At 47.5% G+C, this 72,089-nt stretch overlaps 1 long non-coding RNA gene across 1 annotated transcript; it reads right to left on the bottom strand.

The window, feature by feature from the left end:
• Nucleotides 1-48,904: 48,904 nt before the first annotated feature.
• LOC146174352 (uncharacterized) lies at nt 48,905-62,489 on the bottom strand. The gene is made up of 3 exons (XR_014702102.1): nt 62,411-62,489; nt 60,169-60,372; nt 48,905-49,406 (listed from the first exon to the last, which is right to left on the bottom strand). It is a non-coding gene; the product is annotated as an uncharacterized LOC146174352 (long non-coding RNA).
• Between the last annotated feature and the right edge of the window lie 9,600 nt (nt 62,490-72,089).

Here is a 72,089-nt window from a genome sequence, read left to right as displayed (position 1 = left end):
CGTGTTTTATCTCATGTGTACGCATCGGCCGAGCCAGAAACAACGGCGCAAAACATGAGCAAAGCAGCTCGCCACATGCAGTTCGGCAGCGACGGTTGTCACTGTTTTCCGAAGCTACACGTAAGAATCGTGCACAGGAGAACGCGAGCGACTACACTAGAGACGCAGCGAAGTGAACGATTCTAAAACGCCGTCCGCCGTGGCTGCGATGCAAAAGAAACAAGGCCTAGCGACGACCAGGGAGCAGCGCACGACCGGAGTGCCGTCGGCCGCAGCGCCCGCGCCTGGCGGCATCGGGTGCTGCACTTAAGCGGTGCAAAGTTGGGTACTTTCGCGATGAAGCTGAGGGTACACCTTTTTTGACGCAAGTTGCATTTAATTATCAACACGCCGCACAAATCGTCAATGCTACAAAGACGAGACGGGACTACAGTACGCTGCTGCGCCGTCGGTCGGCACATGAAGGTTGATGCTGCCTATTTAATCGGTACGGTGTTAAATCGGACCAGCTAGTGCTCTTTTCGCACTCCTGCACCAACGCGCACTTTCAGACGGACGCCACCACCTTTTCGGTTAGCATCGTGAACCGAAGCGCCAAGCTCGGGTTCACGCATGCATTGCAGCACTCGAGAGGACTTTCGCAGCTACCGGAAGTGTGTCAGTGACGTAGTGGCCGTCGCGGCTGCAACCAATGGCAGCCTGTCGTGGCCTGTCACTCTTAGTGTGTAGTTCGGGCGGTACTGCAAACGCCGTCGGAAATACTGTGCCTCCCAAGAAAGCTTTAACGCCGTACACCCCAACCGGATTCAATAACTCTCCACTCACTCCATAAAAATTAGCAGTTTTGTCCCAAATAGACAGGGCTTTATTCTTCAAAAAGTTTTAATCTAAACCCATGAACGGAATAGTACCACCGTGTCTACCAACGCCATTGTAGACAAACCGTCCACTACATTATTCTTGTTCATTAACATATACACAGACGGATGAATACTTGGTAGTAGCGCACATTGCCCAGCGACCTCACCTCCATCGACAGCGCTGGCTAGTTTTCCTGCAAGGGTGGCGGAGAGCGGCGCCATGGTGACGGGGATCGGCTCACACGAAATGACTGAGGCGGTGTCGCACTACGGTCAGACGCTGGAGAATGGCTGCAGAATCCTTTGTTTTGCAAAACCTCCCTCCTGGGAGGTTGTTCTGATAGATAGGTGCCGGTGTAGGGCTCGACGGTGTGTCGGGTAGGTGCTGTCGGGGGATTCCTGAACGATGCGCGCCTTTGCACTAGCGGGAAATGGAACCCACGACACCACACCGGTGACACACCGGAATAGCTCGATCAAAAAAGGGGGCGTGTAAGCTGGTTCCTGTATAGTACGACGCGACGAATATCCATATGTTGGTTCCGGGACAATGTAGCCATCCGGCGAACAACGTGATGCACGATTGGGGTAATAGCGAGGGTCTCGGTGCTGATTGTAAGAAAATTGTTGGTAACTCTTATCGAGTCTTGATCGCGCAGTGTACAGGTAGTCGCGGCCGGCGAAGTTGATGACATTCGCTGCCATCGATGGGCACGCACCTCGATAGGTTTGAAGACCATATACGTCACCTGCGAAGCCATTATGCCGGGGAAGGTGTTCTATTTCAAGAATTTTCGCGCTACGATATACACGGATATACAAGAAAGGAGGAACCACGTACACAGGACAAGCGCGCACTGACAACTAAGGTTTATTGATAACAGGGTTACACTTAAAACATTCCACACGCACTCTCTGATACAAGAAACCTCGCAAACTTACTGAACAGGCAATGTCACATCCCTACTCTAGGTGCTCTAGTGGTCACATCTCATCGCGAACAATTTCACGGATGGCGCACAGGAGGCTTTAAAATGGCGAGTCTTCGATACTAGCCACTGTAGTGACATTTGCGAGCCGTCCAAACTTCGGTGTATTTCGGCGAGTCTTGAGGGTTTCTAATGTCCGGCAGTGTCGGATAACATCAGACACCGAAGACAACATGAGCTTGGCAATGAGTAAGTGGTAGCCGTCTTCCGCAATGCCATTTAGCAGATGGCCTACTTTATCTTCCTCAGTCGTTTTGCTTTTGACGGCCTTGCACAACTTTAGTATGGCCTAGATGTAGGTGGTGCATGTTTCCATTGCTGCCTGGGCCCTCTGTGCAATTGTTCTCGGCCTGCTTCTTCTTTGCAGCTAGGTCACTGAAACATTCCTGTACTGCTTTGACTAAACTGTCCTAAGTGGCCAGGGAGTCCTCGTGATTCTCATATCACATAAGCGTGGTTTACGTAAAAAAGAAGACAACATTCGATAGTTTAGCCACTGAATCCCAGCGGCTATAGCGGCTCACACGTTTATAATGAGTGAGCAAGTCTTCAACATCTTCCCCTGCTTAACCGGCAAAGGAACAAGACTCACGAAACTTTAGTTTTTTCGGATGTTTTTTCGTCGTGCAACCGAGGCGGTGCGGAAGCCTTACGTGACCTCATTCGGTCGGTTATCAGGGAGAAACTCCAACGTTCCCGCCTGCCTCAGATTGCGCCAGTGACGTCACTGACCAAAGTCGTCATAGATGAAGTACGCCAGGCTGCTCATGAATTCCAGGTCACCAACGTACTGCAGCGCGTCGATGAAATGCCCACACACACATCCGTTGTTCGTCAGGCAGCTGCCTACGATCCTATCGCTACCATGTCTCCTCGGGTCGACGACAAACGAACGTACGCGTCCGCTGGTCCTATTGACCGGACACCGGTGGTTAGCCACATGAGTCCGTATGACGCATGGGCTCAAATTGTGGCGCCGGTTCCACGCCATCCCAAGTCGGACGTGTGGCGTACGCGGGACCGCAGGCCAATCTGCCACCACTGCGGGGAGGCCGGTCACCTTTACGGTGCATGCCCGTATCGCCGAGTGGGACTTCAAGGCTTCGAATCTGACGCGCTCTGTCCACGGAACGGCGAACAGCCGCTCGAAATTGAAGCTCATCCGTCGGCCCGTCAGAAGCCTGGGAGATAAAGGCGCTATGACCCAGGATCGTCATCTCCGCTGCGGTACCGTTCCCCAAGCCCTCGCAGATACGCCAGCTATACTGAGCAGCGTTCTCCCAGTCCGCGCCGGGAAAACTAATTCCAGCGGTCTCCGGAAGAGAGGCCGCTCCTGTCAGAAAAATTGAAGATCCTCCGCCGCTGATGCGCCGATACAATGATTTCTCACAGGTGGAGGGTAGTGAAAGAATCCGGCGCGCTACTTCTGATTTGTGCGTGACACTTGACGGAACTGACATCGCCTTACTTTACACTGGTGCAGTCTACTCAGTGATGAGCCATGCGAATGCATGGGTCATCACTGAATCACCTGTCCTAAGTAGACATATTCGCCTACTACTTCCAGCACTTCGCTACCTAATGTAAACTGCTGTTCCTTCACGAGGCGGTTGAACATTACCTTAGTCTTCTCCATATTGATTTTCAAGGCTACCTTTCTACATTTCTTGTCTAGGTCATTAATCATTTTTCGCAATTCATCCCCCGAGTTGCTTAGCTAGGCAATGTCATCAGCAAATCGAACATTACTGAGGTATTCTCCATCTACCCTTATCCCTAACTGCTTCCTTTCCAAGTCTCTGAATACTTCCTCTAAGCAAGCTGTGAATAGTACTGGGGAGATTGTGTCTGCTTGCCTAACATCTTTCTTTATGTGAATTTTGTTACTTTCTTAGTACAGAACTATGGTTGCTGTGCAGCCACTATATATATATCTTTCAGCACTTTCACGTACGGCTTGTCTACCCCTTGATTTCGCAATGCCTGCATCACCGCCAAGGTTTAAACTAAGTCAAATGCTTTTTCGTAATCAATGAATGCTATGTATAAGGGCTGGTTATATTTCGAGCATTTTTCTATCACCTGATTGATGGTATGGATATGATCGATAGTAGAGTACCGTTTCCGAAACCCTGCTTGATCCTTTGCTTCTTTGCAGTCTAAGGTTGTCTTGATTTTATTAGCGATTACCTTAGTAAATACCTTATACGTAACAGAAAGTTAAGCTGATTGGTCTCTAATTTTTAAGGTTCTTAAAGTCCCCTTTCTTATGAATGAGGATAATGTTTGCATTCTTCCATGGTTCCGGGACCGGCCATGACACCAGGCCCTGCGTATACAGGGTGGTCAGTTTTACTAGCACGATATCACCCCCCCCCCCCCCGTCATTCACCAAATCTGTAGTTATCTGATCCTCTCCAGCTGATTTCCCCCTTTTCATAGTTTCTAATGCTTTCTTGACCTCGTCCCTTGTCACTGGTGGAACGTCTGACTGTTTTTCCCTACCGCCAATCTCGCTACGGTCCTGACTACTTTGGCTACTGTAGAGATCTGTATAGAACTCCTCGGCTACTTTGACTATCTTGTCCATATTCGTGATGACGTTGCCCGCCTTGTCCCTTATCGCATACATTTGGTTTTTGTTTATGCCCAATTTCTGCTTTACCGCTTTAAGGCTTCCTCCGTTCTTTACAGCATGCTCAATTTTCTTCATGTTATACTTCCTTATATCACCACCTTGAGCTTATTGATTAGCTTTGATATCTCGGCCAAAGGTGTACAAAATTCCTGAAAGTCGATGTGCCTGGCATTCAAGTTATCGTGAAATGGTTGGAAGACAATGTCGCCAAGCACTGCCAAAAGCGCATGAAGCTGCTTAGACTCCGTGTGGGTTTAGTATCTAAAGGTCAGGAAGCCATCTATCAAGCAGTACGATGGCAAGTCGCAGATAAAAGGGCAGCGCTGCGACAAGCCACTACTCTCGAGGTGTACTCGTCGAGAGGGCTCAGTTTCTGTTTCGTTAGGCATGCATGGGGACAGCAGATAATAAAGAAGAACGTCGCTGCGATAACGGAAGACCACGACATAGCAGCAGGAGACATGCAGTCAGCATGGACTTCTACCTTCCCAGAGCTTATTAGCAGCCAGCAGGAAGTCAATTTTAAGTCGCTAGTTTTTAAACCATATTAATTATTCACATGCTTGATCATTACATCCTTGATCATTACTGCAGTTTGAAGCCATATTGATTTTTTTTATTGAGTTGTATCTGTAGGAGAAAATGACATTGAATTCCTTATAAATGAAATTGCTTAATTCATAAAAAATAACAATGCAAAGGCTAGTGCATCGTCTAATTCTAATAAAGTATGTATGTATAGTACAATGAAAAGAACATTAAAATGCAATTAGGCGTGCAATTTACAAATCATTGTAGAAATTAATTAACTAAAGCGGCAGACGTGGGCTGCCTTTTGGTATTTAAAATGACATGCACATCTGAATAAATGAGGCTGCCTGGGGAAAACTTCGGAAACACAGATTGCACTTCGTAGGTGACGTAGGTCACAGGGCGCAAAACACGGTAAGGGCCTGCCTAAGGGGCACAAGGTTTTGACACAAGCCCACTCGACGGCACAGGAGCCACATCAACACGCGAGATCTAGGTGTGTAGCTTCTGTTTGCAGATATCCCAAGATATTAAGGTCGTCTTCGTGGGTTTCGAACCACACCCGTGAAGTGCTACTTAGCTGTATTCGCTGTTCTTGCAGGAGATGCAGAAGCGCAAGAAGATGACGACGCTGAGGTTTGTGAAATCAGTGCTGTCATAAACGTTAGTTGTGCGGACAGCTTTCGGACTGTTCATCTTGCACGTAACAATATTATAACGACCACCAATTTATATCAGATGTCTGCTTTATGTGTAGGTAAGATTTTGTTTTAGTCTATAAGCCATATGCGTCGTATTACAGTGCTGTAGAATATGGGTAGTGCGTTAAGACGTCGCGTGCTCAATGCGACGCGGTGAGGCGGCAAGCTTTGACAGGTCCCGGAGGCATACGGTGGCGCTGCAGTAGCGTGGGTTGTAACGATCGGCGCGCCCAAGCTGTCCGCGCTCCTGGGTGCCTCCAAGTGGACTGCATATTTCCCTAGAACTGAGGCGAGGTCCTAAAGTCTGCGTCCCTGGCATTTTTATCTCCCGGGTAAAAGCAGGATATCAGTGGGCGAAATACAAGCAGCCGCCACTCTTCCCTGTGCCAAATTATTGATGCAGTCAGATGGAATACTGCATGAAATTGGCAAGGCTTTGGTTGAAGCATTTTAGACAATGAAGGATGAGAACCGGGACTGATTACCTACAGTGCTCGAATAAGGACGAGGCTGAGGAGGCTGTAGCTAAGCGCCTTGTGAAGTGTCCCCATTCATTGTAACATGCCTAACATATGGAACCACCTATAATATAAATTTAAATGGTAGCTATGAAGAGAACCAAACTAGAACGAGGAGATGGAACCTCAGCTTATCTGACTTCTATGAGTGTGATCTGCAGTGCAGGGTCATGCAAATATTTACATTCCACAGAGGCAATCTGAGTTTGCTTACGGGATGAGCAAAAGTTTTTCGTGGTTTGCTGTGAGCCCACTGTTTATTGAGGTCAGGATAGGGAGAGATAGATAAAAAGGAACTAAGAATTTATTTATTTCAAAATACTTGCGGCCAGCATGTTAGCCAATGCCGGAGGGGAAATAGCAGGTATATAAAGATTAACAGATAAAAATAAAGTAAAAAAGGCTGGTCATTCGGTTGCCATCAGTAACCAAGTGCAAGAAAGAGAACACTGATTTACTCAAGAAAATGCCCTTCACAAGACGACAGTATATTAAACGAAAATATTCCTCTTTCCTGCCACGACCACATCGCACGTACTTTACCTCTCAAAGAGTTTCATTGATGAATTGCTCCAGCTTTTGGAGACGAAAATAGCAAAATTATGCCACGCTGCCTTTCATAGCAAGCCCCATGTTTTCCCTTGAAATGGTTATTTGTAAGGCGGCGGCTAAAGGTAGGTCGTACGGACCCAATCATTGGTCTTAAAAGTACGCCCGACGGATTCGGTGCGTTTTTCTCCCGGATACGTCGTATGGATCCGGGAAATATTTATCAGAGCTATGGCGGACGGACCCGGTCGGTTGTTCACGTCTGACGAACACCATGCGTTTTTCTTCGGGGTTGGTCGGGAACACCGGACGGTTCCTGGAAGGGTACGCCAGACGGACCCGAGCGGTGGGGTTCAGGTTTTCGTCCGACGGACCCGACGCATTTTTGTCCGGGATCAGCAAGGTATAGCAAGATAGATGGAACCTTGGGATACTTCGAGAAAACCAGACGGATTCCAGATTCCCGGATGTGTGCTTTTAGCAACAACTTGGTAGCGATAGCCATATGTAGCCAATCGGAGTTAGTAAGAGGCGTGCGAGGTGGCAAGAAGTATGTACTGTATTCGTGAAATGTCCCAGTCGAAAAAAACTACAGAACTGTGTCAAAAATACGACAAAATAACCTGTAGTTCTGCCGTAACCATCAGATTTTTCTGTAGTTCTGTAGTTTTTCTGTTGTATATTTCTGTTGTCAGTAGTTCTGTAGCACTTTTCTGTTGTAACTACAGAAACTTTTGATGTTACTACAGAGTGTTCTGTTGTCACAACAGGCTTCTCGTCAAAACCCGCACAGAAATTCTGTAGTAACATCAGAAAATGTTGTGTGGTTTTTTCCGACTGGGGTGAATTACGAAGAATAGTACAGTTGCAATAAAAGTGCCTAGAATGGGTGATAGACTACGGGATGGCATGATGATAGGTTTACTTGAGTTGGACCTCGGCAGGGTGGCAAGCACGACCAGGGCGCAAGCGCAAGTAATCGCAGTGTTGGCGACAAGTCCGCGGCCCGCACATTTCCTCCGCGTTATCGTCTGGTCTAACATCTACGACGGTTGTTATGTAGTTATGTAGATTTTATTCTTCAAAGTTTCCTTACTCTCCCTTGTGATGAGCTGCGCCACGTAATGCATCGCTTTCTGCTCGTATTGAAGTTTGGCGCTGCACGTTTTACATATATACAAGCGGCGCTGAAAATGTTGGGCACCGCACCGGCGTGTCTCTAGCCCAAGCATCGCGCCATTCGTGTTTATTGTTCAACTGGAAGTGTGGCTTGTGCTTAGCGTGAGATGCTGTGATGTCCGGATTACGTCCTACGAGCGCTGTATGAGATACTAGAGTGCTTTGATGAGTGCGCCGATGTCCGGACGGACATCAGTGTGTCCGTTTATGATCGGTGAAGTTCCACTTGCATGTCAGTGTTTATTTGGTGCAGTGGTAAGTCCAAAAACGCCGCGTAAAGAGAGCATCGTGGGAATTTATTCACACGCGCTGTGCAACCGTCAGACGAAAATAAGTGATCGAAAATTTGTTATCAGACTGCAGTACAAAGCCCAAAACTCGGAAAATGGGAATGCACATCATAGAGTTTTCGCATGTTCGAGTGGACAGAAAAATAAGTGCCCAGCCCACACCGCCGAGATGCGCCTTACTACTGGCGAAATAGTTCAAGCTTCTGTAAAATAGCTGCCTGGCACAGTACCTTCCTAAATGGTCAGGCTTTGTACTATTGTTGAGGGCCACTTTATCATTAATAAAAGAACAAATATGCTTCATGTGTTAGTGACTAGTGCTTTTTCAATATACTATGCTCACTTTTGTTTTTCGTTTTTCCTTAGTTTATTTTGTTTTTCATGCTAGACAAACTCAAACGGTACACTTTCAAACTTCCCAGTCTAAGCTGAACATGAATATCTACCATGTATGTGACAGCTTAAATGCTGGAACGGTTGACGTGTATGCATGCACGTGCATGCTGCGACAACTAGCAGCGTTCGGCTACTTGGCCCAAGGTCATTATTTTTAAAGCTAGTGATGGTAGTCGCACTTTGGTGCAGGTGAAATGCAAATGCATCTGTTTCCTGCGAGATTTCAACGCAAAGTACAAAGCGCAGGCAGCCAAATTAGTCTGGAGCTCTTCATTACAGTATTTTTCATAGCTACATATGTCACTTTAGGATGTGAAACCCTGCATGTCACCGGGAGAATGTGTTGTTTTTTTAGACTTCGTAACCTCTCACCTATACTCTGCGACATTTATCTAATTTTAGTCCTCAAACAGTTGTTTCCTTCAAGGATTAATTTGCTAATTGTAGTTCTTTGAAACTTGCATCAATGAAGGACAGCTCAAACAGTAGGCAGTTGAATTACAGGAATGATGTGAATTATGCATTTCAGTTCTGACATATGGAAAGCGATGGTCCCCTCCATGAATCCACAGGTTCCCTTAGACAAATATATACTCGGGTGACTCGAGTGAGTGAATGTGACACATATCAAGGGTCGACAGAAGACCATGTGAAGCCAGTGTGATATTCTTCATGAAGGCTAAAATAAAATTTTGCAACAGCTGCTGTACCATGCAGAAAAAGATAGTCATTTTGTGTATGAATAACTGATCATGAATAGCATCTTACTCACAGTACGTTGTGATATACAATATCTGGTTTAGCATCCCAAAGCAACTATGGCTGTGAGGAACGCAATTGTTAAGGGCTCCGGTATAATTTCGATACCTTGGGGTTCTTTTAATGCACTGACACCGCACGGTGCATGACAGATAAATGTTTTGCCTCTATTGAATAGCCTCTGCTGTGGCTGGAATAAATTTGCATCTATGGGTTCAGCAGCCAAGCACTCTTGAGTACTAAGCCAGCTCAATGGGGTCAAGTAACAAAAGGCATGCCATTATATTTCCTTCTGGCTTGTGGTTTCGTTCACAGAATAATGTATACAAGGAAAAGTAAATAGCAAGAAGACAAGTTTTATTGCGCAATATATTCACATTTCAACACATATTCTCTAGGAAGAAATTTCTCATAATGTTTGCATGGAAACCCGGAACATCTTACAAAAGCAAAACAATACACTTACTGCACTCCAATTGTTAATGGGCAAGGTGGCATCTATTCTACTAAACTGTTCTTATCACAAAACCACAAGCCCCATCTGCTTTGGCCAATCACTTGCTGAAACTAGCGGAGACAGATGTCGCACACCACAGACTGATAGTCTCGCAACATATCTCGTCACAAGTTGGATTTCAATTTCATGCCTTTCCACTTAGCTTCAACTGTTGCCAGCATTACTAGTCACCCATCTTTTCTGAAATTTCTTTTTACGCTGTTGGTATCAGCATCCTTGTTAACGATGGTCTCTGGCATTCTCGTTGCTATCATTTTCACATCTTCCTCACCTGGAAGAACGGAGGAAATGACAAGCCTTGAGCAGACAAAAAAATTAGGGAGACTCCTAATCTCCTCCTGTAGGGTATGATGCGTCAGCGTTAATGAATCTTGTCTGCAGATCCCATTGTGGATTCCCGTTAATTTACATGCCCTTTGCTACAAATTTATTTACTAATTCCTTAATTCATGTCTATGTTATCTAAGACATACTCATTACCATACGTTCATAGGCTACCTTGTTATGTGATAGACGTCCCGGAACATATTTCAAATATAATTTTGTAAGCTTGAGTTAACAGCTCCTGCCATGTAGTATGGCCTCGGGACATTTGGCTCGTGGCACTTTTGGCTTGTGCACAGGGTCCATCTGTTAATCATACTGGTTAACATGCATGCAGCTTCATACAGCTTCATGCTTATGAAAAGGACAAGTCGATATGCAAGGAGTGTGGAGATGAACTAATAATAAACTATATCTTACTTATACGTGTGCGAGACTTAATAAAATAAGATGAAAATATTTTGTACAATTTAGCAACACATTTTTTTACATCCCAGCATGACTCCAGGAGGGACGTGCAAATTCCCTGAATTCTCGGTTTCCTAAAATGTTCCTATACAAGCTACATCCTAGAACATTTTAGTCATTACACACAAAATGGATACATTACTCCTTTTTCTTGGTGCATGGCAGCATCAATCGCTTATGCACTATAAATTTCTACACTTCTCTGTAAGGTATATCTTGGTTATCTAAGTTATATGAGATAAGCTTTCGGTCTGCTGTGGTCCTTATTCATATGACAGGGCTGTCATGAGGTTCTATGTCCCAGCGATCAGAAAGCGACCTATTCCAAAAATTTTAAAAATTGAAGGCGATTCTAGAGTTCACTGAAGAAGCGCGAATGTTTGTTTTGGACTAGAGTGCTCAACTGTTTTATCAACATCCACCTGCTTTGACAGCCTGTAGTTAAACTTTTAACGAGAATACACTTTTGAACATTTATTGCGTTTTTGAAGGCTTTGCTTTCAATTACGGGGCCCACAAAAAGCAGTTACACAGTGGTGTAGAGTGGAAAATCGCTCCGCCGGTCCAAGCTGGCGCCGCTGATCTGATTGGCAAACTGTTCAAACGTATAGCTTCTCACTACACCTGAAACACTAAATTGTGCATGATCAAGGCAAAATTTCTCTAATACTAAGCACTGGTAGCTATCGATTTCGCGCCCAATATTATGAAAATTCGTCCTCTCTTCGATTATTGCTACGTCCACGGTTGAACATCTATACGCCTCGGGGTAGGCCAGCCGTGGGAACGTGGATGAGTGGTTGTAGCAACGATCACTTGCATGGCACACTCTGCCTAATTCCAAGAGTCAGCTTCTGCAACGAAATGTGCAGCGCACATTTTCCACCGCGTACCTAAGCCTGGCGACGCTTGCATATCTCCGACTCGTTTCAAAGCTGCGGCCGTTCAGCTGGGTCACGCTAACTTCGAGAATGCGGGGATAAAGAGCGCACAGTTTGATATTTAAACTCAACACAGATTTTTTTTTGAAAACCTAAGTAGTGACTTCACTGATTTCCTTTGTGATGAAGGAGTCATCCAAGTGCCCAGAATCATTTCTTCAGTAAGAGCGCAAGAGTCCAAGCGGTGGAGGTTAGTTGCTAAGAAAGCACTCTCAGGCTCAAGCTGAGGAGAGTCACAGATCATGCGTGCAATAGTTCCAGCACACCGCACTGCTCACACGTTGTCGATGATATGTCGATGAGATGGGAATATACGTTTCTAAATGCCAGTCTTACATGAATCCACGGGCGACACAGCATTGTAGAATCACAGATCGGGTAGCCGAATGTTACCTGCATTTGAAGTAAAAGATTAGAGTTGTGCGAACGGGACGTCCACCCTACAGGGGTAGACTATAATTGTCTAGTGAACTTTCGGGCGATCAGTCGAAGGTGCCTTGCTGCGTCGACTCTTGTCAATGATATCTCGAGAGTGACGGTTGTGTCATGAGCCGATAGAGCAGCATCGTCGGCTAATTTGTTGTCTACAGTTCCACTATAGCCTGGTGTCCACAGGTAGATCGTTCATGAACTTGTAACGCCTGGTGGCGCAGATTCACCAACCTCCGCTACAAGATGTTCATGATCGTGTTGGCTCTAGAGCGATTGGACATTTTAGGGGAGGCTCGGAATCACAGAGAACTGACCATTTGTAGGGAGCTTGTTCAGATATATACTTTACGACAGCACGAATTGCGGCCACTTTTGCTCAACTAGAGGTAGTCTTAAGCGAAATGAGATGGTAAATATTTACTTGTCCAGCAGAAACTTCGACAGCGCATGCAGGACTGGGCTTGCAGCCATCTGTATAGTCGTGAATACGGTGGCAATAGTCATTGCGTAGAATTACAGTGCCAGTTACTGAACGGCTGGCATTAATAAGTTCGATTTCTTTGATACTCCCGGAATAGCAAGGCGCACACATGGGAGCTGAAGATATAACAGTGGCAATGAAGGTTGTGCGGCCGGAGTGAACGGATTGGGGATGGAAGATTTTCGCGTTGCTGATTTTCGCAAATTGAGAATGTGGTCTCTGCATAGGCATCTGCACACAATCATGCTGTAGAACACATGAGAGACTGGGCACGGGGACACTGCTCAAGGCATCGTCTTTATTCAGCCCTCTATAGACATGCAGGCTTTCCTGGCTTTCTTCGCATCGCTGCTATCAGCCGCGCAGTTCAACTAGCCAGTACCTTTGGCCTCGTCACCGGTACCAAGCCCACCGCTCGATGATTACAATTGTATGCTCCCCCCTACTATGACCTGACATCTTCGGCACATCTTGATGATCGTCGTCCGACATCATCGGCAACGACATCGCTACCAACCAGCTACTTAAGCAGCCACCCCATCAATCGAGGCGTCGCTGGGCACGGGGACACTGCTCAAGGCATCGTCTTGATTCAGCCCTCTTTCGACATGCAGACTTTCCTGGCTTTCTTCGCATCGCTGCTATCAGCTGCGCAGTTCAACCAGCCAGTACCTTTGTCTTCGTCACCGGTACCAAGCCCACCGCTCGATGACTACAATTGTACGCTCCCCCCTACTATGACCTGATATCTTCGGCACATCTTGATGATCGTCGTCCGACATCATCGGCAACGACATCGCTACCAACCAGCTACTTAAGCAGCCACCCCATCAATCGAGGCGTCGCTGGGCACGGGGACACTGCTCAAGGCATCGTCTTGATTCAGCCCTCTTTCGACATGCAGACTTTCCTGGCTTTCTTCGCATCGCTGCTATCAGCTGCGCAGTTCAACCAGCCAGTACCTTTGTCTTCGTCACCGGTACCAAGCCCACCGCTCGATGACTACAATTGTACGCTCCCCCCTACCATGACCTGATATCTTCGGCACATCTTGATGATCTTCGTCCGACATGATCGGCAACGACATCGCTACCAACCAGCTACTTAAGCAGCCACCCCATCGATCGAGGCTTCACTGGGCACGGGAACACTGCTCAAGGCACCGTCTTGATTCAGCCCTCTTTCGACATGCAGGTGTGTAAAAAATTCGGACTATATGCTACGAAATCCGATAACAGGTGCTTAGTAGTATTCCCGTGCCCCGGAACCTTGCGTGAAGCATTGTGTGAGCGTTTCTCGATGTTATTTCTGTTGGTATGCTGTGGGGACATCGAATCCAACCCTGGTCCCCCTAGGCGTCAACCCGCTGTCACTGAACTTGAAAATTTACCTGATAACCATACCGAACAAATGTCTGTCCTGTTCCAGCTACTCAAAGATTTGCACAACCGTTCGTCACAAAGCGCGAAGTGTCAAACTGAGTTGGCGGCCGACAGAAAATGCATAAAAACCGGTCAAAAACTATACAAACAGACATCACTGACATTCGCAAGCGATTGGAAGATCTAGAAACGAAATCCGATTTTTTTGACCGTCTCTCAGATGAAATAACATCTTCTCAGGCATCAGTAGAAGAACTAAAAGCTGAAAACTGCCGCTTACAATTGCGTCTGAATGAGCTAGAAGATCGCTCTCGTCGGGATAACTTAATTTTTTACGGCATTCCTGATTCTCAAGAATCCTGGCTGCAAACAGAAAAAAAGGTAACAAATCAGATTAAGGCTGTGTTTGAGTCATTTCCCGCTGATTCATTTCATCATGCTCACCGTTCGGGCATTTTTTCTTCTAGCGAATGTCACCCCGTTATCGCAAAGTTCACAAACTTCAAAATGCGAGATCAAGTGCTTTCACTGCGCAGTGATCTGAAAACAAGCGGTGTCACAGTAAACGAAGATTTTTCGGCTGCTACTAGGACCGTCCGCAAAAAGCTAATAGATTTAGCAAAATCTCTACCTCAGTCGCCAAAATTCAAGCTAAAATATGATAAATTATCAATCAACAACAGGTTGTACACGTATGACATACCGTCGGATTCCGTTAAGCAACTTCGGACACGCACAGATAGCACTGCAGGTCATACAGATGCATCATCCTCCGCCATTGTTTAGGGGTGCGAGAGGGGCAGTGGTCCGATTTCTCCGTTCAACACGAAACTGTCTGTTCTGTTTACTAACGCTAGGAGTGTCCAAAATAAACATCATGCATTATCATCTATTACTGATACATGTTCGGCTCACTATATTGCTCTTACTGAAACATGGTTCACGCCTAATGTTCTAGATCACGAAATGTTTCGCAACGCAGATAATTTTACCACATACAGATGTGATCGGATGGCTCATCGTGGTGGCGGTGTTCTACTCGCTTTATCTAATGACATTTCATCTTCAAGTATCAATATTAACACTGGTCGTGAAACAGTCTGGGTGTCGTTAATTCTTGATCATCGTAAATTGATACTGGGTACATCTGTACATCCCCATCTGCACTGCCTACCTTTATAAACGAACTTCATGACTGTTTTAATAAAATATGCACGACTTTCCCTTCTACTCCTATACTCCTGCTCGGCGAATTTAATTTTCCTAACATTTCCTGGAACGCTAATACGATGCCCATTATGTCTCCCTTCTCAGGGCAGAGTGATGAATTCATTAACTTGTGCTCCTTGTTTTCGTTGACGCAGCTAATTGCTGAACCAACTAGAATATCACCTAATGCCTCAAACACACTTGATTTCAACCTGACTAATAGACCGGATTTTGTATAGGACATTATTTTATTTTCAGGCATCAGTGGCCATTTATCAATTACTTTTCACCTTAATGCGGCACCCCCCAAACATACCAACGCAAAAAAAGATTATACGCGACTACAAGAAAGCAAATTTTGTGGCAAGAAATGATGAACTATGCACTTTCATGGAGTCTTTTCATTCAAACTTTGATGATTGTTCCATTCAGTCAAACTGGGATATCTTTGCAGGGGAAGTTACCCGTCTAGCAAACAAATATATTCCAGTTCGCAACATCGTCTCTAACTCGCACGCGCCATGGTACAACGCCCAAATAAAAAAAAAATTATCTAACAAGAAAAAACAGCTATGTCGCATCGCAAAACGTTCACCAACTGACTCTCGCTGGGCTGCCTACAAAGCTGCCTCCAAATTATACACAATGGCACTAAAAAGTGCCAAGGACCATGTTAAGTTGCTGGGCTGTTGTGGAGGAGGGGAACAAGGCCAGCCGGCTCACTTCTTCTGTTTGTCTTTTATTTCTGATTGTTAACTTTGCTATCAGGGGTGTTTTATGAGTACGCGTCCGGGCGCCTGTTGAACTTGAAATACGCGAGGAAAGGTTATTTGACCGGGAGTTCGGGGCTGAGACCTTAGAAGGTTTTGGTCGGACCGTGAGACAGAATAGGCATCTCGGCGCCAGACGCGAGAATTATGACTGTCGAGGGAAACAACCTGCGCCGCATCTGCCGCTCGTACCACTTAAGGGGCCTGCAAATGTGCACGCTGCAGTGACCTTTGGCCTGTGCGACCGGATGAGTGTGCTGGTTGCTGTTGCAGCCGCGTGGGAAACCCAGGGTCATCTTACGGGTAGCACACGTTGTTTCAGTTTCAAAGACAGATCCTTACAAGTCAGGCGTGCCGGCGACGCGGAGACTGCGGAGAGCGAACCGCGTCGTCGTTTAACCTGTCAACTCAGACCAATAACGGGCGAAGGTTTATGACTTCCCTGCTCAGCGCATTACCGATGGGACGGCACCGACGCAACCGTAAGCGGTCAAAACACAACACGAAAACGGACGGTCGCTCGGGAAGCGCGCCGTTTACACACAAGCGGTCTCGTGTTTCTGGCTGCGCGGCGCGAGCCGGGGGTGCCGTTTCTAATGCGATGCCTTCGTAGAATTCAAGCGGAAAGGCGCGCACCGCGCCGTCGAACTGTCAACTCTCGCGTGAACATAAATATCCCCGCGGCGCTCTCGCCCAGCCGGCCAAGACGCGGGAGAACAGGAGGGCATATCCGGTGCTCTCGGTTGACGAAACATCGCCGCAGCAAAGGGCGCCCGTGTCGATGAGGTGGTAGCAATAAATTCTCTTCTTTTTCCCGCTCTTCTTACGGCCAGCGGGGTCCGGACACTACCCTCGTATTTCTTGCTGCCCTGTGTGCCCTTGCACGTGTATGCATGGCTGGTGAAAGTGAAAGTGGCGTTCACGTGTCTTTGCTAATTTGTTTTGCCTCGCCCCTGATTTTGAGAATCAGTGTGTCGTCTCCGCAGGGGGAAAGGGCGAAGCCCTGTGTGCCCTCTCACGTGTATGCATTGCTGGTGAAAGTGAAAGGGCGTTCATGTTCTTTGCTAGTTTGTTTTGTCTCGCCCCTGATTGTGAGAGAGTATCTGTGCGTCGTCTCCACACAGGGAAAGGGCGAACGATTGGTGGGAGGCACGCGGGGCTCGCGAAGGACCAATCTCGGAGGTGCCGATGTTGCATTGGCTATTTAAAATGTGGCCTTGTCATTCTGATTGGCTCAAAGAAGCTCTTTTCCTCCGATTGGCCACGAAGTCGGTAACCAGGAAGTTGAAAATGTATATTTAAGACGGGTGTTTCGGAAAAAAAGGGGGGACGGACGGACGGACAAGACGGAGACAGACGGGTAGACAGACTGACTGCCGACTTACGACTGGTGGCAGGAGGTCGCGAACTGTGTTCGCAAAAGCAAAATTTGTTTTTGACCCGTTCAATAAAGTGCCCGTAGCGCCCGAAAAGTTGTCCCATCCGTGTCCTGCAACGTGTCCCCGAATCAACGGACCATCTGGAACACCACATCACCCATATATACATATAAGAGAAAGTTAACTGGCGCAGTCGAGCAGGATGATCTGGCGGCTTTCTGCGGAGCGGACAAGGACATCGGCGCTACGGGGCACGAGCTGAGGAGGACAACACCCTGAAGAAAGGTCCTGCAGTCACGGCTCGGACGGCGGCGATGTCCTGGTGAGCGGCCTCGCAGCTACAGCTGAACACCACAGCGACTGGGCGTTCGGTGGAAACAAGGAACGTCTTCGAGAAGGCTTCCGTAGCTCGAAGAAGCGAAGAGGTGGAGCTTGGAAGGAGACCAGCAGACTCTAGCGGAGCAACGACCAGGTAGAAGACTGAAGTTGAGGTGCTCCGTGGATCGACGCCACCGACCGCAAAGAATCGGCGAAAGCAGAGGCCTCAGAAGCCAAGGCTTCATGACAGCGCCAACAAATGAGTGAGTTTCTCTGCTCTCACTTCACTTGCCTCAGCGTATGCGCGTGAGCCGCAGGGTTGATGTAAAGCATCTCGCAATGGCTGCATTTTGTTTTTGGGCGGAATATGACGGTGCACACGACGCTTGGTATGCGCCAATGTCAGAGACTGAGCGAGCTAAGGAAAAAGAGGAAAAGGAGAGAAGCGAAGCGGAAATCCGCGATCTGCTGCGGCAGTTAGCCGTAGCCGAGGAAGAGCTCAGGCAGGAAAGGATACGGTTTGAAGAAGAGCGCTCACGGAGAGCGGCGCGTGAGCTACCGGAGCTGGTGCAGATTCAGGCGCACAGTAGCATAAATTGCCCTGATCAAACGCTGATTGAGGCAGTTGGTGAGGTTAGCAGCAGCAGGGGCATTAAGTTCGTTCTTGCAGAGAACGTAAAAGAAGAATGCCAGATTCCTGCAGAAAGTGCTGTTATTTCAAGTGATTCGAAGAGCGCAGTTGATGCTTGCGTCGAGGAGCCTCGGGTTGTGGAAACAACCAGTGTTGAGAGAGATGGGCAGTCTCCTATCTCTGAGGTAGAGGTATGCTCTACAGAGGCGCCTGCAAAAGTGACCGCCATTGATCGAAATGTGCATGTCGAGTCTTGCGATGTAGCCGAATGTGCTCACCATGCTAATGACGCGAATGAGGGCAAAGACGCAAAATGCTTGGTTGGCGCGAGCGCTGAACTTGTGTTCCCAACCGGAGCGGCAGTGTGCCAGGCAGGATGTGCGGAGACCGGCACAGCAAAGACAGTGATCGCGACTTCAGTAGCAACATCCGAGAAGCCAGAAGCCGAAGAGCTGGATAAACGGGGTGATCCAGAAAACACGGGTTCATGTAAAGATGTAGATGAGCGGAGTCCTAGGCATGCTTTGAGCGATGGCGACGGAAATTGCGTCCCACGCTTTGAAAACGGCAAACTAACATTGCCGCAGCTAGCGATGGAACACGACCAGTGTTGGGACCTCGTTACGCATCTGCTCAAAAGACGGATCGCTAAGGCGGAGCCTTCGGAGAGTCAGCTCTTTGAGCCAGGCAAGATAGCCCCAGAGACAAATTTTGGGTGCATTCTTGTTTGCGCTTTCGCGGAAGCGTGTGCGCCGAGTAAACAATCAGCTGGCGTTTTCTGCGATGCAGGAGAACAGCACAGCCAGAAAGCAGGGCGCGTGCGAGTATCTTGCATGCTGCGGCTTGTCTATGCCGTGCGAGCAGTCAAGGCATTTGATCCCGGTGGCAAGCGCTGTGCGCTGGATGTTCGCAGCCTTAATCCACTCTGCCACTGCCAGTTTGTGACAGGCGTAAATGTCTCCTGTGGCTCTACCACGCGCTGAGGCAGTGACTGAGAGGGGAGGAACGGGACTATTGATAGACTTGAAACAGGGAGTGGACAGGCATTCCTGTGCAGCACATGTGTATTGTGTGAACTTCTGCTCTTTGTGCCTGATCATGCTGTGTTTATTGCTTGGTTTGGTGTTGTGTATGTCAAGCTGTGTCTCATTGTATGCTGTATAATTTATTTACCGTTTCCAAACGCGCACGGAATATTTTCGTTCAGGGTGCGCACGTCTCTGCACGGAGTAATGCACTGTATATAGTGTTTATACGTCATGGTGACCAGTGTCCGATACTATTGAGGCTCGTTTGTTGTTGTTGTTGTTGTTGTTCTTTCATTAGAACTGTGATGGGGAATTGTGCTGTACCACTGTAAGCGACGATGTAATGTGTCAGGCTGGTACAGTGAGGCGCGGAGTTGTGTGGCGCTTCAGTGGCTAAGCTCCTAGATTTTCTAGATTTGTAAATCAGACCCCATTGTCACGTCGATGGGCGCAGCTTTGTTCACGCTTTTGCTCTGTATGCCCAAAATGTTTCCCCCGTAGCGGGGGACAAGTGTTGTGCGGACAGCAAGTGTACGCACAACATTCTTAGTGGGAAGGTGTTAAGTTGCTGGGCTGTTGTGGAGGAGGGGAACAAGGCCAGCCGGCTCACTTCTTCTGTTTGTCTTTTATTTCTGATTGTTAACTTTGTTATCAGGGGTATTTTATGAGTACGCGTCCGGGCGCCTGTTGAACTTGAAATACGCGAGGAAAGGTTATTTGACCGGGAGTTCGGGGCTGAGACCTTGGAAGGTTTTGGTCGGACCGTGAGACAGAATAGGCATCTCGGCGCCAGACGCGAGAATTATGACTGTCGAGGAAAACAACCTGCGCCGCATCTGCCGCTCGTACCACTTAAGGGGCCTGCAAATGTGCACGCTGCAGTGACCTTTGGCCTGTGCGACCGGATGAGTGTGCTGGTTGCTGTTGCAGCCGCGTGGGAAACCCAGGGTCGTCTTACGGGTAGCACACGTTGTTTCAATTTCAAAGACAGATACTTACAAGTCAGGCGTGCCGGCGACGCGGAGACTGCGGAGAGCGAACCGCGTCGTCGTTTAACCTGTCAGCTCAGACCAATAACGGGCGAAGGTTTATGACTTCCCTGCTCAGCGCATTACCGATGGGACGGCACCGACGCAACCGTAAGCGGTCAAAACATAACACGAAAATGGACGGTCGCTCGGGAAGCGCGCCGTTTACACACAAGCGGTCTCGTGTTTCTGGCTGCGCGGCGCGAGCCGGGGGTGCCGTTTCTAATGCGATGCCTTCGTAGAATTCGAGCGGAAAGGCGCGCACCGCGCCGTCGAACTGTCAACTCTCGCGTGAACATAAATATCCCCGCGGCGCTCTCGCCCAGCCGGCCAAGACGCGGGAGAACAGGAGGGCACATCCGGTGCTGTCGGTTGACGGAACATCACCGCAGCAAACGGCGCCCGTGTCGATGAGGTGGTAGCAATAAATTCTCTTCTTTTTCCCGCTCTTCTTACGGCCAGCGGGGTCCGGACACTACCCTCGTATTTCTTGCTGCCCTGTGTGCCCTTGCACGTGTATGCATGGCTGGTGAAAGTGAAAGTGGCGTTCACGTGTCTTTGCTAATTTGTTTTGCCTCGCCCCTGATTTTGAGAATCAGTGTGTCGTCTCCGCAGGGGGAAAGGGTGAAGCCCTGTGTGCCCTCTCACGTGTATGCATTGCTGGTGAAAGTGAAAGGGCGTTCATGTGTCTTTGCTAGTTTGTTTTGTCTCGCCCCTGATTGTGAGAGAGTATCTGTGCGTCGTCTCCACACAGGGAAAGGGCGAACGATTGGTGGGAGGCACGCGGGGCTCGCGAAGGACCAATCTCGGAGGTGCCGATGTTGCATTGGCTATTTAAAATGTGGCTTTGTCATTGTGATTGGCTCAAAGAAGCTCTTTTCCTCCGATTGGCCACGAAGTCGGTAACCAGGATGTTGAAAATGTATATTTAAGACGGGTGTTTGGGAAAAAAAGGGGGGACGGACGGACAAGACGGAGACAGACGGGTAGACAGACTGATTGCCGACTTACGACTGGTGGCAGGAGGTCGCGAACTGTGTTCGCAAAAGCAAAATGTGTTTTTGACCCGTTCAATAAAGTGCCCGTAGCGCCCGAAAAGTTGTCCCATCCGTTTCCCGCAACGTGTCCCCGGATCAACGGACCATCTGGAACACCACATCATCCATATGTATATATAAGAGAAAGTTAACTGACCACTTTTTATCTAACGCCCTACCGGGCAGGCTACAAAGAAATCCCAGAACATTCTGGCGAGTAATCAATCCCACATCCAGCAATCCTATCGCGTTGTTAAACTTCTTATGTGGTGAATTGGTTAATAATATCTGTGCTCAAGTATTAAACGAGGCTTTTGTTAATAATTTTTCATCCAAAATCTGTACCAGTCTTCCTACTATATGTCATCATGATTACCTCGTGATGCCACCAGTGACTGTTGACACAGCTGGTGTTGCTCGCCTAATTAATACTCTAAAAGACCATTCTAGTCCAGGATATGATTTTGTGAGTGCAAATTTTTTTAAAAGCACTTGTGCCTATAGCTCAGTTATCTTAACTTATATTTTTCAACAGTCACTGGACACTGGCACTCTTCCTGAAAAATGGAAAATTGGAAAGATCGTTCCACTCCACAAATCAGGGAGCTAGTCCTCTCCTGCTAATTATCGCCCCATATCCATTACTAGTACATGTTGCAAATTACTTGAACATGTCATATTCGACACACTCGTGAACTTTCTTGAAAGTAGTTCATTTTTCTCGTCTGCACAACATGGTTTCCGCAAAACTTATTCATGTGAGACTCAACTAATTTCTTTTACAAATAGCTTACATCATATTCTGGATAAGTCATCAGTCGTTGATTGCATCTTTTTAGACTTCTCGAAAGCATTTGATAAGGTTTGTCATCAGTTGCTTCTTCAAAAATTGCTTCCGCTAAATATTGACACCAATTTTTTCAAATGGATCGAATGCTTTCTCACCAATCGCTGACAATATGTCTGCGCTAACGGCTACAACTCATCCTTTGCTAATGTACTATCAGGTGTTCCACAGGGTTCCGTACTCGGACCGTTATTGTTCCCAATTTATATAAACGATCTTCCATCCTATGTGTCATCTAACATACATTTATTTGCTGATGACTGCGTTATTTTTTGTGAAATAAAAGACAATAATGACATTAACATTCTACAGCGCGACATCACGGCTATAATCAATTGGTGTAATCATTGGCTGATAGAACTAAACTCCTACAAATGCAAGGTAATGCGTGTCACCCGGCCGTACTGCTAATTCGTCCCCTCTATTAGCCCCGAGAGCGAACACTGGTGCCGCTGCGATCGCCGCAGTCTGACGTCACGGCAAGGACTCCGCCAGCCGGGCTGCTGCTCCTCCCGGCCGATGCCAACTCTTTTCGTTCGTTTTCGCTCGCGAATAATCTTGATGGTGACTTATTGTTCAGTGCGCAGGGAAAATCACAGAAAAAAGCCGGTGTAAGCTTCCACTTTACCCAAAGAATGGGGAAGCAACCGTCGGCATTGCCACTAGTGTGCAGTAAGCACTTCAAAAAGGAAGACTGTGTAGCCGGTGTACAAGATACTAGGTGAGCCGCACGTGTAACGACGCTTTTACGGGCTGTTTGTCAACTAGTCTTTTTTTTATTATTATTAGTGTACAAGAACAAAACTATTGCCAGACGCTGTTCCGTCCGTGAACATTCCCGTGCGTCCTAGCGATGCAAGGCGATCGCTCCCGGGATCGACAAAGCGGCGGCGTAAGTAAATCAGCCATTGCTCAAACTTTCGTTTCCCCGATCTTTGTGTCAGTGAGTGCTCAGACATTTTGCTCAGTAGCGGAATATCCAAGCTGAATCAACTGTGACCCTGCTTAAGTTTTTGTTTAAAATGTGTCTCACGGCAGTGGTGTTCTCGTGTTCCTTCATGCCGCGAATTTTGACACAGTCCGCACAGCTGTGCTGGTCTTTTTGTTTGAATGCTGATATTTTCCAAATTTTCCAAGACATGGGGCGCAGATTCAATGCAACGCGTCCCTAAAAACAGCACTTCAGTAACGGTTGTGATAGGGAATGTTTCTTTTTTTTTTCCGGGCTCCGTGAAGCCCTGCCTTAGCTACGTCTCAGACTTGTGTGCTATGCAACAAGCGTGGCTTTAAAGTGCACGTGATGTGCAGCTGCTCGGCGCTTTTCTGAGGTAATGCCCAAACTTCGTTAAGGCCTTGTTTCAGTGTTTTTTGAGGTTGTAGCCTGAATCTCTCTATCTGATTCCAGGTGAAAGAGGCGTTCCCGCAAAGTCGTACCAGTTCTGCGCACACGCAGAGGCTTTGACAACACACAAGAATGGGGACAGTAGTGAAAACTCGAGCGCCGTTCCCATGGACGATGCTGCACAGCTAGAAGAGGAGGTGAAAGTTATAGATTGAGACGGTATGTCTACCTATGGATACGCTATGCGGCCACGATTCCTTTGTGATGATTCACATTGACATGAATGATTTTTATCAAGCATTCAGGAAAAAGAAAAACATTTATATATCCCGCATTGTCTTTAGTTCTGACCATGAAACTGAAATACATGAGTAGCTAGAATCGTGATAAATTATCGGCTTTTGCTTCCTCAGCACTACTGTTGATCAAAACAAACAATTAATACCTTAAACAATCTCTATATTACTGCAGTAAATTCGAGTGGAGAGATTGTTACAACATAAAAATGAAGTAATAAAACCACAAGTAATCCGTAGATACACGAGGAAGTTTCTTTTATCTAGCCACGTCACCAAATGTACATGAAAATACTGCATTTGAACCTTATCACTCTAAGCATAATGCTACCCTAAGAACAGAGAAGGACTGGCCTGTTTAAACAAGACCCATTTTTCATCCTCTTCACATATGAATGAGCTGTTTGTAGTATTTAACAAAACGAAACGTTTTCAATGCGTAACAGAAATTTAGTGATATCTCTGTATCTGTAAAGAGTGGTTTAGATGGCATAATAATTCTGTGTTTTTTTGTTTGTTTTTTCTCAAGGACCAACACACAGCGCTAACCAACTCACAGGAAGTTCTGAAGGTATGTAATAGTTTTATACACTGTTTGCCTGTTTCACCTGCAGCTGTTTTTTTTTTTTTACAGAGTTTGCGTTTTTCTCTTTTCAGGACTTACCGTGAAGGTTCAGAAGCTTTTCAAGGACGCTGGGATTCAGCTCAGCGCGAATGACATCTTCAAGCAAAAACAGCTAATAACACTTGCAAAAATCATTGATGAAAGTGGTTTCTCTGCTTCACTAAGGCAGCGACTTGTTTTGCACGCTTTGTCCACATAGGAATTTATGCTCCTCAGTGAAAGGGAGACTGGAAAGAAATTTGAAAATTAGCAGTGCCCCCAAGACATCCCATGCGCGCACGGCTGCGGCGCAATAGGCAGAGGCGAACGGAATGACGGAAATGTTTACGACGACACGGTTAATAGGCCATCAAAATGCACGTTGCTCTTGGCAAATCATGCGTAATTGCTTCTCAAAAATGCTCGACAAGTAAGATGATTCTAATAAAGTTTTAATCAGTAGCCTCTTTTAAATAAATATCCGTGCACAAATTTCACAGCGCGCAGCCCATTAGGCGCGCTCTAAGCAACGTCCACAGCAAAACGGTACAAATTTATCGCGTCGCAGGCATATAGACCTATCTTCATGGTTGTATTACATTCGTAATACAGTCATGAAGATAGTGACTCCACGCACATTATCAGTTTCAAGGGACGACGCACAAAAGGGTCCTGCCGCGACGACGGCACCAGCTGCGCACGTCGCGGCGAGCGCTTGGGCAGTCGAGAGACTTGGCTCACCACGACGAGCCCATGTTTCGTGTTTTGAAAGCAAGAGGAATCATTATTAAATACTTTCTTTTCCTGACACTCGACCGGTGCTGTCTGCGTTGTTCATAATGCTGTTGTTATGAGAACAACCGAGGCCGCAGACTCGAAGCTACGCGGCAACCCGGAGAAGCCAGAGCGATCGGCGCAGGCAGTCCTTGCCGTGACGTCCCGTCGGGCTGACCGCCAGAGGGCGCCACTCAAACTTCTCGGGGCTAATACTCTCTGAATGACATTTAACTTGATAGCGTCCATTCTTATAAATACCTAGGCATTCACATTTCATCCGACCTAACTTGGCGGCTTCATATAGATTACATCACCAACAAAGCTAAGAAAACGCTATGTTACCTGAGACGTAATTTTTCCCACGCCCCGTCTACTTTGAAATCAGTCCTTTATAAAAATTTAATACTTCCAAAATTAGAATACTCAGCAGCCGTCTGGGATCCTAGTCATGATTACTTAATTACTGCACTTGAACGCGTTCAGAATAACTCTGCTCGCTTCACTCTTTCAAATTATAACCGAGGAGCAAGTGTCACAGAAATGAAAACTATTTTGCGTCTTCCATCATTGATTTCACGATGAAAGGTTTGCCGGCTAACCCTATTCCACAAGTTATATTATCATTCCGTCCTACACAGCAAATTTTTTCAGACACCATATTACATATCGCATCGCATTGATCATCCCTGCAAAGTAGCCATCCCTTTATGCAAAATAGATTCTTTCTTACGCTAGTTTATTCCCCGTACTTCCAAAGAATGGAACGATCTTTCTAATGAAATTATATCTATTACTGATACATATAACTTTCGCAAAGCTTTAACCTGCATTGTATAAGTACTACTAGTCTTGTGTCTACTAATACACATATTGCCGATTTCATAGCTAATATTGTATATATAGGATGTATTATTTATGTACCCAATTTTTGCCGTGTTACTTTTTTCCTGTATTTCTTTTGCCCACTCCCCTCTGAAATCCCTGTACGGCCCTGAGGGTAAAGACAAATAAATAAGTTTTATGTGCCTTTACATGGTCTACAGCATTAAACTTTGAAAGCGAGTGGTATTTGACAACTGCCTTACTTCCCAGTGCTGAAGCGATCCGAGGGACGCCCATGCATGTACGGAGGGACTGACCCTGTACTGCTCGGAGGGCACGCAAATCATTCTTGCACGTGCTTGAACGTGCGGACGTACTGTACCGCAAGTCCTAAAAATACTGCTCTGGACAACTGCACCATTGAGTGTATTGACAAAACTCCATACCTTAACGTCAAGAAAGCGGAGTAAGTGGGCAACGGATGTGGTCTAGAAGGGAAGTTCGATTCAGAATTGCCATCAAATGATTTGCTTGGCACACAAACCGAAAGCGCAAGCTCTAAAGCAGATACCGAGCCGAAACAAACAACGCGATAAAATTTTTGGACGCACTGTCAAAGCTAAACTTTTTATTCCTCGGGTTTCGCTTCAAAAACTGCGAATTTATGTGCACACATATTCGCACTGCAGGCTATCGTGCAATGTCGTTACTCTCGGCCACAAAAGGGGTCACAATCAAATGAATCTTTGGCTTTTTTTTTTTCAGAATGGAACCAGTTTGCTGACAAAGCGTGGTTGAAGAGGGCGCAGCCAATGTCTCTAACAATACTGATGTAGAGATGGATGTATTCATAGCTCCTCCTGATATATCAACTGCGAATGAAGGAGAATAAGGAGGCGTTGATGTACTGGCAGCGGCATTACAACCCAAATGGCTTTTTGTTTCGGAATAGAACCAGTTTGCTAACTCAGCAAGGTTGTAGAGGACGCAGCCAATGTCTCTAAACAAACTGATGAAGAGATGGATATATCTATATTTTCTCCTGATATAGCAACTGTGAATGAAGAAGAATAAGAAGGCGTTGATTGTAATGGCAGCGGCATTATAACCCAAACACGAATGCTACATTCTATATAGCAGAATAAAATAATAATCCGTTTTCCTTTGTCAATTTCCGCTTACCGAAAGCCTGTACTAATTACTGGAAGCAAGTTAATTATTTCTTCTTCATCTCCGCTTTGAAGAACAAACATTTACCGATGAAGAAAATCGAGGTCCCTGTAGCAGATAAAATATTTTTAAAACTGGACATATTGAAATCCTAAAAGTCGTATTGCAGTTGCAGCTGTCAGTTCTTTCTGGCTCTACGTGCGCACCACTTCCTCTTTTTGCTTTTCTAGTGCATCTTCGTCTCCTTTGCAGCCCGGCACATTTCTTCCTGCGCATAGAAAACTCCCCGGACAGGTTACAAGGTCTCACAAGGGTGCTAGAGATTTAAGCGTGCAACATGCGATAATACAGCATTTCACGAGGGACTGCCTGTCGCAGTGAAGCGTGCAAGCTCGAAGGTCACCTCACTGATGCCGTTAATTATCACGTAAACTGCATCGTAGTGAGCCAACAAATTCTGATTAAGTCGACGCCTTCGTAGCGGCGGCGAAAGCCAGACACCACACCGGGAGTGTAGTTAACGTGCCGACGTTGTTTATCGCAGCGTTCTTTGGAACGGTCTTGCTAAGCAATGGTTTGCAAGCGCCCCAGTCGCCGAGCTTCGTCTGCGAGACACACGGTTTTAGCGATGCAGGGTTCATCGCTTAGGAAGAACGGCAATATGGTGTCCCCGGTGGAGCATGGTGGCTGGGCGTTCAGAAGAAAACAGCCCCTCATGGGACCCGTAGTCTCATGAGGGGCTATAGTAAAGCCGCATGTGACAAAAGGCAGAATGGTGTCCCAGTTCTTGTGCACCGCAGCTCTTGCTTGTTACGTCCTGTTCATGCACTCTGTCCAGCCGTTAGTTAGCGGGTGCTAATGTGCGCATGGGTGAAACTTCGTTGTACATAGATTCGGGAGCTCGATCTCGACAACATGCACTGTGAACTGATGACCCCGGCCACTTATTATAACCAGAAATAATAGCCATGAAATAAGTTCACAGAGCGGAATAAAGACAGCGAAACTTGACGGGCTGTAGCTGATGGGAGAGACGTCGTTTCGCAGAACCTAGTAAGATAATCGGCGCAAACGACAATCCAGCAGTTGTCAATGCAAAACTGGAAATGGAAACTGGAGGTGGATGCCGACTTGCTCAAAAGGCACGCTGGCAGGTGGCATAGGGTGCAACAGCCCAGCGGGAGCAACTGGTAAGTGGTTGTGACGCCGACATTGTGTGCAAATGGCCATATATCTGTCAATGGTCGATTGCACCTTCAGTGAATAAAACCATTCTTGTGCGCGGCGGAGCGTCCGAGCCGATCCGAGATGATCAGACATAGGATCTTTGCGGAGTGCGCGGAAAACAAATGAAGAGAGGGTTTGGGGAACTATAAATGTGAACCCACTGAAGAATAGTTATTTTTCTGCAAAGAACGTCACGTACACAAAAACGTCCGGCCCCTCGACGGGTCTGGTGAAAGAGGTGGCAATAGCCCTAACAATGTCGGGAGCCAGCGGAAGACATCACATTTACTGAATAGTCTCGAACTCGCAAGCTGCCTTTCTAGCCATCCAAAACAACAGGATTCATCGCATAGCAAACAAGTTCCTACGCGGCCGGCCAGAAGGAACAGACCCAAGTAGGCAACACACGATTGTTTGGGTCTCCGATGCTGTGGTATAGGGTAACATTAGAGCAGATGCCGTACGCACTTCCACATGACACACTAAGCCGAGAACAATCCACAACACTTAGGCGCTACAAACAAACACATAACGAAACAGAGCCTTGTACCACAAGATATGACCAACACAATACAAAAGCGAATGTGTTTGGTGCGGAGACACTGCAACACTCTATCATACAATATGGGGATGCAGGGCAAGCCCCATAATGCATAAAAGAGATAGGCCTATTCCTGAGCAATGGGAGGACCTTCTAGCCGACGCGGATGCACAGCATAGGCTTATGCTGGTGCAGCGGTCCATAGCCGCTGCTGAGGCCAACGGACTCCTGGAGAGATGATAGCCGACTATTGCTCTTTCCTAACCCACTACCGCTAACCTCAATTTTCCCCAATAAACTTTATCAGTCGATCAATCAATCGACGGATCTGCGGGGCGTTGTAGAGAGTCATGAGGCCCGGATTTTTTTGCTGTTCAATCTAAACACTTGCACGTACAAAAACTGTGTAACCACAACCGAAATGTGGTCGCCAAATTGGTTGGCGTTGCACACAGAGGTGGTTAGAGGAAGCCATGAGAGACAGTCTGCGTCGGCGTGGCGTCGGCCGCTCTTATACACCACCTCGAAGGTATATACCTGAAGGCTAAGAGCCCGTCGCGAGAACTGGCCAATGGGATCCCGAAGATTGACAAGCCAACAGAGAGAGTGATGGTCGGTTACATGTAGCAAGGAGATACCTCCTTATTAATTGTAATGAATCAATGACGCAAGGGATATGTATTTTCCTATTCTACTGTTATAACTACTCAGAAACCTACTTTCATTGTCATATAACGCCAGAATTGCTTTTACCTTCCTGCTCACGGTAGTTAATAAACGAAGCTTCATTTTCAAGAATTCAGAACGCTTATGGTGGTGTTTCAATGCACATTAAAACTGAAACAAGCTAATATTTAGGAAATATTTCAATCAAACATTCTCTGCCATTTCACACGTACGGAAATGTGTAAGCACTTTAAAAACGAACTCATTATCAAATGTGGACTTTAGATTTGAGAGAGAGATCAGTCATATTTTGGTCTAAATTATATTATGGACAACACAAGTGTAAAGTAAAATAACATCTCTAATAGCGCATTTCATTATTGTTGAGACCTAGAACGATTGCTGATCACCAATATTCTGAGGATAAATATTTGTAGTTTGTAGTGTGGGATAAGACTTGTAGTTTCTAATGTGGTTAAAATTTTTGAATATTCTACCCTTTCATTCTGTATTCCACCTATGCAACTGATTCTCCAAATATTTGTACTGTTAGCACTTACCCTTTGAGAGCAAATGTAAAACAATCGTCCTGCAGCAACCACGCATTCCTGTTACGTAAGCGACTGCTCGTATTTCGTCCACTGTTATCCAGTTTTTACCCGGGAGATACGAAGTGGTTGGTTGGTTGGTTGGTTGGTTCATAGGAAGGGAAAGGCGCAGTATCTGTCACACTTGCTCTGTGGACACCTGAACCGCGTCGTAAGGGAAGGGATGAAGGTGGGAGTGAAAGTGGATAGAGAGAAAGGGGGGGGGGGGCGTAGTGGAGGGCTACGGAGTAATTTCGACCACCTGGGGATCTTTAACGTGCGCTGACATCGCACAGCACACGGACGCCACTTCGTTTCGCCTCCATCGAAACGCAGCCGCCGAAGCCGGGATTCGATCCCGGGAACTCCGGCACAGTAGTCGGGCGTCTTACCACTGCACCACCCGGCGAAGTCCCGAAGTGCCAGAGACGCAGACTTTAGGACTTCGCCTCAGTTCTAGGGAAAGCTGCAGTCCACTTGGAGGCACTCGGGCACGCGGAGAGCTTGGGCGCGCCTACCATTGCAGCCTACGCTACTGCAGCGCCACCGTATGCCTCCGGGACCTGTCAAGCTTGCCGCCTCACCGCGTCGCATTGAGCACGCGACTTCTTAACGCACTACCCATATTCTAATACGCACTGTAATATGGCGTATATGGCTTGTAGACTAAAACCTAAAATGTTACCTACACATAAAGCAAACAGTTGATATAAATTGGCGCTCATTATAATATTGTTACGTGAAAGATCTACAATCCGAAAGCTGTCCACACAACTAACGTTGATGGCAGCACAGATTTCACAACCCTCAACGTCGTCATCTTCTCGGAGTCCGTAGCACTTCTTCGTCTTCTGCAAGAACAGCGAATACAGCTAATTAACACTTCGTGGGTGTGGTTTGAAACCCACAAAGACGACCTAACATCTTGGGATATCTGCAAACAGAAGCTACACTCCTGGATCTCTCGTCTTGCTGTGGCTCTCGTGCCATCTAGTGGGCTTGTGAGAAAAAAATTTGCCCCGATAAACAGGCCCTTCCCGTGTTTTGCGCCCTGTGACCAACGTCACCTACGAAGTTGAATCAGTGTTTCCAAAGTCTCCGTCCACAGCGCCAACCTCCGAAATAGTGCATGTGTCCCGTCTGAGGCCCTATTGTCAACGTTCAATATCGCTAACGTAGACCACACCGGGACTGTGCTTATCCTGCTGGGGGGTTGGTAGTGTTAGCTGTATTCGCTGTTCGTGCTGACGATAAAGTGCAACAGACTCCGAGAAGATGACGACGCTGAGTGTTGTGAAATCGGTGATGTCATCAACGTTAATTGTGCGGACAGCTTTCGGACTGTTGATCTTCAACGTAACAGCATAATAACAAAAGAAGCCAACATTTCGACACGCTAAGAAAACCGTAAGGACATTTTCAATTTCTCAGGCTTACCTGCATTATTATTGTAATCAATCCATTTAGAATGAAATGAAATGCAACGGTACAGGTGGTAGGTTTGAAATCTAAACCAATGGACTTCCATCATACTGTCAAATCCTCTGACCAAGTAAGCTAGATCGACGGCTTTACGAGTTCCTAATTTTTTGGATAATGCTATCTGCAACCAGATCTCGGCAGATTTCCCCAGCCGACCTCATTAATTTACATGTGGATGTCATTTTAAATAACAGAAGGTAGACCACGTCTGCATCTATAGATAATTTCTTTCCACAATTATTTGTAAAATTGCGCACCTAATTGCATTTCAATGTTCTTTTCATTGTACTATACATACATACTTTATTGACATTAAACGACGCGCTAGGCTTCGCGTTATTATTTTTATGAATTAAGAAATGTCATTTGTAAGAAATTTAATGGCTCTTTCTCCTACAGCTATAACTCATTAAAAAAGGTATATACGGTTTCAAACTGCTTTAATGATCAAGCATGTAATATTGGTAGATATTGAATAATAATGGTGGTTTAAAAACTAGCTATCTAAAATTGACTTCCTGCTGGCTGCTAATAAGATCTGGGAAGGTAGAAGTCCATGCTGACTGCATGTCTCCAGCTGCTACGTCGTGTTCTTCCGTTATCGCAGCGACGAGTTTTCTTTATGGGCTGCTGTCACATGCATGCCTAATGGAAGAGAAACTGAGCCCCCTCGTTGAGTACACCTCGAGAAAAGTGGCTTGTCGCTGCGCTGCCCTTTTATCTGCGACTTGCCATCCTGCTGCTTGCATAATGACTTCCTGACCTTTAGATACTAAAACCACACGGAGTTTAAGTCTAAGCCATGCGCTTCTGGAAGTGCTTGGCGACATTGTCTTCCAACCATTCCACGATACCTTGAATGCCAGGCACATCAGCTTTCAGCGATTTTGTACACCTCAACAGCAGTAATGCTTTCACAAGCTTCCGTTTGTTGCCCAGCACAATATTAAAACGTGGCTGTATTTATAATAACTGAAGACAGCATTTTCTCACGCCCGTTGGTCTACGGCGGCAAGTGAATTTGCTGCTAGTACGACTTCCTAACATGCAACTACTACTGGCGTTGTCTCCTACATCATCCTTTGGCAACAGGCACAGTGTACTTGTTACTGACTGCTTGACTGTGCTGTCACATTTTTATTTCAAGCCTTCTCTTCCTGGAGTTTCTACTGGGTGTTTTATCTGATAAAGGCAAGCAATTATATTCTGTACTAAGCTGGAAAACATCAGCACAACACCACCAACTGCCTAAGGAGAGCAGCCTGTAATCGCTTAACAAATGGTCTTCATGACTGTCTCAAACAATACCCAAATATTTCAACGTACATCAAAAATGACAACATACAATAAACACACGTCTGTTTAAACCGGAGTAAATACCTTGTGTTCTCAAATTCTCTTAAATGAGGGTGAATTTAGAATCTAAAATTGGGTTAAAAGCTCACCACAAAAACGAATAATAGGCGGGTGGCAGCGGGATCTCATATGGTGAATATTCTCATCCCCAAAATATTGGAGAAGACATATGGGGGTTTAAGGGAGCAGATGCTCACTGCGAAAAAATGCGTACGATTGCGGAATATGTGACGTATTTAACGTGGCATACAGCAGTTCTTTATGTTGATGACAAATTCGCAATTGCGGAGTGCTCACCGCCGCGATATGTCTCGGTTGGCTTCTGCCGAGTAAGGTGCTATGCCCAGCGTGGTACCGGCGTGGTGTGTGTGAATAAATTCACGATCTCATTTCACAGACGTCCTGAAAGCAAAAGATAGCGGACAGGCACGAAGTAGCGCACACGAACAAAGACGATAAAGATATAGGCATCACGAACGCTAACTTTCAACTGATCGTTTATTGGTACAATTGCACAATAAATACAACCTCCATCATGACGTCACCCGACATAAACCCCGAAATCACGTGGCGCAAAAAGTTTACTCCTTTGGCCGTCAAATAAACAGATCGTGTGCTGACGCAGGATACCTGCTTTTTAATCAGATCTGCCTGGATTATTTCCCTGACATCATGGCACATACGCTTGGCTAATTTCTTGCATACGGTAAAAAACGGTTTGCACTCTTTTTCGTTCTTTTCCGCACAATCATGATAATGCATAGAGCGATTACCATCCCTGTAGTTGCCTACATTCATCCTATGTTCCAAAGATCTCTCACTGACACATCGACCAGTATAGCCGATGTACATCGAGCCGCAAGATGGGGGAATTTCATACACCACCCCGAACAAAGAAGCTGCAAAGGAGCCTGGATGTTTATTTGTGCGCAGCAGTTTTGGATTCAGAAAAGGGTTGATTATTTTAGCAAGTTTTATTATCTTCGCTGGCGCCGATAACACCACTCTAACATTACTTCATTTCGCTTCGCTTCCGAGCGTTTCGATTGGTATACTTTCGGCGTTTCCGCCCTGTTTATAAAATATAGACAATAGTGCGGTATTTTGTGCGGTAATAAGGCAGCACGAAGTACCTAGAAGGTGTATATCAACTTGAAATATTCTACCGACATTTCTATAAATTAGTTGTCTAAGTAACGGGGAAAAACTTATAAATAAACGCACATTAGTTCGCTGCCTTTACGTGTCTCGGGATGTCAAATTGCGACATCGCGGTGCCATACATGGATACCACTTCGCAGCCAGGCACACCATATTGCCGTGTCGAGGGCAAATGAAGACACTTATGGCCGAAGTGTACTACGTATATACTACAAAATGCAACCGAACAAACCAGCAGTATTAATGGCAGCCTTCAAAACCCCCTATATTAACCTTCATCTTGGCTCTCCGTGTGCAGTGGACGACTATAATATTTAGGAACTCGTACAAGGAAGATTGCAGCTGTTAAAGAGATGTGAAAGGCGTGCTTACCTTAACTTGTTTTATAAATTATCAGAACAAATATTACCAAACACAATATTATTGATACATGCTTTGCATAAACAATGTGCGCACTGAAACAAACGTTTTACACTTATTCCACGCAGTCAATAATAATATTATGTGCATCACGTATAACAAAAAAAAAATGATCAGAATAGAGAAACTGAAGAAAATGAGACTCAAAGCACACGCCGACATCAAAAGGCGTGACAAAAATTTCAGGTAGTAAAATTCGGCATTTTCAACTTTATCGCGGATTCCTTGCAGAATACATGACGTTGTCTTAGTTCATGTGCGTATGTTCCACGAAAATTACGAAAGAAATGCATTATCTACTTCATTATTTTTGTTTCTGCAGGGCGTAACAACTGCTTGATAGCTTAAGCTCGTACCTTACTGTTATGCCCGGGGCTATGGGTTTGCGCTTCAGCACAAATAAGCAATGACTGACGCCCAAGCATAATGAGTCAAAACGAAAAAGGGCATTCTGTTAACAAAAACCGTTTTTGGGCTATTTGGTGAAGAAAATTTTCCTAAAAGTGAAGTGCAATATAAATGACACTGACGCAGTAAGAAATACGCTGGATGGACGCTGTGCATTTCTTACAGTCGCCATTTCATTTATGTAACTTGAAACAACTTGCTACGGCAAAAGGAAATTCGTGAAGATGAGACAGGCCAGTAAAAGTGCAATTTCGTTTGACATGAAAGCCAAGAATTCATCGGCTTGACTCATCACAGCTACGTGTAAATTACAAAAACAAGTTGAGACTAGAAACAATCTATTCAATCTAAGGTGAATGAAATGGTAGTTCAAATTCTGACCACTCCTGTGCATGATAATCGGCAAAAACCTGCTACAGAAAGTATAATCAGGCCATAAAGCATATGGGGCAAGAAGGAGAGTGGAGAAATGTTTAATCCGTGAACTGAGGCCTTTTAAGCACGGCTTCAAATAAAAGCAATATTGTCACGGTGTGAAGTCTCTAATCAGAAGTCACCGCGGGACACAGGAGTAACAGAAGTCACAGTGCGGCAGGAAACTAGCAGGCCCGCTTCGACAGAAGAACTTCAGTTTCTTTGCCTTGAGGAGACGAACGTCGGTTTCTTCGCCTCGAGGAGGCACACGCTCGCGATCAGCATAGAGGGAAAATAAAGAATGCAGCGTGTCATTGCCCCCCGGGTACAAGGAGCATCGTCCCGATGCTGGGAGTGTGGGTAGAGATAAAGAAAAAACCATTGCACGAAGGGCAGTTGCTCACGCACAGAAAGAGTCAACACTATCGGTCGTAATGCGGTTTCAGGCGGACCACGTGGACCACGTCCGGGAGCGTGGAGCGTCGGGACTTTTTAAATCCATCAGGAACAACCTCATAGTTTAGGTCCCCGACTTGGCTTACCACTTTATACGGGCCAAAGTAACGACACAGCAGTTTCTCGCTGAGGCCTCGTCGACGTACAGGAAACCAAACCCAGGCACGGTCTCCAGCTGTGTACCGGGCATTACGGTGTCGGAGGTTGTATCGCTGGGCATCGCGGCGTTGCTGATTCTGAATTCGCAGCCTGGCCAGCTGACGGGCCTCTTCGGCGAGGTGCAGAAAGGTGTGAACATCTGGCTGTTGGTTGCCGTCGTCTAGATGTGGTAACATGGCATCAAGCATTGTGGTCACTTCGCGGCCATGGACCAGACGGAAAGGTGTCATGTTCGTTGTTTCCTGGACCGCTGTATTGTATGCAAAGGTAACGTACGGGAGCACTTCATCCCACGTTTTGTGCTCTACGTCGACGTACATTGAGAGCATGTCAGCGAGTGTTTTCTTCAAGCGTTCGGTCAAGCCGTTCGTTTGAGGATGGTAAGGTGTTGCCTTCCTGTGTTCAGTATGACTGTGAATTAAAATCTGCTGCAGCAATTCGGCTGTAAATGCGACTCCTCTGTCAGTAATCAAAATCTCCGGTGCGCCATGGCGCAGGACAACGCAATTGATGAAAAACTTTGCAACCTCTAAGGCAGTACCGTTGGGTAGAGCGGAGGTTTCCGCGTATCGTGTAAGGTAATCCGTGGCAATAATGACCCACCGGTTACCGGAGTGTGAAAGGGGAAACGGTCCCAGCATGTCCATGCCAATCTGCTGGAAAGGCTTCGACGGTGGGTCTATTGGCTTCAAGAGTCCGGTGGGCTTAGTCGGCGGCACCTTACGACGCTGACAGTTGCGACACCTTTTCACATATTGTGAAACGTCTGAGTGAAGTCGAGGCCAGTAGTACTTTTCCTTGAGCCTTGCAAGCGTGCGGGTGACTCCCAAATGTCCAGAGGTTGGCTCATCGTGGCAAGCTTGTAAGATTTCATCACGCAGACACATAGGTACAACAATCAGGTACGGCGTTTGGCTGGCGGAAACGTTTTTCTTCATGAGGACACCATTGCGCACACATAACGATGACAGAGCACGCTTGAAAGCTCTCGGAGCGGTTGTACATGCACCGTTTAGATAGTCCATGATGTGACGAAGTTCGGGATCTGCAGATTGTCTTTCAGCGAGGCACTCTGTGCTGATGGCATTTAGCAGTATGGCCTCATCAGGAATTTCATCTGCGGGGGGATCTACAGGGTCCCGTGAGAGGCAGTCTGCGTCCGAATGCTGACGGCCAGATTTGTACGTGACAGTTATGTCGAATTCCTGTAATCGTAGACTCCATCTTACAAGACGGGTTGAAGGGTCCTTTAGGGTTGCAAGCCAGCATAGGGCATGGTGGTCAGTTACTAACTTGAATGGTTTCCCGTAAAGGTATGGCCGGAACTTCGACGTCGCCCACACAATGGCTAGAAATTCTTTCTCTGTTGCGGAATAGTTCGATTCCGCTTTAGATAGACAGCGACAGGCGTAAGCGATTACACGTTCTTGGCCGCCCTGGATTTGAACTAGAACAGCGCCCAGGACTATGTTGCTTGCATCGGTGTGAAGCTCCGTGTCAGCGTTTTCGTCGAAGTGAGCCAATATGGGAGGTGTTTGTAGGCGGCGTTGAAGCTCTTTGAATGCTTGTTCCTGTGGTGCGTCCCAAGTGAAAGGCGTGTCTGTCTTTGTCAGACGTGTTAGGGGCTCGGCGAGTGGAGCGAAATCTTTGACGTAGCGCCGGCAGTAGGCACATAAGCCAAGAAATCGTCGAACAGCTTTCTGGTCTTTGGGCGGAGGGAAGTTGGCAATAGCTGTCGTTTTCTCTGGATCCGGCAGGACACCAGTGTGGCTTACGACGTGCCCCAAGAACTTCAGCTCCGTGTAAGCAAAATGACATTTCTCGTTCTTTAACATAAGGCCAGAGGATGTTATGGCTTGCAAAACAATTTCAAGGCGCCGAAGGTGCTCCTCGAACGTTGGAGCGAAGACCACAACGTCGTCAAGGTAAACGAGACATGTCTGCCACTTGAGATGTGCAAGTATGGCGTCCATAAGCCGTTGGAAAGTAGCCGGAGCAGAGCAGAGACCAAAGAGCATACATAGCCTTGAACTGGTAGAGCCCATCCAGAGTAATAAACGCCGTTTTCTCGCGGTCCCTCTCATCTACCTCTATTTGCCAGTATCCGGATTTCAAGTCCATTGAAGAGAAATATTTCGCGGAGCAGAGACGATCCAAAGCATCGTCGATGCGTGGCAGGGGATAGACGTCTTTCTTTGTGTCTTTCTTTGTAACTTTGTTTAGCCGGCGGTAATCCACACAAAACCTCAGCGTACCATCCTTTTTCTTCACAAGAACGACAGGTGCAGCCCATGGACTCCGTGAGGGCTGGATGACATCGTCGCGAAGCATCTCTTTCACTTGGCGGGTGATAGCGGCGCGTTCAGTCGGAGACACTCGGTAAGGTGACTGTCTGAGAGGTGGCACGGTATCATCCGTAATAATGCGATGCTTGGCGAGATCGGTTCTGCCAACACGTGAAGAGTTGGAGAAGGTCGCCCGATAGCGCTGGAGGAGCTGGTTCAATTGGCGATGCTGCAGTTGAGAAAGCGCAGGGTTAATGTCGAAGTGTAAATCGCTGGTAGGCCTCTCCATTTCGGTCAATGACAGCGTCGCAAGTCCAGAGGCTTTTCGAACATGCGTGATACCGCAAATATGGGCCACTACAGTCCCAGTGCTTAAATGCTGGTGCTCACCGCCAAAATTTGTGAGTAGGACGTCTGCTTTGCCGTCTTCGAGGCGAACGACTCCTCTGGCTACAGCAAGACTGCGTTCGAAAAGTAAGATCTGTTTACTCTCCACGACACCTTCAAAGTTTCGCAGTGTATTCGCAGCCACAGACGTCATCACGCTGCAACGGGGCGGAATAGTGACGTGATCATCAAGGATGTGCAGTGCTGTCGGTCTCTCTGAAGCACTGTGTATTGCGTTCTCAGTCGATAAGGTCACTGACTTAGTCCGCAGGTCGATAACGGCTCCATTCTCTGCTAAGAAATTCATGCCAAGGATGACGTCGCGGGAACACTGGACAAGTACGACGAAGGTTGCTAAGTACGTTTCTTCTTGCACAGTTCCCTAGAAGTGCAGGTACCGGTCGGCGTTATCAAGTGGCCTCCGGCGGTACGAATTTGTGGGCCTGTCCAGGGTGTAGTCACCTTTTTCAGAGTGGCGGCGAAAGGCCCACTTATCACAGAATAATCGGCGCCGGTATCCACAAGCGCTGTCACGTCGGTTCCGTCAACTTAAATGTTCAGGTCGGCGGTTACGGCTGTGGTGTTACCGGAACATCGTGGGGTCCGGTCACGGCTGCGGTGTGGTACTAGCTGATTTCGTGTCGTCGGAGAACTGGAGCGCCGAGGCAGCGGATCATTGTGGGGCGCGTCGTGTCGTCGTGAAACGGAGTGGGCATCCGGTTGCAGCGGTGGAGGAGCTTGAGAATTTCGTCGATGAGCAACCTTCCTTCCAAAGGTTGCCGCGTCTAGTTTTCCCGATGGGGGCTAGGGGAGCGGACCCGCGTCAGGCCGGCATTACCACGTGTCTGCGAGGAGTATTGGCCCGGTGAAGGCGACCGCGAGTAGTCATAGGGCGTTCCGGATGATTCAGCCAAGTACGCGTCAATGGCAGGGGGTCGTACACCACGCTGCGGCTTTCGCGCGTCGGCGCTAAATGCCGGCAGACCCATTCGTCGGTAATAGCAATCGCGGAACAGGTGACCAGCTTCGCCACAGTGGAAGCACAGCGGGCGATTATCGCGAGTGCGCCAGACGTCGCTTTTGCGTGGACGCACCTGAGAAATTCGAGCGGGAGGTGCTTGACGAGTGTATGCTTGGTGCTGACTGGGAGGTGGACAGGTACGACGAGTGACTGCGGCGTAGGTCATGGCCTGCTGCGGTGGCATTGTCGGGAGTGGCTCGGGTGGGTTGAGTGCCTGGTTGACCTCTTCCCGAACCATCTGAGAAAGGCTGGATACTTAAGGGGGTTCTGCCGTCGAAAATAGTTTTTGCAGCTCCTCGCGTACGATGGCCCGTATGGTCTCACGGAGCACGTCAGCGCTGCCAGTGTCCGCGATGGCGGCAGCAATAGGGATGGACGGCCGCTCGTAGTGCTTAGATCGCATCTCTAGAGCCCTCTCAATGGTAGTGGCCTCGGATACAAATTCCCCGATGGTCTTGGGGGGACAACGCACTAATCCAACGAAGATCTGTTCCCTAATTCCCTTCATGAGATATCGAAGTTTTTTTCTTCGGACATGTTTGGATCAGCGCGACGGAATAGCCTCGTCATGTCCTCGAAGTAAACGAGGACGCTCTCGTTAGGGAGCTGAACTCTTGTCTGTAGGAGCAGCTCGGCGCGTTCTTTCCGAAAAACGGTGGTGAAAGCTTGCAGAAACTGGTCCTTGAAGGAACTCCACGTTGTGATAGTAGTCTCATGATTTTCAAACCATGTACGAGCTGAACCGTCGAGCGAAAAAAATACATGTTGCAGTTTCTGGTCGTCGCCCCAGCGATTGTACTGGGCTACTCGCTCAAATTTATCTAGCCAGTCTTCCGGGTCGTCGCCGGGAAAGGCTTGGAAGATGGGTATCTCCCGCGGCTGCTGCAACACGAAGGAGGCGGCAGTGGTGTCTACCTGCGTCATTACGGGTGGTTGTGTTGTCTCCGAAGGTGGTGCTGGAGAAGATGGTGGCGGCCTCGCAGTACGAGAAAATTGTAGAGGCGCGAATTCAGGATCAAGCCCTCGAAGCCGTCGGCTACTCTGATGGGTAGGCGTAATCTCGATGGTAGGAGATACTTGAGGGCTGGAGTCTCGGCTGGTTGGAGGTGTTCGGAGCATGGGTTGCGTTACCCAGCAGCTCCACCAGATGTCACGGTGTGAAGTCTCTGATCAGAAGTCACCGCGGGACACAGGAGTAACAGAAGTCACAGTGCGGCAGGAAACTAGCAGGCCCGCTTCGACAGAAGAACTTCAGTTTCTTTGCCTCGAGGAGACGAACGTCGGTTTCTTCGCCTCGAGGAGGCACACGCTCGCGATCAGCACAGAGGGAAAATAAAAAATGCAGCGTGTCAATATACTCTGCGAGTCAGTGCAGCCTATTATGCGTTCAAGAAAGGTGGTTGTCCCTAGTGCATTTTTTCTCTATTATTCACATTTACGCAGTTCAGCATGCCCTTGCTCTTTCGAACATTACTGTTTATAGAAGCTATCAAGCAACAAGCACATCAAAATAAAGGAATATACTGGAGACAAGTCTGTTATATTGTTTCGCTGCACATCATTCTGCGTCCGAAATGTCATCCCTATGCTAACAATTTTGCAAGCTATGTTCTCACCTACAATATTAGATGTTTTGAAACTAGATCGGTTCATTAAAATTTCCGAGAGTGTTTAGAAAAACATAATGACGCCGCCATTTTGTCACAATGCCTGTACTGTATGATGCGAATAAAGGAGCCTTGAAAAAAAAAGCACTGTGGAGAGTCCACACCAAGCTACGGATTTATTATCGATAAAAGAAGGAATTGGTCTTGTCGCTCATGCTTGAATAATTATCTGATATGAAACTGTCATGCTGAAAGTATACTTCGGAAGTGAAGAAGTGTAAACATTTCTCTAATCCATTAAAGATATGCGGACACAGGTGCCTTTTCCATATGCTTGTATAAGTGTTCTTGCCTGATACTCTTACGGAAGCTTGGGGTAACCTGCAGTTAGGTAATTACCCGGATATTCAAAGGGCCGTCGAATTGGCCGGTGTCACCAAAGGTATCCGCTGCCTGCGGCACGCTTCCTTCATTCAATTCTTCGCCCTTATTCACAATAATGTTTTATCTGGGCTCCCCATGGTTGGAATATTATTGAGAAATATTTGAGACTAGGAGGAATCAGAACTAGCATATGGCCGAAAGGTGCACGCCTGAATATTCACTGCGATTATGGCGCTGCCGCTGCGAACAGACTGCTGGCAGGACTGATAAAGAACGGGCATTGATCGAAAAACGCAACCTGAAAATTTGGAGTCAAGGCTACTGATGAACAAAGATCACTCACAAACAAGTAGATGTACCACTAGTTAAGATATATTATGGTCTACAATTATGCTAAAATAAAGGCATTCAGAAGTATCAGGCAAGCACACATATGGAAGCTTATGATGAATACACCCGTGTCCGCATATGTTTGATGGGATAGTTTCCTAAAAAAATTCTCGGCCTCTATTGTTAGCATCATAGAGTGGATTAATCGTGACACAATGATGGCATCAATATGTTTTTTTTTTTTCATTTTTTAAAATACACGCTTGGCGGCAAAGCTTGCTTAACCTGGAAAGGTAATTCGACAACGCGCTTCACGGTTGAAAAACATGGAAATAATTTTTCTAGTTTTTTTGCGGAGAAAAGCAGATGCAGGCGCATAAATATTTATAAAATAAAAAGCACTGCATAATCTGCATTGGAGTAAAGCAAAAGCATGGATGTGCCTCTTCGTTACTTATAGTTGCTTCTAATTGCTTAATTCATTTCTTGTTTACCCATTTTATTCTTTGACAGTTTCAAAAGGCGCGCCAATCCTTTCCTAAGCCCTTTTTCGGCTCTACTTTCGGTTGCGTGACGTCGAATCCTCTCCGTCACTATATATCACTGCTGCTGATAGCAGAGGCGATAAATCGCCATCTATGAACCGGCAATGGCACCAATCTTTTCATTCTTTCTTTCCTTTTTCCCTCACCCCTCTGGCTATATAATACCCCTTGATCCGAAAATAAACGGGCATTCTTTGGCCTGGCTACGCAGTCTGATTCACCACCCGGGAACCGCGTTCCCATTGACCACGCCTTCACAACAGTGGCGACGAGGCTGAAGCAAGGATATAGGGCCCAGGACAGCGCCAGACATGGGTCACAAGCTACCGGACTTCGATTAGGAAAAAGATAAGTGGCAAGCTTACCTGGTGAAAGTAGAAGCGTACTTTTAGACCAATGAAATCTCAGGTGATGCAAAGAAGAGGGCTTTATTCGTCGCCGCCCTAGGGACAAAAATCGTTCAACTTTTATGCAGTAAAGTAGCGCCAGCAAAAAAAAAGTTGAGCTACGACGAAGTAGTCGAGACCTTGAACAGCTACTATGGTCCTACACCAAGCGAAATAGCAGAAAGTTTCAAGTTCTTCAACCGCTATCAGAAAGAAGAAGAATTCGTGCAGGAATTTATTGTCGCTATACGAAAAATAGCACAGAACTGCAATTTTTCGTCTATGCTAGACAGAATGATCAGAGACCGCATCGTGTGTGGCGTGAGATCAAAGAGTTTACAAAAGCAGCTTCTGGCAATAAAAGACCTGTTGCTAAAGGAAGCAGAGGCTCTAGCACTAGCTGCAGAAAGCGCCGAACTTGATTCGCGAGGCATAACCGGAGAGGCTCGGGATCCAAACGTGTTCAAGATAACTCATCGGCGCCAACCAGAGATACGAACGCAACCACGAACGCAATTCCAGTGCTGTGGTAACTACGGCCACAATACGGCAGTGTGTCGCTTTAGCAGACGGCAATGTTTCAAATGCAGACGATACGGGCATCCAGCGAAGATGTGCTCAGCGGCTGACAGCGTTAACAGAAATGGTACCATGGAAGCACAGAAGCGGCAGGAATCAGAAGACAGTGATAGCAGTACATCGCAGATATGGTCCCTCCGTACGGCGGCGCAGACGCTGCTACCGTCCATTCAGCAAACATTCACATGGAACGGCGTTGACCTAAAAATGGTCATTGATACAGGATCCCCAGTCTGCGTCATTTCAAAAGCTATTTATGACAAACATCGCAATGAATGGCCTCCGCTCGCGAAATCCCCGATAAAGTTATCGTGCTATCTCGGAAAGCTACCAGTGCTTGGCGTCATGAACATGGACGTGCGTTATCAAGCAACTACAGTGGAATGTAATCTGGTGGTGTTAAACTGCAAAGGTCCCAGTCTTTGTGGCCGGGATTTATTGCAGAAACTGGAGGACACCGGAATGACTCTCCTGCACGTAAAGGCGCAGACTAACATGGCCAGCACGGTTCCGCCAGCTGCCCATCAACCTGCCTGGGAAATGCTGAACAGCAATGCTGATCTTTTCAGCGAGAGCACCGGACTCTTGAAAGGCCCGCCAGGACGGATTCATCTCAAGAGCGGAGCAACCCCCAAGTTTTTCAAGGCAAGGAAGGTTCCTTTTGCGTACAAAGAAAATGTTTCACAGGAGTTGGATAGGCTTACGGAAGTAGGGATAATATCGCCTGTACCATATTCGGAATGGGCCACACCCATTGTTCCCGTCTTGAAGAAGGACGGCTCAGTGCGCCTTTGCGGAGACTTTAAAGCCACACTAAACCCTGTGTGTGAGATTGAGCAATACCCGCTACCAGTTATTGACATGTTTGCCAATTTAGCGGGAGGAGAACGGTTCAGTGTGCTAGACCTGCGAGACGCCTATAGCCAGGTCGCGTTGGACGAGGAGTCGCGGAAGATGGCCTTGATCAACACTCAAAAAGGGCTATACTGCTACAATCGGCTACCATTTGGAATCTGTTCTGCGCCAGCAATCTTTCAGTGGAAAATTGAATCCGTGCTCCAAGGGTTAACCGGCGTGCAGGTCTATCTTGATGATGTGCTGATAGCTGACAAGAGCCAAGATGACTCAAACCTGAAAGCAGTACTGCAACGCTTCAGGGAAAATGGCATTAAGCTGCGCGCTGACAAATGTCGCTTCGCCGAGCAAGCCCTAACATATCTCGGTCACCGCACTGATAAAAATTGGTTGCACCCTGTTGAAAAGAACATCGATGCTATCAGACTAGCCCCTTCTCCACGTAATGTTAGAGTTGCTTGCTTTTCTTGTGTTTATTACCTTCTACCATAAGTTTCTCCCTAACCTGTCCACCTTACTTGCGCCTTTGTATAAGCTACTGACGAAAGGAGCCAAGTGGATGTGGAGCGATAAAGAACAAGCAGCATTCGAACTGTCGAAAAAGGCTCTTTGCGCAGCCCCTGTGTTGACATATTTCAATCCGAAGCTCGAACTACTTTTGGAATGCGATGCCTCGCCTGACGGTGTGGAAGCGGCACTTTTCCATCGCATTAATGGGGAAAAGAGGCCTATCGGATTTCGGTCCTGGACCTTAACTTCGGCCGACAAGAAGTATTCTCAGATCGAACGTGAAGCGTTGGCTCTCGTTTTTGGTGTTTCACGTTTCCGGGACTACCTCCTTGGCCGGGAGTTCACCCTGGTGACGGATCATCGGCCAGCGTTCGGTCTTCTACGAATGGATCGTCAGAGTCCCATCATGGCCGCCGCGAGAATGCAAAGATGGGCTCTTCAGATGGGAGCGTACAAATACAAGCTGCTTTGCAAATCCGGTAAAATGATGGTTAACGCGGACACCCTAGGCCGTTTACCTCAAACTTTGCACGAAACGGAGACCGCGCCGGAAGGAGACGCAGAGTTTGTCCTCGCCATCGAGAGTGGGACCAGTCGGCCATCACTAAAGAGGAACTGCGGTCACTCACAGAAACGGACCTGGTACTAGCACTTGTCCGCAGGTACGTCCATGAGGGTTGGCCCAAAGCATGTTGCGCTGGTAACACTGAGATGTTGCATTACTACAAAAAGCGACATGAATTACCTGTTCAGGATGGCCTCCTACTGTGGGGACATCGTGTAGTAGTCCCCAAACAGGCGCGCGGTAGACTGCTGATGATATTGCACGAAGCCCATCAGGGCGTCTGCAACATGGAGAAGGCAGCACGGTCCAAAGTTTGGTGGCCGGGATATACCGGGACATTAGCCAAATAGCCGATGAATGCAGAAATTGTGTCCAGGCTTTACCAATGCCTCCAGTACGTGAGCGAGTAAACTGGCCAGCTACAGCAGAAAAATGGTCCCGATTGCACCTCGATTTCGCTGAACCTATCAGGGACAGAATGTTGCTGATCGTGGTTGATTCCCACAGCAAATGGATCGAGGCCATTCCACTCTTGCGTGCAACGTCAAGCGGCACGGTAAATGCGCTGCGTACGCTCTTCAGCCAGATCGGACTACCGCGCACTGTAGTAACTGATAACGGCACGCCCTTTACCCGGTCGGATTTCGCCGAATTCATGAACAGAAACGGCATTGCCCACATTCGAACACCGCCCTACCACCTACAAAGCAATGGACTGGCAGAACGCGCGGTCTGAACGGTTAAGGATGGGTTAAACAAGATGCCTGTCGTGGATCTCTCAACCGCACTCGCACGAGTTTTGTGTCGATACCGGAATGCCCCAAGGCAGTCGAGCCTGTCACCTTCAGAAGTACTGTTAGGTTATCGACTACGCACCAGACTTGACATGTGTTTTTCTCTCAGGAACAAACCTGTCCAGAGCAGAGCAGCTACGCCAGCTTCGGACTACGCAAGCTAGAGTTTCGCTCCGGGGGACCCTGTACTGGTCCGTAACTACGGTGTTGTTGACAAGTGGACACCCGAAAAGGTGAAGTCAACAACAGGCGCTCGACTATTCACTAGGATAATGTGGTGGTCCTTCGTCATGCTGATCAAATCCTCAAGCGCAACGTCGAGGGATCCACACTCACGGGTACAGACAGTCCAGAAGCAGAACCAGTGGACCATCCGCTAGCTATTCAGAACAACGCATCCACGTCAGAGCCCGCAGACCCTGGTCCCCAAGAGACACAGCTGCGCAGGTCAACCCGGGTCAAGAAACCTGTGTATCGCTATGATTATTAGGAGGAAGGGATGTTGCTGATAGCAGAGGCGATAAATCGCCATCTATGAACCAGCAACGGCACCTATCTTTTCAATCTTTTTTTCATTCTTTCCCTCACCCCTCTGGCTATAGCCCAGAGGGCTATAGCCCGAAAATAAACGGGCGTTCTTTGGCCTGGCTACGCTGTCTGATGCATCACCCGGGAGCGGCGTTCCCATTGACCGCGCTTTCACAACAATCACCTTCCTGCTTATTCTTTTTTAGGCTTTTAGACTACTAAAATGAATAAACACCCAGTCGGAAAAAACTACAAAAAGTTTTTTGATGCTACGACAAAATTTCTGTGCGGTTTTTGACGAGAACCTTGTTGTGACAACAGAACATTTTGTAGCAACATCAGAAATCTCTGTAGTTACAACAAAAAATTACTACACACAACAGAAATATACTACAGAAACACTACAGAACTACAGAAAAGTACGACAGAACTACACAAAAATCTGATGGTCACGACAGAACTACAGGTATTTTTTGTCGTATTTTTGACACAGTTTTGCAGTTTTTTTTCGACTGGGCAGGAAGAGATTTATTGTCACGTAGAGGGTGTGAGGTCACACAATCGGACACAGAGCAGAAAACGGGCTCATGAAGAGATTGGCGCCCAATTTCATAGTATCAGAGACTAAAATAGGTAAACAAGAAGTGAATTATGCAACTAGAAGCTACCAAAAGCAACCAACATCGCATCTGTTGCACATGACGGATTGTTTTTCGGCATGTTCTTTTGCGGATCCATCAGGATATTCGCATCAATAATATTTGCATATTGTCTCGTTCAGGGTAGCAAAAACCCCATGACTACTGGCGGTGTCATACAAAGCGGCCGCCGCGGTGGACAAAGATGGACAGGCTGTCGGTGTCCTCTGTGGTCATAAGGGATGCGTGGGTGCCATCGTGAAGACCGTCGACGATCTGCTGCTTAGCAGCGGGCACGGGCCAGTCGATATTGCAGGTCTGAAGAAGAGGGACGTTGTCGTAAATTTGGATCGAGCATGACGCCGCAATCACAATGTTATGAATTTTACGTCGTACGCAATGGCAAAGCGGCAAGAATGGCTGCGGTCCAGGCCGACCAAATGATGTAGCGGCGGCCTTCGTACAGGTGCTAGGAGCGGGCGGCACCACGAAGAAGGTCTTGTGATTTGGCGAGGGTGATAGTGGGATACTAAGCGAATCACCGGGCAGCAGCGTCGACAAGTTCATTTCATATATATATATATATTGTTACGACGTTTATTTAGACAGATCTTAGGCTGCGCTAGAGAATAGCACACAAGAGCGGGGCAGAACTAGCTTCCTCTTCTTCTGCTTATCCCGCCAAACCTCATCTTCCTTCAATAAGGACCGCGGGAAGTGCGTGACACTGCCCCCTTCGCAGACGATGCCCGCCGGGCGAGTCAAGGTTCGTCACGTTGATAGAAGGGCTTCATGCGGGCCACGTGGACTACTTATGTCTTCCGAGAACGACGCCCTTGGGTGGTCACGCGAGAGACTACAAAGTTTACTGCGCTGAGGCGTTCCAATACAACGAAAGGGCCAGTATCCCAGGCAGCACACCAACATCGCACCAATCCCGGCCCAACGTCGACAAAAATTGGTACCAACATTGGCGTAACACTGGCTTTTTGAGAAATTACTACATTATTATATATTGGTCCGGCTTATATGCCAACATTGCACCTGTCTTGGCACTGCCAACATAGGCTATCAGCTGGCCGTGCCCCTAGTGTCACGTATTGGCATGCCACTAGTATTCACTGGCACATCTGACATTGGCAATAAACCGGCCGTGCCGCTAGTATCATATACTGGTATTTATTGGCATGCAACAAGTATTCATCGGCACACGTGGCCTGCCACTGTTAAGCCACCTTTAGCCATGCAGTTATTTCACCCTTGCCCTTACTGCTGCCATTTGCTTAACTGTCACTCTGACAATTGTGGTTTTCTTATGCAGTCATTTCCCAATACCACCTTGCATGTCATCTCCCTAAGGAGCCATAAAAACCGTGCAATTAAATGAGGCAAGCAAAATATTTTCCGAAAACATTTTATTGAGAGCTCATATACATGTAAATGCCACAAGGACATCAGAGGGCCAAAATGCAGTGCAGGAGGCATTGGATACAGGGTTAATATGGGAGAGGCTAGTAGGTGTAATTGGAAACAGGGAACTAAGAAGCACATGATCAGGTAGTGCAGGTAGAGGTGATTGGGTGCAGTGTGCATTGGTCATGATGGAAGGAGCTGGACATGTTGAGCAGGGTTGATGCACCATAGCCTTGTAGTGCGAGAGGTGTTGCAGGAATAGGAGGCTGAGCATGGGTGCATTTCAGGGCAGTGTCCACCATGGATGGAAAATGGCAGTGGACTGTGTTGAGCATGATAGTTGGCAGTGAAGGGTCAATGGATCAAGTGATGAGGTTGAGGGGGCGGGGGAAGCACATGGCCCAGGTAGTAAGCTGGGCACCCCGCAGGAAACAACCATTCAGGAACAGTTTGTTGAGGAGATTGGTCCGTGGGTCTTACGAATGACATCTGCACAGAAGACAAGCATATATCACAATAAGATCTAAACTCACCTTCTCAACACTTATCCAAACACATATTTGAAGTCTGGGTGCTCTATACGATTGAGTACAAAATACAGTACCCCGCTATAGTAAAACCTCTGATATAGTAAAGTGAAACTGAAGTCCCAGTTCATCTTCCATAGGCAAGTGTACATTTCCCCCCTTTATAGTAAAGATGTTTTTGGTAAAAATCGGTTAAAGTGCTTCTGGCCATGGCGACGACTCCCGCGCACTACCTAGAGTCGCGAAGCCAAGACTTTTTGTATTTGAAAACAGAATAACCCCGAGTGTTCGTTTAGGTGGCTTTACTACTAGCCATAGCAGCAGTCAGATGAGGGAAAGCGCGCAGCGCGAAGAAGAAGAAAGTAAAGCTGTCTACAAACATAGCAAGGAGGCAGCGTGTTCCATTCAGAAAGTAAAGGAGTAAACGTGCACCAAGAAATAGGGAAGGGAAAGAAATGGGTCAACATACACTGCAATGTGCAGTACAAATCTGGCAGAAAGTGGAGGTGCAGCGAATAAGGTCTTACAGCACTTGAGTGCCATGCGAATTTATCACTTATTGCCTTTTAAAAGACAGAAAGAGCAAAAAGGGACACCATGTTCATGCAAGGCTTTAGTTTTTACGTGAAATCGAACTTGGTTGCATTCGTAATCACGTCTTCATGCTTCAAAGGTACTTCCACAAGATGTAGAGAAATTTTATAATGAAAAAATTACACAAAGAGATTATAAAAGCGAGATGGAAGGTATTTAGGTTTTTTTTTCATTAAGCAAGAAGACGTGTTCAGTAAGTGCCTATTTAACTACTAGACAGCACTTTCAGGACCATGTCATCACACACCACTGATACAGTAAATACCATGATATAGTAAATATTTTTGCTGGCCTCAGTGGCTTTACTATAAAGGGGTTCTACTGTATATATTGAAGGCCTATTGCCACACATTCTTCTTTTAGAGCACTTTACGACAGGTTTCTGGGCCTGCAAAGGCATGCAGCATCTTATGACGTAGGGATGATAAACCTATATGCAAAATAATATCCATTCCAGATACAAAAGAAAGATATTTGGAAGTAAAAACCTGCTTCCGGCAAACCGATAACTTCAGGTAGATGCTTAGTGTTCATATAAAATTACAGTTCCTGAAAATCTGAGGCGCCTCGCGTTCCTGCGGAGCGAGCGGACGCGTTTCACCTGGGCTCCGTGTTTTTTTCATTGAACTGCCAGATTTTTTGAGTCGCACCTTAATGAAAGTGCGTCGACTGGATGCATGAAGTTGTGTGGACCACCGGGAACTCGAATTCCGAGGTAGGGGACCGCTTTTGCCAAATTTAAAGGACTTTTGTGTGCCGAGAGGAGCGCCCGCAGCTGGGCCTAACGTCGACTCCGGCCTTGGCCGGAGGAGCGGTAGGCACAGCCCGAGCCTCGGTGAGGCCGCCAGCGGAACATCGATTCATCGGTGATTACGCAAGTGAGCATTGACCTAAGATAACTACAGCTATGCGAGTAGAGGTGGACGGCGTCGAAATTCCGCCGGACCAGTGCACAAGATCGCAAGGCTGGAAAACTGCCGGCGAGAGGGTCAGGCACAAAGGCATGGGCAAGTTAGGCCTAAATGCCGTACTTCAAACGAACGAAGATGGCGCCAAGGCCATGGCTGCCACTGGCAGCGATACACGTCACTCAAGGGCGAAACGTATAAACAAGGGCAAATTGTTGAAGGGCGCGCGCATGCCAGACTTGCCGCGCGGCGACATAAAGATCGTATTACGACCACGAGGCGGGCTCCACGTGAGCGACGTGACCCGCGTTGAACTAAGTCGTGCAATTGTGGCGGCGGCACAGATCCCCGGCAATGAAGCAAGTGAAGATGTCGTGTGCCCCAACCTCCAGCAGAATATCGTTGTGGTGAGCACCTCCAAGAGAGAGAACGCCGACCTATACACTGCAGTCGGAAGGATCGACATACGCGGCACGGCACACGATGTAAGTACCTACGAAACGGCCCCCCACGGCACGGTGAAGGGCGTCATAAGGGGCATCCCGCTCGAGGATACGGCCCAGGATATTCAGGACAATGTTGTGCACAAGCATAACCCAACGGCGCTACAGGCAAACCGGATCGGTAAGACCCGATCAGTCGTCATTGCTTTCGAAGGGCATAAAGTACCCAAATACGTGAGATACGGCAACCTGCTCATGGAGTGCACGTTACATAGAAAACAAATCGACGTATGCTATGCGTGCGGAAGAGTGGGCCACAGAATGGACGTGTGCCCGGATCCTTCGAACACGATCTGTCGAGGGTGCGGAATCTCCAACCCCGCCGAAGATCACGAATGTGTCCCGAACTGTGGCCTGTGCGGAGGCAAACACCTGACAGCGGACAAGGCCTGCAAAGCCCGCTTCAAGACACCCTACGTCGTCCGCCGGCGGCGCTGGGAACGGCGCCGAGCAGAGGAAGAAGACATCGAGAGAAGGAACCAAGACAAGAGAGGTCCTGCAGGCGGACCCCACCGCAGCGCCTCCAAACAACGGGGCCGGTCACACACGCCGGGCCGCAACAGCAACAACAGTGGCTGTCAACAACAGTCGCCAGAGTCAACCGGACACCGAGGGATCGCCGAGAAAAAGGTGGGCCGGACCAACAGGTCTCCCGTCGCTCTAACCAGCGACACCGAATTCCCACCCCTCACCCCCTCCCAACCCCTTAACTCACAAGCGAATCCGCAAAAGGACAGTAGCGAAGTGATAGAGCTTAAGAGGATCATAGAGCGCCAAAACGCTCAGATCCAGGAACAGAACGCCCAAATACAGGCGCTTATGAATAAGATCGAAACGCTAGCGAGTAACGGCAGCTTGGCAAATTCAGGACCCCAAGACAACACGGCGACAAGCAACGCCGCAGGCTTGCGCAAGGTGCCGCGGAGGGCCCCCCCCCTCGCCCCGCCAAGGGCGGACAGCTGGAGAGGCTGAGGCCATGCAACGTGCAGCAAATAACCTAGAGGCGATGGACGCCGAAGAGAGCCCCGCGAGCGGAGAGGAAACTGCGAACGCAGAGACCGCGACCACGGTAACGACACAGATCCCGCGAGAAGGAGAGCTTATGGCCATTTTGGCCGCAATTTCCCAAATTAACGAAAGGCTCAGCAAAATAGACGACCGACTTAAAGCTGTCGAGAGTCAGCCTCAGACGCCATCGGCGAAGCACAAACGTCAAGCGCTAAAAGTAGCCTCAACATCGGTGAGGAACCACTTCGCGTCCCTGAAAAAGGAGCGGGCCGAAAAAATAAAAAACGCGATCGCGAAAAGGCGCAATCGACTCGAGACAGCCGGAAAGGATGATGCAGAAGCCAAGTAAGAAGCACAAGAAGACCGGGGGGGAAACCACCGTGATTTACCAATGGAACTGCCGTGGGATTCGCAACAAAGAAGCGGAACTAATGTTATACATTGACGGGCAAGACAACAAGCCTGATGTAATTGCTCTACAGGAGACGAACGGGAAACCAAGACTTCCGGGGTACGTCACTTACACGGACCCCACGGAGAACGGAACGGCGGTGCTCGTTCGCAGCAACGTGGCGGCAACTCAACATGTTACGGCGCAGGGCGGGTGCGAGCACACGCTGGTCGAAATTCATGCAAGAGAAATTGGCAGCGCGGGCAATTTATTTGTAATGAGCGCGTACTGTCGGCCGTCACAACGGCAGTACGAATTTGACCGCATCGTGAGTCAGGCGAAAGGGTTGGCGGGGACCAGGCCGCTCCTGATCCTCGGCGACTTTAACGCCCCTCACACAACATGGGGCTATAAGTTCCAGTCAAAAAGAGGAAAAGCATTGGCCAAAGCAATGGAGGATTACGAGATTGCCCTCCTGAACGAGCCTGACGTAACTACCAGAAGAGGCAACAGTGCCGCGAGGGACACTACGCCAGACCTTTCGTGGTTATCGGGAACGCTAGACGTCTCCTGGAGAAGCGAAGAAGTGGACCTGGGTTCTGACCACAGCGTGATCGGCATCACGATCCGAGGTTCCCGATATCGGGCTGTGTTGGGGACAGCGCGGATCACGGATTGGGACAAGATGAGAAAGTTCACCCAGGAACAAGAAGAGACGTCTGAGGAAGAATCGGGACGAGCTGAAACACAACAGACCTACACCGAATGGTCGAGGGACCAGAAGAAGACCCTCCAAAAATTTACCCAAGAAATCGCAACGACTTCGCAGACACCGTACGTGGACGCCAGACTGACGCACATGTGGGCGGCCCGGCACTCGTTAACGCGGCGATGGAAACGTCAGCGGCACAACAGAAAACTGGCCAAGCGCATAGCAGCCTTGAACAAGCAGATCGTCGAGCACGCGGCCAAACTATGCAGGGAGAATTGGCTGAAGACCTGCGACGGCTTGCAGGGCAAGCTCTCGACGTGGAAGACGTGGTGCCTCTTGAGGCATCTGATCGACCCGCTGAGTAGCAAAACTGCGACCAATCGCAACCTTACCAAAGTATTAAACATGTACAAGGGAGACGGCCGCAGGCTCCTGGAAGACCTGAAGGCGAAGTACCTAAAGACAGAGAAGGGACAGTACCCGGAGCCAGAGAGATACGAAGGACCCGACAACGAAGACCTGGACCGGCCGTTTTCCATGACGGAATTGTGGACAGCGATAGATCAAAGTAACAAGAAAAGTGCACCCGGCAGGGATGCCATAACATACAAACTACTCAGTAACATGAGCAGTAAAGCGGCCCGCGGCCTCCTAGGGCACATCAACGAAGCCTGGGAGAGCTCGCGGTTGCCGAAGGAATGAAAGGACGCCGAGGTCTGCTTCATTCCAAAGCCCGGCAAAGCCCTCACGATAGACAACATGCGGCCCATCTCCCTCACGTCCTGCGCGGGGAAGGTGATGGAGCGTATGGTCCTTCGCCGGCTGCAGAAGCACCTCGAAGAAACAGATCAGATGCCGGAGACGATGTACGGCTTCAGGCAACATCTCAGCACCCAAGACGTGATGATCCAACTTCACGAACTGGTCGTCAAGCCGGCAACGAGGCACACGCCGCGCGGGATACTCGCCCTCGACCTGAAGGGAGCGTTTGATAACGTGTCCCACGCGAGCGTGTTGCGGAATCTGAATATGACCAGGTGTGGCCGAAAGACATTCGACTACATCAAAGAATTTCTGTCAAACCGAACAGCGACCATCAGAATAGGGGAGGAGAAGTCAGACCCTGTCGAGCTGGGTGATAGGGGCACCCCACAGGGATCGGTCTTGTCGCCCCTGCTCTTCAATCTGGCCCTCCTGCCCCTGCCCGGTCTACTCAAGCAAATCGAAGGCGTGGACCATGCGTTCTACGCCGACGATATTACGGTGTGGACAGCTCGAGCCGGTTCTGATGCCTGGATGGAGGAAGCCTTGCAGAAGGCGGCAACAACCGTGCACGAGTACGCAAAGTCATGCGGACTGAGCTGCGCTCCCCAGAAATCAGAGTTGCTTATTATCCAACCGGGAAAATCCAAGAAAGAGCTGCCGCCGAACGTGATCGTCACCATCGACGGAACGGCTATCAAGCCAACACAGCAGATTAGGATCCTCGGCCTACTACTTCAGGCCGACGGGAAGGCACACGCCGCCGTCACAAAGATCAAAACTACAACCGAACAGATACTCAGTATGATCAGAAGGGTATCTAATAGAAACCGAGGCCTCAAAGAGGACGATGTCATGCGCCTGATACGCGCATTCGTCGTGTCACGGGTTACCTACTCCGCCCCCTATCTCCAGCTGACGAAGGCGAATAGGGACACCCTAAACACGATGCTTCGTAAGGCAACGAAGCAAGCACTGGGCATTCCCATATACTCGTCCACACAAAGACTGCTGGACATGGGCGCCCACAACACGGTGGAGGAGCTCATTGAAGCCCACCTCTCTAATCAGAGAATCCGGCTCAGTCATACGAAACACGGACGAGCCGTCTTACGCAAGATAGGATGGCAGATTGAGCCAGTACCCCTCAAGGAAGCCCTTCCGGAAGACTGGAAGACGGCCATTCAGACCAAACCCCTTCCCCGGAACATGACGCCGGGCAAGGACGACGAGAGGCGCACCGCGCGGGCCAAAGCCATAGCCCGAAAGCTGGAAGAGAACCCCAGGGTCCTCTACGCGGACGCCTCGCTCCGAAAACACAGTGACCGTGCAGCAGTGGTGGTTACGTCAAAAGACAGGCTGATCGTCAGCGCGTCCATAAAGACAACAGACGCCGCAGTTGCAGAAGAAGCGGCCATGGCCCTCGCACTCGCACAGCCGAGCGTGGACACCGTGGTTACTGACTCAAAGACAGCCTACAGAAGCTTCCGCAGAGGGGTAATATCCTCCGCGGCCCGAGCCATTCTATCCAAGTGCAAGCCTCCGGGAAGAGCTATAGAGCTCGTGTGGGTCCCGGCTCACTCGCAGGTAGCAGGCAACAACATCGCAGACTACCATGCCCGAGAAATGTCAATCCGGGGCGAGAACGAGCCGGAAGAGCTACCGCATCCGGTTACCAGCTTTCGGGAAATTACAAGTATGTACCGAGAGGAAAGGTGCAGACTTCCAGAACCGCACCCCAAGCTCACCAGGCAACAACAGACGATCCTGCGCCGAGCGCAGGCGGGATCGCTTGCGCATCCCGTATTGATGAGCCGCATGTACCCTGCGGAACACGACATGCTCTGTCCTTTTTGTAAAAAAGAAAAGGGCACCCTGCCGCACGTTTTGGCAGAATGCAAACAACTCAAAACCCCCCCTCCTCCCCTTCCCGCCAACACCCCCAATCCCCAACCCCTTGAGCGATGGGAGAGCTTGTTGTCCAGCCCCGCCCTATCGATCCAGCTCGCACTGACAGACAGGGGCCAGGAGCTGCTGGAAACATATGGGTCCCGCAACTAGGGAACCACCCCGTCTGGTGCAAGCATGCACCACCGAATTATTTCGGGCTTAATAAATGTTGATTCCTCCTCCTCCTGAAAATCTGATGGTTCAGGCTCCAGAACTTTTAATTTTTAAAAAATTCTTAAACATTCCTGTAATAGACAAGATGGATTACTAAGCATGCAAGACTGGATTATATTAAAGAACACATTAAAGAATATTTTTCTGCAGTACACCAGTTACAGGCACGAATACATTACTGCGGCCAGGATTGAGAAATAATTGCCCTGACAGAGTCAATCAAGCTATCTTCAATCAGCTAACTGAGGGAGATGTGTAGATCGCAGATATTCTCAAGGCTGTGTACGCATATAATATTCTCAAGATAACCGTACCATTTCAGTTCCAGCTTTTTAATTTTCACAGCTTTATTGCTTGCTGCATTCTACTATAAACAATTGCCTTAATTGTAATGTACCAAGGAATAGTTTTCATACAGTGCTCATTATAAATTAAAGATACCAGAACAACATGCACACAAACAAGAAAAAAAGAACGGGACAGAGCGCCATTCACAACTGATTTATTGTGCAGAATAAAGTACATATATATCTCATTGCCGGCATATGCGCAAAGAACCCATTCAGCATCATGTAGCTTAAGATATGTTCAAGAAGCCCATGCCTCATACCACAGCCTCTTTCTCTGAGAAAGCATTTCTTGAACATAGCTTATGTTAAACTACATGATGCTGAATGTGATGTAGCTGAATGTGTTCCTTGGGCATGTGCCTTCAGTGAGATATATATGTACTCTGTTCTGCACAATAAATCAGTTGTGAGTGGAACTCTGTCCCGTTTTTTCTTGTGTGCGTGCATTGTTTTGGTGCCTTCAGTTTATAATAAATAAACACGAACAAGCCCAACAAGAAGTTCTAGTAATCATACAGTGCATGCTTGTTCAGCTAAAATTATTACAGTCAGCCTGCAATGAGCAATTGAGCAAGTACTAGAAATTTACTTTGCATAGGCAGGAAAATGTTATGCTAGATCTGAGTACAATGATATTGTACTTCCTTATCAGCTAGCAGCCTACCAGGTATGCCTTTTCCCTCATCACAGCTAATCATATGGCCATACCATCGGCAACCTTCCACGTGCAAGATTATATTCATTTAGGCATACATGGGTGATTTTATGTCTAGGTAACAGGTGTGGTGCTCGGGCATCTGATTTCTTAAAACCAATTCATAGTAGTTGTTGGTATAGAGAATAGTAATCTGCCTGAATATCTGAGGCCAAATATGATTTTCATTGCTTAAGCACACCATAAAATAGAATGCTTGATGTGACTATGGGATCATAAAAAAACGATACATCTAGCATAACAGTTATTTTTCACTTTCACCCTATCACAATAAGTTCCTTGAAAAACCAGTTTAATCCTGAGCTGAAAAGTTGTTTCGCACACATTTTACATTTCAGTATCTATAAAACGTTGCTATTTTGTGAATATATTTCAAAATCAAAATTTCTTAACAGACTCACAAATTGTTTTTTTTTTTCAAAAATGGACAATATTTTGTACTCAAATTAAAAATAAGATTGTGTCTGGAGAAATAGTACTGTTTGCAGAACAAAACAGCACATACGCAAGAAAGCACCAATATCACTCAAATTTAATGTGCAATACACGAAATCACCTAAAATTACAAGTACAATAGCCCTGTTTACATGGACTCGACAGCACCGGGTTGAATCATCGTTGAGTAAGCAAGGTCATCATTCTCAACCCGGCTGATGTCTACATGAACTCGCTTTCTAGTGAGTAAGTATCGTAGCAGAGCGTTGCATCGAGATTCGAAGTTATTGTGCAAGTTCTTACTCGTATTTGATCCCATTGCCTTTTACTATCGAGAGCTTCGATTATTTTTTATCGTTGATGAGCGCTAAAAAGCATTCATTTCGAGTGACGCTCGTCGCCGCTCCAGAGGCTTTTTCATAGCCCAGAGTTCCCCATAACTAGACTCCCTGACTGGACAGCGTCTACATGCCTTTAGATAAGCGGGTCAAGCGAATTAACCGATTCCCTGCAAGCGAGTTAACGCAACCCGCTCCGCCGCCTATTTTACTCGACCCGACTGTGTATACATGAACCCCACAACTGATTTTTCACTCGACAGATGTACTCGACCCAATACTGCCGAGTTCATGTATACAGGGGTGGAACGCACGTGTAACAAGTAGCAATGCTGCTAAGAATCCAATCTGCTTTCTTCTGGCTCCCCATCCAGTTTTCTAAAAAAATATCTTGTCTGACAAAGGAGGATATTTGGAGTTAAGCAGCTAAGCAACACAAGATCCATATGCTTGCTCTAACGCATGACTCCTCAGTGCACTTACAGTTGCAATTTGCTTGGTCATGTGGCAGTTCACTAAACCGTCTGACTAGACATGACAATCAAAAAAATAATCGGCGGATCATTTCTACTTTTATTAAGACATGCAAAAGCTTTTTGGTTGTTGACATAGCATTCAGAGAATGCGGGAGTTTGGCAGTTTTATACGTCTTATTTCGTTTGGCAGTTGCAAGGGGATGTAGAAGAAATATGAGTAGGGAATATAAGGGGTGACAACATCCCGAAATGAAACTAATGGACCAATGATGTACACTGTGTATCTTAAGTGACGTCACTGGTAACATCAAACACAGAAAATCGTCCTTGAGTATGACAAATTTGAAGCCAAGGAGGTGAGTTGGTTGTGGGCAAGTAATTGGTAAAGGGCAGTCCTCCTGAGAGGTAGGCGGCAAGATCACTGCCACCCATTATGGGGAAAGCCCTGGCAAGCATGCAGGCAAAGGTGCACATATATAAGAGCAATAAATGCACAAGGAATGCACGCCTGAATGAGCAGCTGCGCTAATAATTTCCTTTTGTCTTGCAGCCCACCCCTCCTGCACTGTAAGCAAGTCTGCTCTGTTTTCCGAACACAGAAGCATATGCAAAAACAAACAGAATGTCCTCTAAAATTTACAAAATTTGCACGAGTATTGCATGATGATCTCCTTTCTGCAAATGTCTTGCTCTAGGGTTACAGAATAAATTCATTGCAGCTGCGAATAAAGCGAGTTGGGAGCTAATGGCAAATCTCAATAGCTTGGGGAGAGAATTGATTATAATTGTCACTTTGAGCAAATAGCCTGGTTTAGATCAAAGTAATATTACATCTACAGGACTGAAGCCAGTGTAGGCAACCAGAAATGTACAAGCAGTCAATAACTGCATGTCTGTATGAACAAATACATACAGTGCAGGCAGCAGTAATGAAGGGAGAGTGGAAGGCAAATAACCTGAGCAATACTTAATGGCTTTCTTCTCTGAAACCTCAATACAGGCTTCCTGCGAATTTTTGTAATGCAAGCATAATCAAGTATGCTAAATATTCCATCACTTAAAGCACCTGCTCTCCCGTGTTACGCAAATGACAACTACTTCGTCAGTTCAACAAGCTATGTCTGTTATTGTGCTATTACACCACAGGTTCACTCAATCATGCCTCAACTTGAAATAGCCACATACTGTTGAAATAAAGCAACGAAATATAGCACCAGCTATTAAAGCACTGTCAGGGACATGAAGGATATTATTTTCTGCATACTGTGGGCAAGACTTCTGAACAAGTAAGTCTTGAGCTAAAAAGCTAGAAAAAGTTATATAGCATGCAATCATATAGAAAAAAGCCAGCAGAGCCTTTTTTAAAGCCTTTATATAAAGCAAAACAAAGGTAACGTGTCATACCTACCGAGGCAATGCTTCCTTACACACAGCATGTTTCATGGCAAGGCTCCCACAGTTGTTGACAGGTTATGCAGCACCAAAATGATGATGATGTTGTCTGCCTCACATTCACGCAGCACTCCTTTGATGGCAGATGATTGCTTGTGCAAAAGCAGTGCGATGATACAGGTGGAGCAGCTGGACTGCGGGCGTTATAGAGCAAAGAGCCCTAAATGCAAGGAAAGAAAGTCCATTAAATCGATGCCTCTAAATCATGATAAAAGCATACCACGGCTCTTCTCTGTTTAGTTAATCTATAATTTAAATTGAAAGCTGTCTCAAAAAAAGTACTAATTGCAACTCTATGTTACACATGGTATAACATAGCTGTGCCAGGGCGGTGGGGCGATCAGTTAGCATAACGACCGGAAAATGCATACTGATGTTTCATGCAGTCTTGATGCTAGAGCAAAGTGTCATGGTGCGGAGAACAAAATTAAAAGCATGCACGGGCGCCAAACGTGTGCTACACAACCGACGCGACTAGAGGTGTGCACGGGCATAAATTTTGAGCCCGAGCCGGGCCTCATGCTACAAACCCGAACCCGGCCTGGAACTGAAATTGTCTGAGCCCACCCAGCGCTCACACTGAAGGCTCCCGCCCTGCTGGACACGCTATACCAGACCAGTTGCAAAACCTACAAGTCGGCTTCCCTATGAGGCAGAATTCATGCACAGTGGCGACAGAACCTGATTCAGGGATAATAGTTAGGTGCAGTACATGCATCTACCACAGTCCACGCTGCTTGGGATGCAGTTCCCCACGCACAGGCCATTGTCAGAGAAAGGTTTTCAGGCATTCTTAACACTGGAATAAAGGGGGGAGCACTGTCACCCTAGGGGTGAAGAAAGAAAATTTAGAAAAGGGACACTAACCGGAGAGGGTAATAGCGGGGCGACAATGGGCACGCGAATGATACTGTGACGAATGGGCAAGAGGTGCGGGAATTACCCTTCCCGTCAGGCGATGTGCTAGCACTGTACCCAACTATTACCCCAAAGTCTATGCCACCATTGTGCAGGAATGTCTGCCGCACCGGGAAGCTGACGTGTAGGTTTTGCAACTCATCTATTGCACCTGAAGCAACGATACAGAAAGAAAAAAATAGGCCACAATTCCTGGCGATGCATCGCGCGACGACGACGATAACGCCTGTCGCTGCCGCTAGTGCACATCGCACAGAGCGAAGGACCTCAGCGACAGAGACGCGTTTTCAGCCTTGCTTTGTTAGCGCCGCCTCTTCGTTTAGTAAATGAGTATAGTTACGCTATATCCAGTTTCTTGCACTAAACAGCAGCACTGATGAAATTTCTTGAAAAGCGACGAGACCCCCTCCCCCGCTCCCCCCAAAAAAATGGTCCCAGCGCTGCGGCGTGCTACTATACGGCGATGCAGACATGATTGAAAGCAGTGGCGTTTTTCTGCAACTTTCGAAAATTAGCAATATCTAGCCACACTAGCCTTTTTGTTTTGCAATACTACCCTACCAAGCTTTTACTAAACCGTCTCGATGCGCTCATATATGCACGGATCAGACGAAATGAGCGTCTGCAGGATTTTCGCTCATACCGGACAAGGGAAACAAACTTTGCATGCAAAAAAACAAACAAAAAAAAACAACGACGGTGAGTACCCCAAAGCCTTTTGCGATTGCCTGCCTCGCGAGCTGGTTCCAGCATCATGAGCGATTTCTAAAAACCCAGAACCTGGGCGACAGCGCCGAGCGGCAATGCTTTAGCGGTCCTCAGCTCACTGCGCATAGTGCTGCCGCGCGACTCATGCGGTTAGCGTTTTCTCGCACCAGACACGAAAATATATGCTTTTGCCCGGACTCCACCGACCCCGCCCGAGGTCATGTAACGCCGTGAATATCCGAAGTTGGCTTTTAGGGCTACGATGCTACGCAGTTGTTTACTTTAGGAAATCAGTACTCTGCAAAACAGCAACGGTTTAACTTGAAATAAGCTGCAAAATGATCGGAATCAAGTCGCGCATACTTGAGAACCACTTTTGAAAAGTTAACAACGTAAGAAATATGCTAAAAGAAGACAAATCTCCCTAGCACATGGCTTACGCAGCCTGCAGCAAAAATGAAATGTAAGACAACGCTTGTAATTTAAAAAATGCTCAATCTAAGAGGCTAATATTTTGCTCCAATATACACAAACGCTTTATAAAACCTGAATGAAAAAATTTGAGAACTTACATGGAATATTTCTTGAAGAAAGAAGCATTTTCCGTGCGCGGTGCCACCGAACGTCGAGCCGAGCGAACGAGCGGCCGTTGGAGGGACGAAAGAATGAATGAACGAAAGAACGGAGCGCCCTCTTTGAAACAAAATACAACTGCCGCCGTCATGCCGGCTAAGCGATTGTCGCGTCATCCTTCGAGCTTTTCAGTAATCGCTTTTTCAGCAGATCGATGGTCTCGGTTTTGTACCCTCCGTTTAGCAAGCGTTTCCTAGATGACAGGACTTTAATCAGCCTTGAACGATGCGCTGCTGTTGCTGCTCATCTATGTAGGGCTCTGTGCCAGCAGCGAAGCGCGTCGTCGCCCTGGAGAGGCGCCTAGCTGTTTTGTTTACAACACCCAAACCTGTTCAAGTTGTATTTTGTGAATGCTGTGTTCTACTACGAATAGTTTGCTCACTTTTAGCATACCAACGAAAATGCTTTCATACAATAGTGCTCAATCGAGTGGAATATTTCAATCACCCTGAAATGAGGATTTGAAGCAAGTTTGTTGAAAATTATTGAGCTAAGCATCTCAGTACCACGACTTGCCACCTCTTTATAAGGTAGTTGCATACCATGCTTACATTTTTTCTCATATATCCGCACCGTCAGGATCATTCTATCTGCTAGATTAGTAGTCGTTTGTTGGCCCGATTCATTAGGCGCTTGTTTCTTTCTCAGTTTAGTTGCTTGCGTATATTTTACTGGCCAAGAAAATGCGGTAAAAGCACATTTCTCTATGCAACCTGTTGTGAGAGCCCGGAAATGTTTGAAAGAAGTCTCCAGTGTGTTAGCGTTTGTCTTTTTATTACTGCGCAATTCCTTCCCCTGGGCGGCGGCCGTCCGCCCCTTGGACCCTGAGTGGTGCGTCGACCCGTCCACCGCTTTGGCGCACCTGCATGGATTTCGACGCGCGCATGCAACCTCGGACCTTGCTCGCATCGCATGCGGTGAGAGAGAGCGATCGGGGAACGACAGGAGTGCGAAGTGCGCGAGCCTCGAGGACGGGATTGAGCGGTGCGTCAGCACGGAGAGCAGGCGTTGGAAAACTGTGCGAACGAGCGTGTGCGAAACAAAGATGTGTCATTGTAATCCAGTTGTTAATATACCCATTGTACCTTTTCGTATTTTATTTGTGTTTCCAGTCTGTTCTTTCACATTTTTTTTTTCGTTCAAATGCTAACAAGTCAGTTTACATGTGGGTATCTTCTCTCCATACACAATATTTGTAAAAAAGAAAAAAAAACTACCTTCCCCGCGCACGCCAGTAACTGTTCCACCACGGAGGTAGTTAGAGAATAAATAAGCTTTGATACTGAATTAAGCTTAATTGTAAAACAACGACTGCTTTATTTAGTTTTTCAACTCTACAGTCATTCCTTCTTGCCATATGTAGCGCAAGCATTGTATTGCAGTGAACGACGACGGAATCGCGAAATTGGGGGTGTGAATAAAGGCGGAGAAACGTTACAGACTTCTTTTTTTCGCACTTGTGCGAAAAAAAGAACAAACAAACGAGAAATTCTAAAATTATGCTATCCATGCACTTGGCATGGCGTCGAATCAAAGTTGTTCTGCTTAGCTGCCGCTCTTGTATACTGGCCGCTACACGAAGCTATTTTGTGTTCCTATGAAATTCAGTGTGACAAAGCCCCCCGCGGATATATTTCGCGTTTCAAGTTCTTGTGAAATGTGGAAGCCGGCCCACCGCCGTGCCGCGGGCGACTCTATAGCTGGCTCTGCGATCATTTTTGCCACTGCAGTGATTTGAATATTCGCGGCTTGTTTAGCAAATAGCTGGCGTACTCGTTTGCCGAATGAGTGTTTCAAGATAATCATAGAGCATTTACCAGTACCGTATGTGTGCGATATTCCATCAGTGATTAATGCGCCATGGTCGTTGTAGTCGTATTTTTGATTTTACACGTATGGAGTGGTCTACTCTTGCAAAGCCTAAGACGTCAGTTACGCTAGCTGCACGTATGTCAAATAGGTATATGAAAGAAATAGAGCCTTAAAGTAAAGCGGCTGACGCACTGCGTCGTAAATTCCCGCCCGGGCGGCGGCCGTGTGCACCTTGAACCACACGTGGAGCGTCAGGGCCTGCGTCTTGGATTGCATCGCGCAGCGTGTAACCCGACAACCCCACCTGCAGAGCGCATCCACTCGGGCAAGTCCGCGCCGCTGTTGCTGGCGCCGTGCCTCAATGTTTTTCTTCCTTTGTTTGTGATGTTTTCAATGCACCCTAGCAAGCAGCGAACAGAGCGTCCATATTTCGGCGCGAGTGAGTGCCCTCAGTGGACTGGAACAGAAGTGCGCGGTGTGTCGTCAACAACAGCGGACGCTTGAGAAAAAACAAATGTGCGAACGAGTGCGATGAAGAAAAGTGAAACTGTAACCCAGTTACTTGTTTCAGCATAACCTTAATATTATTCATACTGAGATTGTACGTGCAGTGTTTTCTCTCCATTTTTTTCTAATACTTCACTTCTTAGAGCGACAACGAAGCAGGAAGCGTCAATACGATTTGCCATATGTGGGAACGTTCATGCATGTGCGGACCGACGTTTAATTTACCGCTCAATAACCCAGCTTTAATTTAGATCACCATTGCTGAATCGTTTAAGCGAAAGTATGTGCTGCGATGCATCGTATTCGTATAGCTTGAACGGCCAAGTGTATTTTTAAAGTGTATTTCGATGGAACCGCGCTCGCCATAGTCGATCTGAGTCACGTACGAGCATTAATAGGCCGACGCTTATCGCTCATTAATTGCATCGCACTGCATGCGTGTCCTGCGGTAATCGTCTGTTTGAAGCCACTGCTGCTAAAACTGATACACTCGGGGGCAAAGAAATTTGCTAAAACTTTTGGAATTCTCTTCACCCAGAGCAGCAGGAATCGCCACGGGAGCAGCCATGGAAGAACCTAGACCATTGCGGTCGGCGTGGAGCTATTTATCGCCGCCGCCGCCCGGACCAGCAAACGGTGGTGAACTTATTTGATGCCGTTGACCGATCGTCGGCCTCATCCAAATTCGTCACAGTATACATGTGGATTGATTACAGTGCCAGCTTAAGTCAATGAAGATCTAGTGTAAAAGAACATGGTGTAATCCCAAGCAACATCAAAAACAGCTAGGTGGAATGAAAGCAAACACGACGGAAACCAGCACCGCGGAACTATAACTATTTAAACACAAGATTTCGGAAGCATTAAAAATTGCAAAGGTAACTTGAAAACATCGATTATAACAGCAGAGTTAACGACTCCAAGTATTAAATGAGCCTGCCAACCGCAAAAGCACGCTAATGCGGTTTCCCACGGAATATTTCCAGCCACATGCTAATTTGCATCTAATATTGACCAGTAGGTGAAATAGACAAGACAATGTTGACTAAAGTGTATGCCAATGCATCTGGCGGGACATGGTAACAGAACTAAAAGTATTGTCCAGCATATGCCATATAATAGTCAACGTCAGTGGAGTAATGGCTAACGCTGTTCGATATAGCCATCCTTATGAAAGGGCAATGCCAATACCGTTGATATGTAAGGTATGCCAGTGTATATCTGACATTGGCGGGCCATTGTAACAGAGCTGACATTATTGTCCAGCATATGTAGAATATTGGCCAACATCAGTGGACTGACGGCTAATGCTGTCCGTTATAGCCATCCTTATCTCATGGCAGCGCCAACACCGGTGATACGCCGGATATCCAGGCTCATCGTTGCCATCCTTGTATAATGGTACCACCGATATTGTGAGGGCGTCGGATATGACGGGCCAATGTTGTTATTATAAATAGGCACGAACAATATTGGTTACCAATGGAATCCTCAGGGCCAGTGTTGGACGTGTTATAGAATGGTACAACCAATACCAGCCATAAGATGGCAGCGCTGGGCCTACATAGGGCTGATCTCTGCCAACTCACTGACAATATTGGCCCGGGCTGTTGTGCTGCCTGGGATAGTGGTGCAACAATTTCTGGCACAAGCCGCGCTTACGCAACGGCGTCCAAAGCCACACCAAGTCACCAGGAACATAATTAACATCTTGATGACCCTTGCCGTAGCGTTGCTTGTAGCGTTCCTGGGAGGCTAGAGTGCGAAGTCTAGCGAGTCGACTAGCTTCTTCAGCCAAAGAGAGAGTATGCGCTAGTGATGTTTCAGCAGGGAGTGAGAAAGGCAGAAACGTGTCCAAAGTGCTTCGTGGAGGTCGTGCATAGAGAAGAAAAAACGGACTTTAGCCTGTCGTTTTGTGCTTAGCAGTGTTAAATGCGTATGTTACAAACGGAAGGACTTCATCCCAGTTTTTGTGGCGGGAGTCGACATACATTGCGAGCATATTGCTGAGCGTCCGATTGGTGCGTTCGGTAAGACCGTTTGTTTGTGGGTGGTAAGAAGTTGAATGGCGAAAATGGGATGAGCAGAGGCGAAGAAGTTCTTCTACAACTTCTGCCATAAACTGTCTGCCACGATCACTTATTAACACACGAGGAGGCCCATGTCGAAGAATGATGGACCGTAGGAGGAACGCCTAGACATCAGAAGCAGTGGCTGACGGTATAGCAGCCGGTTCACAGTACCGCGTGAGGTAGTCTACGCACACTATGACCCAGCGGTTTCCGTTGGAGGAACGGGGAAACGTTCCTAGAAGATCAATTCCCGCCTGTTCGAATGGGGTTCGTGGTGGCGTTATAGGCTGAAGATGACCCGGCGGTGAGCAGGTTGGGTGCTTGAAACGCTGGCACTGGAGGCCGCTGGCCACATAACGTTGAGTAGTTTGACGCATCTTCGGCCAATAAAAACGTTCCTTAGTCCTGTGCAATGTCCTTGCGAAACCCAAGTGTCCAGCTGTGGCATCGTCGTGCATTACCCGAAGAACCTGACACCTAAGACTTGTAGGAACTACCAGAAGAAGCCGCGCACCTACTGACGAGTAGTTCTTCCTGTATAGTATACCGTCACGAATGCAGAATGAGGTCGTAGGGTTTCGGGATTTTGCTGCCTCAAAAAGCGGCGCCAACTCGTTGTCGTGCCGCTGCGCAATCTTGAATTCACCAACATCAGGGAAACTTGTAGAGATAGCAGCTATATATTTATCCAAGACATCATTGTCGCGATCAGTAGTTTCAAGTGGCAACCATGACAAGCAGTCAGCATCACCGTGCTTACGACCACTCTTAAAAGACACAGTAAAATTGAATTCTTGAAGGCGCAAAGCCCACCGCGCAAGGCGTTCACAGGTGTCACGAAGGTTTACAAGCCAACGTAATGAATGATGGCCCGTCACAATTTTAAATGCACATCCATAAAGATATGACCTAAACCGTTGCACACCGAATACAACAGCTAAGTATTCCTGTTCAGTTACTGTGTAATTACGCTCAGCCTTGCTCAAAGAACGGCTTGCATACGCAACGACATGTTCATCGCCATTGTGGCGCTGTATGAGCACAGCACCAATTCCAACTGCGCTGGAGTCAGTTCGAAGTTCTGTTGGAGCTGATGGACAGAAGTGGCGTAGTACTGGTCCTGATGTCAAAATAAACTTTAACTGACGAAAGGCGGAGTGACAATCTGCAGTCCACTTGAAAGGCACATCTTTTTGCAGAAGACAACTAAGGGGATATGCTAGATCAGCAAACTTCGGAACAAAACGCCGAAAATAGGAGCAAAGCCCCCAAAAATTCCTGAGCTGTTTTAACGATTTCGGCGGTTTAAAACAAGTGAAAGCTTCGATCTTTTTCGGATCAGGCCTGATTCCATCCTTGTCTATGAGATGTCCAAGTACCACAGTCTGGCGTTCTCCAAAACGACATTTCTTGGAAATGAGTACCAGACCAGCTTTCTCAATACACTCCAAGACAACCTCTAATCGACTGTTGTGTTTATGAAACCTTTTTGCCGAATATCACTACATCGTCCAAATAACACATACAAATGTGCCACTTCAGCCCGCGCAAAACTGTATCCATGAATCTTTCGAACGTGGTTGGAGCGTTACATAATCCAAACGGCATCACATTAAATTCATACAGCCCGTCTGGAGTGATGAATGCCGTCTTTTCTTTATCTTCCGGGTGCATGGGGATCTGCCAATAGCCTGATCGCAGGTCAACTGAGGAAAAATAGGAGGCGGAATGTCAGCAATCAATGGCGTCATCAATACGTGGCAGGGGATACACGTCCTTCTTGGTAACAGTATTCAGACGTCAATAATCAACACAAAATCGCCATGTGCCATCTTTCTTTTTGACTAGAATCACAGGGGCAGCCCACGGACGAGACGATTCCTGAATGATGCCCTTATGCAGCATGTCACGAACTTGTCCTTCGATTGTTTGGCGCTCTAATGGGGATACACGATAAGGCTTCCGGCGGATTGGATCAGCAGTTCCTGTATTGATTCGGTGCTAAGTACGGGAAATGGGAATCCGTGGTGGCGAGTCCCGAGAGAAATCGAAAGCCGCAGTATGTTTCGCCAGAACTTCCACTAAACTGTGACGGTCACTTGTTGACAGGGATTTATTAATCATGGCAAGAAATTTTGTCTCATCTTCTTCTGAGCATGCGATAGGCTGGGAATTGTCTGTGCTGAGCACGGCCACTGATTTAAAAGTGTCTTCGTCAAAGTTGGCAAGTTTTAGACCACGTGGTGATACAACAGGTTCGTTAGAGCAGTTGTTCGTCCACAAAGAATGGCCATTCATGACTGAGATGATGCAGCGGGGAATCAGAATACTTTTCTTCGCGCAGTTGAGGGTGAGTGGTTCAACCACAGCGTCGAACGAATTACTGGCACAGCTGAAACTAACAACTCGTATAAACTCTGCTGACATTGCAGGAATGACTAGGTCTTCCGAAACCGAAAGCGTGCTAGGATGGGTCAGCGAATTTTCACGCAAAGCAGATTCAATTCGAGCGCTCACAGAAATGTCTCCATTGCGAAAGTCGAGAGTGGCCCCACATTGCTCCAGAAAATCGAGTCCAAGAATTACGTCATGCGTTGATCGAGTAAGTACTGCGAATTCAGTTCGGAATGTGTGGCCGGCGATAACAAGATTCACGCAACAGACTCCAAGTAGGTTAAGCGGTTCGCGACCAACACCACATAATGTTGTCGCACTATCCCAAGCAAACATAATTTTACGACCAAGGCAGTTTTTAAAAGCGAGACTTATAATAGAAATAGTTGCACCTATGTCCAACAACGCCATAGCACGTACACCGTCCACAAACACTTCAATTCGGTTTTTTAACATCGAAATGGGCAGAGGCATGGGTAAGCTAGAATCTTTTGCGACCTCACCTCCATCGGCCGCACTCACTAGTTTCCCGGAGGTGGCGACCGTCGTCGGAGAGAAGGGGATTGTCGTAGGCGCCGAGATGGTGGTGTCAGGCTACGGTCAGAGGTCGGTGATTCGTTTCGGTTCAGTAGCATTCTGCGTTCTTGTCGGCTAGCTGTTGCTTTGTACTCATTCCGGCCAGGTGTTCTTCTATATGAAGCATCATTGTCAGCAGGAAGCCTTGTACGGGAGTTCACCCACTGTCGGCGATACTGTTGGTACGGACGACGGTTGCGGCAAAAGCGGGAAATGTGGCCGATCATTCCACAGGCATAACACACTGGCGGCTCACGTTCATTCGATGAATAAGGCTCATCGTCGCGTGTATTACACGTTTCATGCTCTGGATGTGGTCGACGAGGAGGACGAGAGTGCTCGCTGTTGCAGGCGTTGATGTTGAGAGGCTGGATGTTCGAGCGATGAGCAGCAGAGCATCGGGTGTCCGAACGAGACGTAACAGAGGGATCATAACAGGTAGAAGATGGGCTGTTTGACGAAGAGGTACTCCTGTAGACGGGTCTGACGTGGCCCCCAATATCTTGATGCCTCCAAAGCTCTTCGCGGACGATCTGACGAATTGTATCTGCTAGGCTTGTCGTTTCAGACACATCCACACTAGCGACAGTTGTCACATTAGGCAGCCGACCAAACTTCGGAATGATACGGCATCGCTTCAAAGATTCAAACGTGCGACAGTGCCGTGTTACCTCAGCGTTGGTATTCAAATCCTCCTTGCAGATGAGAAAGTTGTACACATCTTGCGCTATTCCTTTGAGGAGGTGTCCCACGTTGTCTTCTTCTGTCATTCGATCATCAACTATTCTGCATAGCTTGAGGACTTCTATATAAGTTGTGCAGGTCTCCCCCGGTACTTGTGCTCGCTGAGCCAGAGTCTGTTCTGCGCTCTTTTTTCGAGCATCGGCATCGCCGAATTCCGCTCTCATTTCTTCCATGAAGCGATCCCAGGTGGTAAGGGATGCTTCATGATTGTCAAACCATGTTAGTGCAGTTTCTTCAAGAAAGAATACCGCATTCGCCAGCTTGGTATTCGCATCCCAGCGGTTGTATTTGCTCACCCGATTGTAGTGGGTGAGCCAGTCATCCACGTCTTCCCCAGGCTTGCCATAAAAGTGTCGGGGTTCCCGATAAGGCTGTGGGATGGTCGGTTGTGCTGCTGGCATGGGCGGCGTTGAAACATCTGCTTGCGCCATCTCCGTCCGTAGGGGGGTAGAACAGCAATTCTTCTGCTCCGGCGAAATAGGAGAGGTTCCGTGGTGATGTTTAGCCAGCAAACTCCACCACACTTGTTACGACGTTTATTTAGACAGATCTTAGGCTGCGCTAGAGAATAGCACACAAGAGCGGGGCAGAACCAGCTTCCTCTTCTTCTGCTCATCCCGCCAAACCTCATCTTCCTTCAATAAGGACCGCGGGAAGTGCGTGACAATATATATATATATATATATATATATATATATATATATATATATATATATATATATATTATTTCTTTCCAGTTGTGATGTATGGATGCGAGAGTTGGACTGTGAAAAAGGCTGACCGCCGAAGAATTGACGCGTTTGAATTGTGGTGCTGGCGAAGACTCTTGAGAGTTCCTTGGACTGCCAGAAGATCAAATCAGTCAATATTGTCGACCACAAACCCTGAATGCTCATTGGAGGGTCAAATTCTAAAGTTAAAGCTCAGCTACTTTGGTCATCTGATGAGAAGAGAGGAGTCGCTGGAGAAAGATTTTATGTTGGGAAAGGCTGAGGGTCGCCGGAGAAGGGGTAGGGAGCGAACGCGATGGTTAGATGGCATCCTCGAGGCACTGCAGATGAAGTTATGTGATGTTAGGAAGATAGAGACCGGAAAGCGTGGTGTGACATGGTCCATAGAGTCACGAAGAGTCGGACCCGACTGAACGACTGAACTGATTGTTACGCCGCGTAGCGGCGCACTGAGAAGCCGCAGAGGCAGCAGAAGAATAAGCGGAGGAAGCGAGGCGCGCGCAACTGTTCTGGGTTTTTCTGAGCTGTGTACGTCCGTCCTTCATACGAAGTTCACCACTAATAAAGATATTTCATCCATTACATTTGGTGTTAGGCGCTGAGTAAAAACGTTCTGGATCCGCCAGTACTTCGTCGCAGCCGTCGTGTTCCAGGTTTGCCACATTTATCTCCTCAACAGTACTTTTCAATGGCTACCACCCGTACGATGCGGACTCATGAACAGCGACCTAAAAAGACGACAGCCTTTCCCCTGACATTGGAATGGCTCTGACATTACGAGA

The sequence above is a fragment of the Amblyomma maculatum genome, chromosome 11, assembly GCF_055883805.1.
Source record: "Amblyomma maculatum isolate TAMU_Amacu chromosome 11, ASM5588380v1, whole genome shotgun sequence".
Classification (NCBI taxonomy): Eukaryota; Metazoa; Arthropoda; class Arachnida; order Ixodida; family Ixodidae; genus Amblyomma; species Amblyomma maculatum.
This window is presented reverse-complemented; position numbering and strand designations above follow the sequence as displayed.